General features: G+C 41.6%; 1 protein-coding gene and 1 long non-coding RNA gene across 3 annotated transcripts; one reads left to right on the plus strand and one right to left on the minus strand.

The window, feature by feature from the left end:
- The first annotated feature begins 25,748 nt into the window (after window positions 1-25,748).
- On the plus strand, window positions 25,749-43,008 carry RGS13 (regulator of G protein signaling 13). 2 transcript variants are annotated; one of them, XM_006276536.4, is made up of 5 exons: window positions 25,749-25,960; window positions 30,541-30,609; window positions 33,880-33,941; window positions 37,401-37,567; window positions 41,722-43,008. In XM_006276536.4, exons 2-5 carry the CDS (start codon window positions 30,545-30,547, stop codon window positions 41,911-41,913), a joined length of 486 nt encoding a protein of 161 aa, XP_006276598.1. In that variant the 5' UTR covers window positions 25,749-25,960; window positions 30,541-30,544; the 3' UTR covers window positions 41,914-43,008. The 2 variants fall into 2 exon arrangements, 1 of the variants encoding a protein (XP_006276598.1); XR_009462219.1 differs by lacking the exons at window positions 37,401-37,567; window positions 41,722-43,008 and adding an exon at window positions 35,099-35,223 and having other exon boundaries at window positions 25,750-25,960.
- A 16,997-nt stretch (window positions 43,009-60,005) lies between these two features.
- On the minus strand, window positions 60,006-67,270 carry LOC109286333 (uncharacterized). The gene is made up of 3 exons (XR_002094333.2): window positions 67,159-67,270; window positions 65,989-66,051; window positions 60,006-60,512 (listed from the first exon to the last, which is right to left on the minus strand). It is a non-coding gene; the product is annotated as an uncharacterized LOC109286333 (long non-coding RNA).
- Window positions 67,271-72,089: the final 4,819 nt, after the last annotated feature.

Consider the following 72,089-nt stretch of genomic DNA (forward strand, 5'->3'; position numbering starts at 1 on the left):
CATGTAGATGCTCCCTCTGGCCACATCCAGATGTGCAGGCAAACACAAACCTCTTTGTGGTGCGACAAACTGTGCACATGGAACATTAAAATGTGCCCCACACTGCAAATTTGCAAATTTCCTGGCAAAAAAAGCACCAGGAAAAAAAGTGCCACAGAGGACACAAACATAGTGTGCACTGGAACAAACAGAGGCTTGCTTCTCCAGTGAGATGCTCTGGTTGCTGGCCAGAGCATTTCTGCTACTCCATTTGTGCCCCTGCTGATCCAACACACCCAGAGCCAGAAGGAGCTGGGCAAGGGCAGTTTGTCCAAAGTGGGGCAGTTTGTCCTGCAACAAAGCATACATGCAGGGGCATGTGCTGAGGCACAAAGTGGCAGCACAAATTTGTGCCACTACTATTTATGCCACTGCATGCTCATGCCCCTGCAAATCTGGATGCAGCCTCTGTGTACAAATAAACATACATTCATTGGGCCACAGTAAAATGTTCCAACAGAAAAGATTTACAGAGAGAGAATAACTCTAAATCTGTTCTAAATCAGACAGAGCAGGGAACTGAACTGCTTCGTTTTGCAAAATATTTCTAAAGGTCTCGATTTTCATTCCATGTTAGATTTTCTTCTTAAAATGAAATTCTTGTTTTCTGCCAATACTAGTTCATATACTGTATTCCAAGTTCTTCATATTACATAAAATAAGGTAAAAAACAATGGCAATAATTCTACTCCAACATCCACTCATGCTGAAGATATTCCAGCTCCCTAAAATGACCTTAGCAACACTGCCATATTCTGCCAAGGATAAACAGTAGAGCAAAAGTAATGGAGAGTGCTCTCTGTCAGGCTGCCATAATCTTAGTATTTTATAGCCGTTGCTATAGCAAAATTATACAAAGCTGGTTGCTTAAACAAGTCTGAGAAGCTGAAGACATTTTAGCATATTTTGGAATTTCATCCTTACTAATCTATTTAATAAAAAACAAATGGCTGTGAGCAACACTTAAGTGGCACAACCTGTACTGCTTATGAACATCATGTTGAATTCTTCTCCAAAACCTGGGAGAAATGTTGAAGTTTGTTGAATTTACCAATGTGCTAGGCATAATGCTTATTATGCAATGAATTCTTTGAAATGCTATATAAATGTAGGTTGTCTAAATTCATTTAAAAAAAAGAGACACAATATGATGGTTCAGAAGATTAAGGACTTGGTTAAGACTGGGTTCAATAAAAGCTTGTTGCTTTATTTACAAAAGCATGCACACAATGGCAAGTCTATTTGTGATCTGCAACTAACCTTATCCTTCCACCCACTCCACCCCACACATGTACACAAATAGTATCAGAACCATTATTGGCTTTACAACTATAGGATGTGTGATACCAAAGTGTGGTAGTCTTCTGAAATGTTAGAGGTTACAAACCAGAGTATGGAAACTGTCCCTGTGCTAAACTATCCTGTACTTGTAGAAGAAATTATGAGTTATCAAACCAAAAGTATCATAAGGTCTTTTCCCATAGTAACTTTAAAAAAATCTAATACACCAGGATGAAATAGAGACTGTCCTTAATGAAGGACATGTTTTATTTGCTTATTTCCTTTCCTGCTAGTCTTTTACAAACTATAATAAATCTGCAATTAGTGAAAATGTTACACTGTGCAGAATTTTTTTCCATAGTCCTATATATTGGAAATTAAGTTTTTTGGTAGTGGTTGAGTTTTTTTCAGGGAGGTAGTTAGCCATGTTAATCTGAAGTCAGGCAGAAAACGGGTTTGAGATGCACCTTATAGACTATCTTATGCATAAGCTTTGTGAACCTGAGCTCAATTCATCAGATGCTGCAATTTGAAGATGTTTTAACATCAACCTGGAAACAGGTCATTAGTGCTGGAGACAGGTGTAGTCTAAGAATGTGGTCAGGTACCCAGGACACAAAGGCAGCAGCAACTTCCAGTTGCCATGCCATAGCAATCGTGATTGTATGGCTGCCAGAAGCAGTTTTTTATTTTTTTGCTTCCCCCACGAGGGTTGGCGCATGGGCCAGTTGCCCCATTCACCTCACCCTAATAATGCCACTGGGAGAAAGAGGTTATCTTGTTTTTACTGATAATTAAAAATGGATTAAGTAATTATGCAAAATCACAACAACACTGAACTGAATAGATTTCATTTAAACTTTTGAAAATAATTCACACCAGGTCAAAGTCAATGGAAGTTCTGCCAGGCCGAGGGCTTCAGATGCAAACTGCATTATCTGACCTTTACTAAAAAGAATGATGTTGTAGGTCAAGTTGCTGATTTGATTTTTAGTTTTCCATGTTTAGAACATAAATAGAAGGCAATGAAAATCCACTGCTTTTTTATGGAATTTAATAATGCTCATCAAAACAGGTAGGCGAACAGACGTATTTCATCACAAAGAGCCCAGATGCAGTACAAAAACGGCTCTCCATTTCAAAGCATAAGGATTTTTAAGCTCTCTTATGTGTGTTCTACTCTGTCCCTAAAGGAGACATTTTAATTGTCAACGTTTCAGTTGACAAATAAATCATCTTTATCAGCAGAGCGGATGTTATTAAAAGTGAGAAAGCTGAGACTACTTCAGTGGAGATAATTTCTTAAAATGAGTGCCAAACATGCCAGCTTTGCAGTATCCAGACTTAAACACATGACTTAAGGAGACTACACTTTAGGCATTCACGTTTGAAAAATGTGGCCTTAATGTGTTCTCTGAAAGAGTGTTTGTTACTGATTATCTCCAAGAGTAATTAGAAAAATAGCACAAAATTTCAAATATAGGGCAGCCATGTATAATAGAAAGGTTGACCACGAAAGCATATTAGAAATATCACTCTTCATTAAGGCCAGCGGACAACTGAAGCATTGTAAATTCAGCAACTTATATGATGCTAAAACCTCTGCTTCATGCCCACATGCTGAAGTAATGGGCTTTATGACTGTCAGCCTTCCCTTTGTGGTTATGAAACTTGTGTGAAACACCAGACAAAGAGTATAGACCAGAGGTGGAAAATCTAAATGTTCTTATCCAGAACTTCCCATGAGATTATATCAAGAGGTGTGATCCTTACAAATGAGCTTTTAAGAGAGGAAGTTTTAGTCACTGAATGTCAGAAAAGATTGAAAAACAAGTTCTTGCTTAAATTTTCCATACATTAAGAGGACAGTTCTAACTTATTCTTGGCTGCTCTAAGAGGAAAGAGAGAGGGGGAGTGTTGTGTTTGTATTTTTTTGTTTTGTTTTGTATGCATAAACCTTCAAAGGTTTTTACCCCTCAAGGATGTTTTCTTGAAAATTGTACATATCAGGTATTGATTTGTTCATTGTAGCTAGAGGATTAACTTGGATGATGGCATCACAAACTATACCCTAATCTTCAGGTTTCAGGGTGGAGTGAATGCTAAAATATTTGTCTCTCTTTACTCAAATTCCGAACATGCATTTTGGAAGCCAAGCTCTTTCTGTGAAAGTTTTTTTTTTTCCTTTTTACATATTTAAAAACAAAACAAAAAAGGTTTTCCCAAATGAAGGGTTAGGAGGAGCAGAACTAAACTCTCCACACACGTCGATGCTCCATCTGATATGAAAATTTTGATCCATCAGCAAAAAGTGCAGATCAAGGCTTTGTATTGCACATTTATTTGGAGAAAGATGTCATGAGTTTATTTTCAGTCATCAGAAAAAGAGCACAAAGACATTCCCCTCCTTTGCTATCTGCTTATGGCAGGTTAAAGAATTATAGCATTTATCTTTTCTCTAGTCAAAAACAAACCAAGCAAACAAACCTATGTGGGATTCTTGAGGGGAGAGGTGCCACTAAGCATGGGTGGGGAGGAGATGTTGAAAGCACAGGAAGGGCATGTAGGTCTTACCTGCTTCAGGGACTCAAAAAGGTCCCTGACTGCTGCTGCCATGGTATAGTCTGCTAGCCTTTGTTGTTGCAGCTACAGTATCAGTGTAATGTCCATTCATTCAGTGTGATGCGTTAACGATGGGGTGCAGACTCTCAGGAGGAGAGGTGGGGGACACCGTTCTAGCAGCTTCACTAAATTGATGACCTGGGCTAGTACCTCATTCACTCCCACAAGTTATGTTACTGTCCCAGTTTACTTTAACATTTTAGAGTTGTTACTGTTGGTTAGACAGTGGCTAGAATGGTGGGAGGAAGGAAGGAGAGGAAGCATTGCCAGAAATTATACTGTTAAAAGAATCCAAAAAAACTAAGCCCTTCCCTCCCATTAAAGATTTTCATTAAGCTTAGGGTTCCCAACCCAAAAACTGCCTTTTTTAAATGACAATCTGCAAACTTTTAGTGAAAACCAAAAACTTTTTTACTGACATAGGTTACATTTACATTATGTAAAACCTTTCTGCTAGGCCCTGGACAGCAGTAACAAGAGCCAAGTTCCCATTTACACCAACCCCAACTTTATCAACCTGGCTCAAGCCCCAACCCAGAAACCTTAAAATTTAACTGGATGTTCTAAGGTGAACAAAAACTTTCCCACTCACAAGCAACATAATAAACCAGGTTTATTACAGGGAGAAAGGGATAAACACAACTGTAATGTGCTAAGCACAACTTCAATGTTAGCCACTGAACATTAACAACTGTAAACCCATACAGTTAATAGTTTCAGTCATTAACAAACCAATTGAGGGCAGCTACCACCTAGACCAGTCCATTGGAAAGGGACACTCTTCTCGTGCTGCCTCATGGGGATCTCTACATGTACACCAGCCAAAAATCTCCCCTAAACAGTATAAGACTAAGGCCCACAAATAGTAAAACAGGCACAAAGTGCGCCTATACACATGCAGTGAAGCTGCTCCAATGTGCTGTAAATTACTGTGCATCAGAGCAGACTCCAGTCTTAATTGAGTCTGCTGGAACATAGTAATTACCGCACCCCAGCAGACTACAGTATCACATGTATCAGCATTCCCATGCTGAAAAATGGCATTGTGGGCACTTTAAGGCTTATTTGGCAACCTTTAGTAAAGTTCCCCTGCTGCCATTTTTCAGCATGGGGACACTGATCACAGAACATGGGTGCTTTAATTAGACTTGCTCTCAGAGCCACTCTAATTACAGTGCCCCCTCCCCCCCCCCCACTCCTGAAGCACATCTATGAATGCTTACATAGCCCCCAATTAGTGAGGGTATGGAAAGAAGGAATACACTATTACTATAGCACAACATCACCACAGCTGAACCTGCCTAAGCGTAAGTGTGCCACCTCTCCCCAGTTCTGGTCCTAAACTAAATCCCAGCTATATCACTCCTCTCCCTGTCCCACCCAGAGCCCCAGACTGTCCAGGGCTGCACAGCCCTGCCTACCTTCAAAGCAAGCAAATGATATAGGCAGATGACTTCCATGTGGCTGGAAGGGAGAAGGAGGGACTACCAAACCCTGATGAAGATCTCCCCAGAGGGCACCAAACTGCACTCCCATTCAGCCACAAGTAAACACACTTTACTGGAAGAAGCTGAGCATTACATAAAAGTGCCAAAGGAGCCAGGTCAAAGTAAAGCTGAGTCAATTGGCTATTAGATAAAAGCACCAAAAAAAGTCCCATTGAAGTGCCTGATCTATACAGACATCGGACGAGCTGGGTCTAACTAAGGCATTACCTCTCCTGGGCACGTGCTGGGCTAGGCACAAGAGCATGCTTAGTTAAAGTAAAGCACCATTTTTTGTTTGTTTGTTTTGTTTTTTAACATCTGCAAGCAGCGGGCATAGCTCTGCTCTGTCTGTCCTTCAACATGTGCATCCAGCCTCATTCCAACAGCTTATTTTCAATCAAATCCATGGTTTCTTAGTTGTTTTGTTTGTTTTGGCTAAGTTGTTTTTTTTTCCAAGCAAGTCAATTAATTTATTTTTTTAACAGCTCAGAACTGAAGAAGAATGCCTTGCATTCAAAAGTTTGTCTAACTCTATCCCAACTATACAGTTGGTCAAAAAACAAACAAACAAATAAACAAAAACAAAAAAACAAAAAAAGAAAAAGATACCACCCTAAGAAATCCTTGCCTCTTTGTACATGTATGTAGCACTGATTAAGCTTCTTAGAAAATCTGAGACCCTGCACTTAATTATGTTAACCATCTAAATTGCTAGTGTTATAGGTCTGTAGGCATTTCTTTCCCTAATAAAATTAAGGTTTTTTGAGTGCAATATTATAAACTCTGAGCTATCAAAACTTTCAATACTGTCCTGTGCCAGAACCAGACAGAGATGTGGCAGTTTTGCCAAGCTTATCTTTAAACTTTGGTTCACCTCTAAAGCACAAAGTAGCCTATAGACCACACACCTCGGAAAAAGTCAACCAAAATAATCAAGAAGTTTATTCTCAAGACGCTGTGGTTGGAGCATCTTTGTAGAGTTAGAGGACTTTTTTTTTCAAAATCTAACACTGCAACAGAACAATTTGAACTTGTCTTGATATGGAAAAAGTATACTATATTTAGTCCAGCCCACTTCTTGTCAAAAGCAAAGGTCAAAATGAAAACTATAGAGGAGAGGTCTACAAGAGACTTCAATTCCAGTTCACAGCTCTCAGAATTAAGCTAACAATTTTGTATTCACTCTGAGCACTCCATGTGTGCTTGTGCTTTGCTCAAACTGTGACCTTGAGTAAATCATAAATGTTTGTGTCCTTGAACATACGTTCGGGAGGTCTTCAGGTAGCAGATTTGTAGATTCCAGTTGTAGGTTAAAAAGAAATAGCCTAAAAAAAAAAAAGTGACTTTTATCCCTATGCAGTTGGCCAGCATAAGGTCTAAACTCCACTTAAATCTTCAAAATAGGACTTAAATGGAAAACCTGTACTTAGAGTGAAAATTACTCCGAACAAGAAGTGAACCAGTTCAGGCAAGAACACTGAGCACTTATTCCTCCAACTACAACATTCACCTCTTGGAAAGCTGATTCAGTAAGAAAGTTCAGAGCAAAGTCAAGTATGACTGTCAGTCACATGACTTCCTCAGTGTCTGAATGGCAGATTCAGTCAGTCACACCATATAGTCAGGGTTACATCATAAACATTTAGGGATTGGGCATTTTCCACAGTACTCATTTTTGGTGTCATACGTCCACTGAATCCTGGTAAACTCCTAGTCACTTTGGTTGAGCCAGAATAAGACAAATGGTGAACATTTTTTAAAGTCTTCCCTTTACAAATAACTGATACTTTTAAAAATGTACTTTCATTCATGCTTGTTGTTCAGTCATGACATGTGTTGAACTGACTGCAAGATTTCTGAAAATTTAAGCTGCTGACACATTCACTGCCCAAACTTCCAACATGTAAAATCTCAGCAGTTTGAAAAATGGCTGCAGATGCGCAACTGCAGATTAAACAGAGGCAGGCTGGTTAGTTTTGAAACTGGGTGTCTCGGGTTCTGGTAGCTGTCTGGCTGAACCATGGGTTGCATAAATAGGCCTGGAACCCTAGAGAGTTGAATCCCATGTTGCCACAACTGTCCTGCTAATAGTACCCAAGCTAGCTAGTTTTAAGTTAACCAACTGCAGTGTCTGTGTTAAGTCTCTGGGGATGCGTCTACACGTGCCTATTAATGTACAGCTCTGGAGTTTATTGCTCCTGGATGTGCATCTACATGTGCACCCAGGATCACAGCACACTGAGCTGGAGCAGAGCAGTCCTGGTTGGCAGGAGACCCCAGGAGACCCTGCCAGCCCAGAGCTGCTCCCCCTGACTCAAGGTGCTACAGAGGAACTGGCTGAGACAAAAGGGTGCTTCAGCATTGAGTCACCCAGCAGACAGTCCCTGCATTGAAACACCCTCATTCCCCAGCCAACCAGGGCAACATCTACACATGCACTCTTCCAGAGTAAAAAACTCCTCAGAGGAATAGTACTTGGATTTACAAGTACTATCCTGCTGCAGAGTAAATTAGTTTGCTCCAATGTAACAGGGGAGCATGTGTAGATGCCAAAATGTTTGCTGGGCAGCTAATTAATCTATTGCATAGTAAATGTCTCATGTAGATGTGCCCAGGGTGTGGACATAATAATAATAATAATAATATATTAAGCATAATAATAATATTCAAAGCAGATATAACATTCAAATGCCTTTGATACACTTCAAAGGGCAAGTGGACAGGTGTACGCAGAAAATGGTACAAGCACTAAAAATAACCCCATAGGAAACAACTATTTACAAGTGCTTCAAAATGAAGCTTTGGCTGCATGTGCATACTCTACTGAGCATTACAGGAGAGCTGCTCCAGCATAACACAGTGTCTCTCTTGCCCCTGTGTGTGTGGGAGGTGTGGTGCAGGAGAAGGAGTAGGGCAGGCTCTCGAGCACTTTGTGCTTCACTTTAATAGAACTCGGAGACTAGGATGGGATGCAGATAGAAGCACTCCCCAGGGGATGGGATGCAGATAGATGCACTCCCCAGGGGAGTGAGGCAGATAGAAGAGCACCCATTGACTCAATGAGAGCATTCCTCTCTATTCAGGGAGTGGAATGGCAGCAGAACGACAGGTCACAACAGCCCCTAAAGAGACCAGGAGGTGCAGAGTGTTTACTGACAGTAAGTGCTTTCCTCTCCACTCCACCTATGCTCTACCAGAGTGTCTCCTCCTGCCAGAACCAAAAGAAACATGGGTGGGCATGGGGTTTCTGGTACCCTAGTTCTGGCAGGGGTCACTCTGGAGAACAGAGGAAAAGCAGAAGAACAGGACAGTGCTCAGTGACAGTCCACGTCACTACCCAGCTCTACCAGAATTAGCATCAGGAATACAACTATAAAATAGGAGTCCATGTATAAGCGAGTGTTCGACTAAACTTCCACTTCTGTCTGTCAGGTCACACAATGAAAGATTAATACAAATGTCAACTAGTGAAGTGGGCCTCAGCTTACAAATACGAGTGTAAATGGAAACATCTGTTTGAGTGGCAAAAGAGCGGGCACCAACACAAGTGTGTGCCAGTTAGAGAAAGATGGAAGACAAGTTTTCAAGTAATCACATGAATCCTTGCACGTAATATGGCTCACTCACTACTCTTCCATATCACAAGCAGGAGACTCGTGTCATGTCTAAGGAACTAGCATTTTAGAAAAGTTTGCTTAGTTTGTGGTCACTAGCCACACTTAAACTGTAGAATCATTGGTGAAAATAATCACACTTTTTCACTGTATTTTTTGATTGGTGTGGGCATCAGTATACCTTAGAATGCAATTAATGGAGGTCTGTAAATGGGAGAGAAGTTTTTACTGGGCAAAGAAAGGAAAATGATTAAAGGACGAAGAATGGAAAGGAATGACAGACTATGAAGGCAACAGAAAGAAAAACAAAAACAAAAAAAAGAAGAAGGGAAATAGTGGGGGGAAGAGAGGAAGAATAGTTAACAAACAAAAAAGATACCTTATACAAATGAAGAAAAAGATCGTGATGAAAGAACATAAAAGGGAAAAGGAAAAACAAGAGCAACAGAGCAAGTTAATTAATAATTTTCAATGCCAAACTGTCATAACAATGAGACAAGTGTTCAATAAATGCACAAACAGTCTTTGGAGTGTCCAGTAACATTTGGCTTCATTCTCCTTTGGTTTCTCAAAAGGATGAAGGATCACATACAAATGAGACAAAGGGAGTTGTGGTGCACTTCTGTGAGCTATATAGAAGATTATTCCCATATATCTGCTTCCCTGTAAAGCCCTAGGAAAAATAATACCAAATGAGGTGGGTTGCTGCTGCTAGGCATAGAGGCATAAGTAGAAATTTCATTGCCCTGAGCAATAATGGGGTTGAGCACCAGAGAGCAGAGATGCAGAGCACTGTGGAATGCTGCTGATCCCCTCATCTGAATTGGTGCCCCGCTTGTCAGACACTGCTTATGCATAGGAATGGGACCACAATCCACAGCAGGAAGAAAAAAAGTTCATTGTGTCCCAAACCAGTCAAATACATTGGTAGGCTATTTTTGAACCACAAAAATTATCCCCAGAAAAGGAAGTGGCCAAGAAAAGTGATGTATTACAAATTACATGATATAACCATATTTTCTCCCAAGGTCATTCTGTCTCAGCTCCTCTGATGTTATTTTCTCGGTGACTAATTTTGGAATACTTCTCCCTTCTTAAACTTTTGACAAGCTCTACTACCTAATTCTTAAAGCAACAGCAGACTCCTTCCCAGGTCTTGTCTTCGTGTGATTCCAGTTTCCTTGCTCTAATTAAAATGCACGCACCAACTTGTGTATCGGCATCCCCACACTTCAAAATGGGGGTAAGGGGGCTTTAACTAAAGCTCCCCACATGTCTACAGGCATTCAATGAGATTATATTAAAAGCTATCCTGACAAAAAAATCTTTAAAGTTGCTCCAAAAAATATATCACCCTAAGAAATTTTTGCCTCTCCCCCAATTTTTGGACCTTCTTAGCTACATCATCACTCTTACACTACAAAAAATATTTTCCACATACTTCAGCTATAAAAAGATCTAGTAAAAAAGTCTGTTTCAGGACACAGCTAATAAAATTGTTCATTATGATGACCAAAGAGAAAGCTTTTCTAGGAAATCAAGGCACAACCTCTACTCTTATCAATGTCCTCAATTTAAACACATGGATAATCTGTATGCTCCCATTTAAGATGATTCATGATGACATCTAGTGGAGTATTTGTGTAACAAATAGAAGGCTTTGGTTCATTTGATCATATAACCTTTCAGTTAGGAATCTTTCATAGTTAACAATGAAAACTCAAGCTCTAATACTTATTGTCCAGTGTAGTCCTGGAAAAGGAAGTAGAAACGTTATATTATGTATCTCAAAAAGAACAAAGCTGGGTCAGAATAAGTGTTCTGCAAGAAATGCATTTGGAAAAACCTTTAGAATAATCTTAGTGAAATAAAAACTAAGTACAGCCTGACGGCAGTAATGTTTCAAATAGACAAAGAAATTACATTAACAAAGAATTGGATTGTTGGGAAATCTTAAAGTCATTATACTAACATTTACACTAAGTGGATTTTTCCCACTTCTGAAAAACCTTCAAACTTGAGCTGTGCTCATGCCAGTTTAATAGGATCGCATATAACAAATATGTGCTAACATCCTGAAAAATGGAGGGCATTATAACTTTGAACATTTTAAATCATAGGCAGTATATGCTTTCAGAGAGATTTTCACGTGCCAGCACTCCCTACAAATTCTTTCTGGCACTGCACAAGAAGCTCAAGCAGGACATGTGTAAGTGCTAGTAGATGATTAGATGAGTTATTGTAAAGACAGAACCCTAAATACATTTTCCAGTTATGGAGGAGGATATATTCAGGCATATCAGGTGTAAATAAAGAAGCACAATGAAGATGGTTTACTACTTTACCCTCCATTAGCTTGTGTATGCATTGCTTGGTTATCAAAGAGGTTGCAACTGGGTCAAGAAACCCACATACACAGATTTGAGCAAGAAACCAAAATAGGTTTTTGCTGTAGGAGAGGGGGACAGAAGAGAGAGAGACAGAAAGAGAGAGGCACCAACTGAGCTTTGAAAGAGTTGTTGCAGCACAGGTGACAATGTTTAGAAAGCTAGAATGAAGCACAGGCAATCAGTAGCATCATGATGAAATAAGAAGCAAAGAGAGGCCAAGGAGGAATGGGAGACCCTGTAGCCGCCTATAAGTTTATCAAGGGAGGACAACAGGGAATTGGAGATGTATTATTTACTAGAGCACCTCTAGGAGTAACTAGGAATAATGGGTGCAAATTAGTGGAGAGTAGATTCAGGCCTGACATTACGAAGAAATTTTTCACAGTAAGGGTAGCCAGAATCTGGAAAGGGCTTCCAAGAGAGGTGGTGCTATCACCTAACTTAGAGGTCTTCAAGAGGAGGCTTGATAGACACCTGGCTGGGGTTGTCTGACCTCGGTCCTCTTTTCTTCCAGGGGCAGGGGGTTGGACACGATGATGCTTTGTGGTCCCTTCTGACTCTACAATCTATGAATCTATGTGGCCAAGAAATGCAAAGCAATACAGGACCTTTAAACTATGAGAAAGAGGAAAATGGAATGGGGATCGTATTACCTTCTGCTAGCAAGGAAACCAGGCCTTCTATGTGGCCACAAAGGTTGCTGAGATTTCTGATCATCACAGACGCCATGGTATTTCATTGAACCATCATTCACCTTGCTAATATTTATGACAGTAAGCATGTAGTACTCATATTTAGATCTACTTAATCTCTAACTGGGTGTTTACAGTATGTTCATCACCGTCATGTATTAGTGCCCTGTAGTTTCTCTCAGCCAATCTAGCCTTCAGGTTCTGCAGGGAGAGATCGATTCATCTGCAGACCGTTCATGGGTTCCATAATATGGTATAGTTCTCGTCTGCTTGGGGCCAGTGTCTACAACACATTCCCAAAAAACACACCTGATGTGGCGATCCAGAAAAGGTGACTCAGTCCAGTGTGTAAACAGCAGAGAGTTCTTCAGAACCCCCAAAGACAATGGGAGCGCCTGCTTGGTGAGATTCAAAGGGGTGCATCCCTATGTGTGGGAATGTGCATTTCCCGTGGGACAAGCAGCAGCGGTACATATTTCTGTTGCTGCTATTTGTCCCTGGCATGCCCCTGCATACATGTTCTGGCACATGGAAAATTGGTCCTGCTGAGGTAGGGGAGACTGGGGCCAAGCAGTCTCTACCTAGGATCCTGGGGGCCTCCCAGGGCAGCAACAGCAGATCTCCCAGTGCCAAAAAAAAAAAAAAAAAGTTAATAAATAAATAAAATAAACACAAAAAAAATGATGTGGTGCACACAGCAGCCGTGTGCACTGCCGGAAAGGGACCTGGCTGGCCAGGCACCGAGCAGCTGGATCACTGCTGCTGCTGCCACCTCGGGAGGCCCCCAGGTAAGACTGCTGCAGTTAAACGGGGTGCCAGGGGTGGGCAAAATGCGGCCTGCAGGCCAGATGCGGCCCGCCAGGCCATTCTATCCAGCCCGCGGGGCCCCTAAAAAATTTAGAAAAGTAATATTTATCTGCCCCCAGCCACCTGTCATGCAGGCCTCGATGGCTTGCCAAAACTCAGTAAGCAGCCCTCCACCCGAAATAATTGCCCATCCCTGTGCTAGCCCCAGCCTCCCTTACTGTAGCAGGAGCAATTTGCAGTGTGCCAGAGCATGTGTGCAGAGGTGTGCTGGGTACAAATAGCAGGACAAAAATGTGCTGCTGCTATTTGTCCCAAACAAAAACACATTCCTGCTCATGGGGAGGTGCCCACAGCGTCATGTGTGTTCAGTGTCCTGCACTTCAAAATGGTGGCAGGGGCACTTAACTAAAGGTTGTTCAATGAGCTTTTGTTAAAGCACTCCCGCCACTATTTCAAAATGTGGGGATACTGAATATATGTAACACAGAGGCTGCTGGAGCACAGTAATTACCATGCTCCACGCGTGCTAATTAGCACACATCAAAGCAGAGGTCCATCATGTGTATAGGAGCCCTAAGACTCCAATTTATCAAAGCAGTTAAGCATCTGCTTAAATGCATCTGTGCCCCCCTCTGTTCTATTAGGCACTCCCTTGCCGCCCTGGCCCGTACTAGTGATCTTCTATGGCCAAGGCCTGGGGTGGGCTCCCAAAGGTTACCCCAGCTGATGTTCGGTGTTCCCCTTATCTCGCCTGCCACAACTTTGATTGTAACTTCAGTGGAGGGGTTCTCCCTTGGGTAGCCTTCAGGGCCGCCACACCATGTGGCAGGCACTCACGGGGCTCCGACCTCCTCTACACCCCAGCCATTAGCCACCTTTTTATCGTGGATCTCCTGGCCCTCACACGCCTCTGGATCTCCTCAGGCTCTACCCTGATCTCTCCTGACCATCCGGCCATGAGCAGCCAGCGGCCCAGGGTCTCAGCCCAAAATACACAGGCCCAGAGGCCCTTTGCCCTTGCCTCCTCTATTCCTGCTCAACCCCTTATTTTACCCACACCGTGACTGTTGTGCACTCCGACCACCGTGATTGTTATAGTAAAGTGGGTCCCAGCAGACCCCGGAGTTCCCCTGAACCTAACGGCTAGTTCCCCACTTGGGGCTCCTTCCTACAGCTGCTTTTCAGCTGCTCTCCCTATCGAATGGCCAGCTGGCTAGTCAGTCGACTTCCCAGCCACCCTCTCTGCTGGTGTCTTCGCTGGCTCTGCTGTCGGTTTCCCAGCTGGGGTCTTCACCGGCTCTGCTGCCGGCTTGCCTGCTTGAGCCCTTGCTGGCTCCACTACCAGCTTGCCCACTCGATCCCTCACTGGCTCTGCTACCAGCTCGCGTGCTCGAGCCCTCGCCGGTTCTGCTGCCGGCTCTCACGCCAGTTCTGCTGCCGGTTCTTTCACCAGCTTCCCTGCCAGCTCTGCTGTTGACGCCGCCACCTGCGCCTCCGCAGGCTCCGCCCCTGCTGTCCCAGGCTGCCCAACGCAGCAGCCGCGCCTCTCAGGGTGTGGGCTTCCCCATCGAGCCTCCACTCACCAGCCCTCCTGCTGCATCCTCGGGGCAGTCTTTTATCCCTGCCAGGCGGCGTCTCCCACTGACGTCACCTTGCCCCAGCTGGATATAGGTGCGGCTAACAAACCAAGCGGGCGGTTTTGCCGTGTGCCTCTCCCCATGCCTTTCGGCCCCTGCAGGAGGTAAGTGAGGCTTTCTTTTGTTTTTGGCCTGGTGTCCTCCGGTCGCCCCAGCTCCCCTGGGACAGCATCCTATTCAAATAATTTAAGGTGTTGACTTAAAATGAAGCATATGCTGATATCCTTTTGAAGTTAATGGGATTTCACTACATGCTTGCCACAATGACTCCCAATTCTATCCTTCTATGGTAGCTTCAAATAACATACTATAAAACTTCAAATGAAGTTGAGTTTGAGCCCTCATTTTTCAATGCATCCTATAAAGCAAAACGTATATGGAGCAGAAGGAATGCTTAAATTTTCAGTCTGCCAGAAAAACTGAAATATCAAAACCAAATTTGTTTAAATTTTGAGTGACTTTAACTGTTATTTCATAAAATAAAAGTTACTATACAAAGTCACTTTGAAGCAAACCAAAATATTAACAATTCTTAAAAGTGTCAAAATCAAATGTTTTGAGGTTTTGTGGTGAAGGCTGTAGCCATGTTGGTCTAAGGACATAGGCAGACAAGGTTCTTTGGGTGAATCTGATATATTTTATTAGACCAACTTAAATAGCTGGAAAACAATTATTAAGCAAGCTTTCAGGTTCAAAAACCCTTCGTCAGGCTAAGAAAGTTTCACCAGTTGATGTGTGCTCTTCCTGGATGGAATGAAAACTAAAGAAGCCAGAGGCTGGTCTGATATGCATAAATAGTATTTTCCAACTATTTAAATTGGTCTAATAAAAGATATCAGATTCCCCCAAAGAACATTGTCTGCATTGAGGTTTTGTGGAATTGCTTTAGTTTCTTAAACTGATGATTGGCCAAGATGAACAAGGATTTTTGGGGTCTAGAAAAGTGTGATATTGACCATCTCAGTTAACTACCTTCAGTTCCACTAAAGATATATGAAAAGCCCCAGTTGCTTTCATTCAGTGCTAAAGAGTGTAGCTTTCAGCATACTGTGGATGTACAAAGAGGATAGTAATTCTTCTGACAAGTATGTAAGTATGTGCAATAAAACAGTTAAAAGAGTGGAAAAACATATAAGCAGAACACATCACATGACATTTACATTTTATATTATTCCGAGTCCTTTGGGCCAAGTTTTACTCCAATGGCAAAGTCTGACAAGATAATATACATTTATCTAAATAAAACTGGTGAAGATCAGTTTAGAAATTGTAGGAATCAGACTCTGAGTTATATACAGAAGTCTATGTTGGAAATACCTCATGGATAATATTTTTCTGCAGTATTTTAGCAGACATTAACAATTGAGCATTTATCATTTTTAAAACTGTGTAAATTTAGACCTTGACTTTCTTAAGGGTGTGGGCAAACATAATGCTTAAAATGCTCTAAACACACTTTAGACCTGTAATGAAGGAAGCTAAATGGGCCAAGTTCTAGGAAACACTTTTTGGGTGTTGTGGGAGCTCAGTGTGAGCACAAGTTACTGTGAATAGTTCCCTATGTAGGACATCTATGTCCCATCCCACTTCAGGGACAGATAGAGATTTAGGTGTAAGAGCAAGACCCAGAGACTGTCTCCTGATTCACTCCCCATGACTTCATGTCTCATTGTATTGTGTAAGTGTTGTTCCGAGATTAAGACTAGTTTTGTCACTGTTTTTTGTTAGTACGACAGACTGAGCCTGACGAGAATGAGTGAAGCTCTGAAGGAGGTGGACAAGGAAAGAAGGTGCCAGGGTGGACAGGGAAGTGGTGCCAGGGTGGACAGAGTAAAGTCTGAGGACAGAAGGAATTGGAATGGCACAGTAAAGACTGGTTATTTTAAAACAGTATCTGCTGTGGTGTTTGAGACATCAGTACTCTGACTCCTCTTTAAAAGAAGAAAACATGTTCTCCTTGCCAGGAGCCGACAGAAAAGAAAGAGCTCTCTGAGTTGCAAGCACTGGTGCTGCAGTTCACCGGGGAAGCCAGGGACAGAGAAATGCTGGGGGCTCAAAGCCAGAAGCTTGCCCCTTGTGAAGCCATGCTAGTAATGGCTGCTGGGAGGCCTCTCAGGAGAAAGAGAGAATAAATAAAGCTGTTGACTTGGGGAGTCCCCTCAAAAAGGGAAAATTTCATCCTTTTCTTTTTCATAACAAGACCCCAAGAGTCTAGACATGCCTTTCACTATAGACTGGTTTCAACTCCCTGGAATGTTTCAAAAGCACAACAGGAAAATCATATTGAGCCAGTCCTCCTTGAACCATTTCAAAGTTACATGAGAACACAGAACTTTCCATGCCTACCGTCTGGCCATTCCACTAAGCAACCCAATCTACACTGCTGCTTACCTCTCCAAACCCATGCAGGGCAGTGGAGGTTGCTCTGGGAAGCAGGCAGGACTCTATTGCCCAAAGTTCTATTGCAGTGGTCTCCAATCTTTTTAAGTAGGAGATCACCTTTGGCCACGCGCATGATCAGAGGTCAGGGAAGCAGACCCTACGATGACAGGCTGAGAGCCACAGGGCTGTTTAGCCTGGAAAAGCGCAGGCTCAGGGGTGATCTGATGGCCACCTATAAGTTTATCAGGGATGACCACCAGTATCTGGGGGAACGTTTGTTCACCAGAGCACCCCAAGGGATGACGACTAGGTCGAATGGTCATAAACTACTACAAGACCATTTCAGGCTGGACATAAGGAAGAATTTCTTTACTGTCCGAGCCCCCAAGGTCTGGAACAGCCTGCCACCGGAGGTGGTTCAAGCGCCTACATTGAACACCTTCAAGAGCAAACTGGATGCTTATCCTGCTGGGATCCTATGACCCCAGCTGACTTCCTGCCCTTTAGGCAGGGGGCTGGACTCGATGATCTTCCGAGGTCCCTTCCAGCCCTAATGTCTATGAAATCTATGAAATTTAAAAGCAACCCAAGATCTACCGTGTGCCACCACCAAAGTCAGCAGGTAAGTCTGTGGGGAAGGAGGGTGGGGGAAAGGATGCAGATTGAGTCAGAGGGAGAAAAAATGATTTAGGGGCATGCTTCCCCAGCAGGTAAGTCCCACCTAGCCAGGGCCCCACTCAATTTATCCCTGCTCCTGGTTCTGTGGCACTGTCCCTCAATCTAGCCCCTGCCCCTTTTCTCCCCCCACAGACTGACCTGCTGGGCTGGGCATGCACATGCATGGTGTGCATGCATGCACGCAAGCACTCCGTGCCCCACCCCAGCCTCAGATCAACTCCAAGAGGCTCTAAGATATACCACAAGAGGCTCTGAGATCTATTGGTAGATCGAGATCCACTGGCTGGTGACCACTGCTTTCAGAAACCACAGTCCACAGGGGTGGGAAAGCAGAACACCTCTGTTTCAGTTGCAGTTCCCTGCTAGGGACTCTGGGTGTAGAAAATCAGTTAGGGTGGGGAATGGGTAGCCAGGTACTAAGGGAAGGGTTATGTAGCCCCCTGCCTATGTTTCCCTGGGGGCTGGGGGCTCTGGGAGCCCTCCCCCAACCCCAATAACTGAGTATTTTGCTTGCACTGGAAAGCAAAATTTTATCAATTTCACCTCCCTGCTATGGGTCCCAGGGCTGACTACGAGAGTATAGTGCACACTTAATTATTAATGGGCTGATTCACTTCACATTGAGCATAAAATTCACACTGAGCATAAAATTGACAGATATTCCAGGTGCAGACAGAAGTGACAATTTTCTCCTGATCAGCACTCTACAGCCATCACCAAACACAACTGCATGACTGCAGAGCATTTTAAAGGGCCTGATCTCACAACAGTCTGAACTCCCATTGCACGAGAGTTCAGATGAAGACACTCCAAAACAGAACACCCTCAGTAACTTCTGTCTGTGCACACTGGGAACAGGGATAAGCTGACAACTCAGCCCTGCTCCTGGTGCTGCCTGCAGAATTGGAGAGGGGGAAATAAACAGAGGAAGTTCAGTCTGGGATTTTTTCAGCCAACACTAAAGGGTGGGACAGGTGCATTGGAAACCCCCCTCACCCTTGTCCAAGGTAGGGGGCTCTAATCTATCCTTCAGTGCCAGCTGGGCAATCCCCAGAATGAGCTCCCTCTGTTCCCTTCCCCCCCACAACCCCTGCCTTTCTGAAAACAGTGTTGGAGCTGCCAGGAAGGGACATTGCTAGAGCAGAATGGCTGCAGGCTTGCTTGCAGCCATCCTAAACAGCAGCTCAATCCTCCAACCTCTGGGACCCAACAGCAAACATCTGTTGTGTCCAGGAATCATTGTTACATGTGACGCTTCCTGCAAAGTGCCGTAAGTTACAATGGGGATCTGTTCTTCTGTCTGCGCCTTCTATTCTAGTAAGTGCCCATGGTGCAATGGCTCTGTTTCCCCCCCCCACACATACATACTTAGCAATTGACAGGTGTTTACTGTTATGGGCACGACAACCCACCTACGACAAGCAGGGTGTCACCCAGACACCCAGTAACCTTTCTGCCCTCCAACATGCTCCTGCCCTAAATAAGCCTGAGAACCCTCCCCTCCAAGTGGATCCCATTTCCTGTGATGGGGTATAGACTGTTCCCCCCACAAACCTGTGCATCCTCAGTCAACCATATAGATTTTTGGTAAAGTGTAGCAATGTTCCTTATTAAACTCAGTTTAATAAGAAACATTGTAACTGTGGGCAACAACATCTTCCTCTGGCTTGGTATCCAGCCAGTTTGGGTCTTCATTCCCCTCGAAGGAAATCCTGGGGAAACTATGGGTATTGACCCCTGGAAGGCATGATGGTCCAAATACTCTACCATGTTTTGGTGGTGTTTCAGGAGCAGTACAATCTCTAAAAGGTGATAGCTCTACTTAGAACCCTTAGCAGTGTACATACAGACACTTAGGATGTCTATACATGTGATGGTGCTCTGCTCCGACATGTGCTAATTAGCACGCATCCAACCAGATTTGATTCATTGAGTTTGCTGTGAGGCTGTTGGAGCGTGCCAATTAGTGTGCTCTAGCAACCTTTGTATCACGTGTATTCAATGGTCCCGCATTTCAAAATGGTGGCAGGGGTGCTTTAAGTAATGTTCATCAAACAAGCTTTAATTAAAAAGTGCTCCCACTGCCATTTTGAAGAGCAGGACACTGAATACACATGACACTGCAGGTGCTTCAATTAGAGTGGCTCTCAGAGCTGCTCTAATTAAAGTGACACCCCCACCCTACAGCACATGTATAGATGCCATTAATGTCTTTGTTAGGTATGCAAATAGGACTCACAAGAATCCATAATGTTAAAAAAAACCTGTGACCTGTTATGGTTTTCTGAATTCTTTGCAACAAAAATTGCTTTATTATTATTCTATAGTAAAAAATGAGTGAAAACTAAGAGCTGACATTTTCTGAGGGCTGCCTTGAGTCTAAAAAAGGCTGAGAACCACTGGTTTAGATGCTAATTTTTCAAGTAGGCCTGTGTGTGTGTGTGTGTGTGTGTGTGTGTGTGTGTGTGTGTGCGCGCGCAGTTTGTGCAAATATATGCTATTTTTGATCAGGCAAGCAAAAAATTTGGACAACTCCATTATTGTGACTCCTTGATAAATACGGAACTCAAGTTGCATAGTACAAATATTTGCCCATGGGTTATATAAGAAATAAGAGAAATGGCACTCAGGGGTTCTGGAAAGGTATGAAGAGTAATCAAAAGCAAACAAAAATATTATTTTATGACACAATCTTTTTCCCATGGATTTGTAAGGAAGGAGCAAAAATAAAAGATCAGAGGGTCCCCTCAGATAAGCTTCATTTAGTCATATGAACATCACCTATCTGAACTAGAACACTTGGAAGTTTATTCCTATTCCTCCCCCAAACACTCTTCTCCAGTAGATTTGGGCTGATCAGGATATATTTGAACTCAAAACATTTTTAATCTCATCTTTGCAATCATAGGCCCGGTGCCAGATCCAACGCTACTTTGTAGATGCTTCTGCTTTGGCTTCTTGCCCCAAAGAATGATTCAGATTACCAGGGCTAGAAAGCCTCACAGGCAGCAAATAAATGTTTATGATTCCAAACTGCAGCCCGGAGCACCTAGTTCATTAATTCTTAATTGGTACCCCATTACACCTCAGTGCCACGAGATCTTTTGAAGCATGCACCAGGGTGCAAGAAGATAAGTGCAGGCTTATCCTTCCATAGCCAGTCCTCTTCTCTCCCTGACTTTCCCACCACCCAGCCCATGTAAGGGGAGGCAAGCTCTGTAATAAATAAATTCGTTTTTGAAATAAAATGCTGTTCAGTTCACAAAAGGTATGGAGGGGTAACTGGAATCTAAAAAAGGTTGAGAACCTCTGACATAGATGCTGAGGAAGGAGGCATTCAGAGCTACCTATGATCAGCAGCACTCAATACAGTAGAAAAAACATAGCATCTTCTATTTAAAGACAGGCAATGGGTTGTTGCTGGGCATGTGTGCACACAAGCATATGTGTGAATGGTACTGGTGGTGCTGGTGCACATCTTTGCCCACTAGTCTAATGTTTAGACTAGAGCAAGGGTTGTTAACTGGGGGTCACATATCCCTGGGGGTATTTCAAAAGGCTCTAGGGGTATGCGAGGGCAGGTGGGGACAGAGCGCTGCCATGCAGCATCCTGCATTGCTGCACAAGTGCCACCTGCCTGGCTGGCTGCAGCAGACAGGGAAAGCTTGCACGCGGTGGCTGCTGCCACTCTGCATTTGGCTGTGCACCACCCCACTCCACCCCACTCCCCACTCTGTGTCCATCCATGTGTTGTCCCCCCCCCCCACTATGCTCTCCATGTCCAGCCACATGCCACCCCTCCCCACCCCCCACTCTGCGTCCAGCTGCTGGGGGTACACTGATCCAAAAAGGTTGAAAACCCCTGGACTAGGGTACTGACTTAGGAAGTGGAGACTTGTATTCTAGGTTCCTCCTTAGTCTGAGGAACTCAAAACCACAACTCCCAGAGCATTTTTATACATGCTGTGGGATGTGGCACAGGATGATTTAATTAGCAAGCCATGCTAATTAAAAGCACCCATGCATCTCATGTATCAGTGTCCCCATGTGTCCCAGCACTGAAAAAATGATGGCAGGGCACTCTGAAATAAAACGTGTTTAATGAGCTTTAGTTCAAAGCACCTCACCACCATTTTTTTCAGTACAGAGACCACTGGGATACTGATACACATGACGTGGAAGGCTGCTGGAGTATGTCAATTTCCATGCTCCAGCAGACTTGATTAATAGCAGACTGATGCTTTCGATTTCCAGTGCGTCAGAGCAGGTTCCGTGTACATGTATAGGAGGTCTCATTTATCAGAAAGTCTAACTGGGTAGACTAGGTAAGATCTCTTCTCTTGAAGCTGGGCCACTGAGCAGTCAAGAATGCACAACTTGTAGAGTCAGAAAGAGAGCAAGAAAGATGGAGTGTGACTTTGTAATTCATGGAAGTGCCCTCTTCACTGAGAGGGGAAGACTCCCGGTTCCAGGATTAGGGCTGCTAATGCAATTTAGGGCACAAACAACAGAAGTGACAATTTCATCCAATCTGGCTACAGAAAGTTTATAGCCATGAAAACAACTTTTGGCTTTTGTTTTTTAGCTTGGAGACAACAAAGAAGGAAAGACTCCACTAAAAAATTAAACACTAGGCACATGCTTCCTTTAATCTGTGTTTTGGAGAGCCATTAAGAAGCACATCCTGCCAACTCACTCTTATTTCACACACATCAAATCCCAAAAGGTAGGTAACAACTCTAGAGCTGCTCTTGGCACATGCACTCAGGGTCATACTACAGAACCTACCTATGCCCAATTTCTGGGAGCAGAGTAGAAAAAAGTGGACAGGGTATGCTTGCTGGTAATTTTTCATACTTTTGCTTTTTCTAGAATGCCATGCTCTTGCTAAAAAACAATACAAAATAAAAAAAAAAAACTTGAGCTCCTTGAAACAGTTAATTTCAGCCCCTGACAAATTTCACAACACAACTTTGGGGAAAGGAAACAAGTAAAGTATTCCATTATGTCAAATCAACTCTACGTTTTGGCGAGAAGAAAAAGTAAGGAAAACTAGGGAATGTGGTGGACCTTTTCTAACAATAATATATTTAGCTTCTTGTCAAATTAATGAACTCTGAAAATCCTTTAAGTTGTTACTTATTTTGAAGCATGGGGGACATATTTTATTTTATTTGTCAGTTATAGATACATTCCTAAAGACCCATCACTTTAGTATCTAGAAGGTATGAGAATCTAAATAATGTATATAAAAATTAATCAAAGAGTATAGTAAAACCCCCAGGTTTTTCTTTTTTCGTTTTTTTACTTAAAAATACATTCCTTCTCCTTTACCAACTGTTTCTGACTTTCTCTCTGCCCTCTCTATCCCTTATAAGTAGTTATAAGTAGTCATAGATAAGCTAAGTTCTTGTATTCCCTTATTGTAACAAGCCCCTTTTTATACTGTAAATAGTGTTGTTATTTTTTTATTGATTTTTACTGTTTTATATGGATATTGTATGATTTGGGCCTGTTTCTGTAAATTAGCCAAAGTAATGTCAAGTCTCCATCTTGTCTTGTCAAGTCTCCATTTTGTGTCCCCTGCCCATAATTTTGTTGCAACTATAACTCATACCTACCCCTCCCATGTAAATTGGTTCCTGGATGAATGAGAGTGAATGAGAATGCTTGAGGCATAATGGTAGCAGGCCTAAAAATAGCTCTTACTAAATGACCGGACCATCAACTTAACGACCCTACCATTGCCTTGCATTGACTCTCCCTGAAACCACGGACCTACTCCCAGGACCAGAGACAAAACCCAATATTTGAAAGATAAAGATCCTCCAAGAAACCAGCAACATGGAAACAAAGAACAGAATAGAAACCAGCAACTCCACCATTGTATCCCACTGGACAATGAGGACACCTGGAACCACATGACCTCATTTGAGCAGGACTGGCCCTTGCCTGGGCATGTCCTCCCCATTGGAGTCAAAGGTAGCCCACCCCTATAGAAGGGGTGGTAGAGTGTGACCTCCTGGGGACACCCTCTCCATCTGGATCAGCATTATACCACGCCACCTATGCACCCAGAGGCCCTGCTGGTGGCCCCCTCTGGACAACACCTCGCTGGAGAAGGCCCCAACTAGCAATTGAGGATCAATTGTCAGCCTGAGATATCACCTACCTCTTCCCTTCAAGCAAGGAACCTGAATTCTGTTTCTTCATACCTTGACTTCAATCCCTCTACCAAGCCTTTTGCCTTCTGCTACCAGTGTGTGAGTGTGCATGTGTGTGAGTGCGCATGTGTATGAGTGCACCAATAATTTTGTGGGCTGTATAGTGTTGCCTGTCTAATAAAATTGATATTTTTGGATCCCCGAGTCGGGTTTTGTTTTACTGACCTCCTGGTTTCTCTGCCAGCTTTCTGCTCCCCCAGCTCACTGCTGCTCCACCACCTCCACCTCCCAGCTTTCAGCTTTCTTTCCCCGGCTCTTATCTGCCTCCATCTCCAGGCTCTCTACCCTGGCTTTCCCTGACACCTCTCTGGCCTCTGACAGCTCTTCTCCTCCCCACCCCCCTCCCCAGCTTCCTACCTCTGCTGCCTCTGCTCTCTCAGCTCCACAGCCTGTTCTCCCAGTCCCATCTCCACCACCTCCTCTGCCTGGGGCCCCAAGTGCCCCCTAGTCACCAAGCACCCCAAGTGCCTCCTAGCGTTAACACGCACAGCCACTGAAGTGTGTGTTTGTATATGTGTATGTGTGTGGACCCATAGTGTCATATGTGCAGTTTGTGTGTGTATGTGTGTGTATAATTTGTATCACACCCTCCCACCTAACAGCACGACATTGAGATCTCGAGCATTGATCTGGCACATGTCAAGTTAACAAGAGAATGGCATAGACATTAATTAATTAATTACAAACTACAGTTTTTCATACTACAAAACAAATTCTTAAGTAGTTTCACAGGCAAGATCCCCACAAAGTCTGTGGGGGCTTCCCTGAGTAACATAAGGGTAGAACTTTGTCCTGTCCTAAATGAAGTTGATGGCGAAAATCACATTTGAGTTAATGTAAGAGTCCTCAAAGGGGGAAAGAGGGAAGGGATACTCCTGCTGCTTTCTGTTCTCTTGAGATTTATCGTCACCGCAATTTTAACTTGAATTAAGGCTTTTTGTGACTGGATGAAGCTGGCTTTCTAGGCAACACTAAAATGTGGTGGTACTTTAAGGCTGGCTGGCTTTCCAGCTAAAACTTGGGTAAGTACAAGTTTTCATCCAATAACAGAAGCGCTCTGCAATGAAGATACAAGCCTCCAGTGATTTCCTATAAATTCTCCCTGTGCCCCAAAACCCCTGGAGGTTATTCCACAATTTAGTGATAAAGAATCATAGAATTACTCAGAATATTGCTGCAGCACTGAGAATCATAGGATGTTCCCAGATATCTCAGCACCATGCAAGTAAGTATAGAGCAGTATATTCTTGGCAACTCAAGTACTACTTCAAAATGTGGACATTCTCAGTCAGAAAAACAGAGTAAATGTATAAGAATAACTAAACTATAATTACTTAACTCTGAAGTGACAATGTACCTATATGGACATCTATGATAACCAAGATAGTATGCAGTATAAGAACAAATGCTACTTTAATATAATGCATTCAATTCAAGCAGTGCTAAAAGTTGAGCTGTCTGAATATATATATATATATATATATAGTTGTATATTTATTATATAATGTATTTTATATTACTATATTATACACACACACATGTGCAAATAGTTCAATGGGAGTTTATTTTCAGACGACTATGAAAGACTAATGCTCTTGAAAACGAACAGAAGACAATCACTTCTTGATCTCAAATCGAACATGAATGCACCGTTTTTATATCAGCAAACTTACACACAGTCTTATCTCTATTCAACACTATGTTTGTACTTTGCATAAAGTGACATTTGATAAAGAGATGGAAAATATTAGTCATAACACTTATCCTCCCAGACAATACACACTAGATTTCAATAAAGTCAAATACTAGTACATTTCAGTTTATCATTAGGATGTCATGATAGTATCAGAATAAACAGCCTCTTCATCTGTGGTGCATAAAAGTTCAATAGAACATTTTTTCCCATAATAACCACTGACACTGTTTGCATATACAAGTATAAGAAAAGAAACAGACAATAGCACAAGTGTTAGTACAGCGAGAGAGCAGCAGGACACTGTGTTTTACAAGAAAAAGAAAATTAAACCATGTAATTTGGAACTGTCCCTACAAAGGCCCTGCTAAATGAAACACACTCAAAGACGGCCGCAACCCAAGAGGAGGTGCTGTAAGTAAAAGATTTTGTATAACTCTTTTTAGAATTTAAACTGAAACTGTGTTCTTCAACATAAACAAGAAAGATAGTGGTATGTGCTTGGCTACTCTCACCAAAATGTACTTTTTCTTTCCCTTCCCATTTGTAAAGTTAGCTTTAAAAAAAGGCAATAAACCCATTCCCTAGCTATGTATAATGCACAGACCAATCTAACTAGATGTGTATTTGAAACATATGTATGACATTTCCAGTATGCAGAGATCACAGCAGCTCTGCAATAAGTAAAACATCAGAAAACTTACTAAGTGCAACCGACTAATACCTTATGATAAAAACTCTTTATGAAGGCTTCATTGTACAAATACAGTTAAGAACTGAACCAATTAAAAAAAAGCCCACTACAGGCGTGCACCCTTAAAGATAAATATTTTGCAATTTCATGTGACACTGTACCCATGGTTAAAATAAATAGCATATTAGTTTCACTGAAAAAGGAAAAACCTTGGTTTTTGATTTGTCAAAATATTTTGTGAGCAGAAAAATATTTTCATATATGAGATTTGAAATGTAAAAGTTGTTCCAAACCTACATTGTTTGACAGATTACTCATGTTTTTTCCATCTCCGATAGTTCTAACTCTTCAGCTTATTTACTAATAAAAGGGTGATTAATCCTCTAAAACTATACTCCATTCATTCATATTGCTAACTAACTCAGCAATGCCTATGTGACCTGGCTTGTTTATTATGAAATCTGCAGGCAATATGAAATCCCACATGCTAAAATAATTTCTGAGGCCTACATGAAGCAAATTTTACAATAAAAAGGAAAAGATTGGGATAATTTTCACATATCATTTGAAAAATGAAAACAGTTCCCTTGGGTTTAGACACCATCTTATTTTTCTGCTAGTCCAAGAAAAAAAAGGGTATACAGTACATACCTGTGTTGCATATAATATATCATGAAGGTAAGAGCTATGAAAAGGGAAAGGTGATTAAAATGAACTGTATAAGTACTAAATGATTTTATTATTATTATTATTAATAAATATTGTATTTCCATCATTGCATACATCCAAGCTAGAGCATTTTATTAATCTTTGTCACCTTTAATTGTATGGTAGATGAATTGCAATGCTTTAAAAAGCATCAGAGAAAAAATCATAGTGTTTTCCAACTACTACTACATCAGTTGGTCTAATAAAAGATATCACATCTACTGAAAGAACCTTGCCTGCCAGTGTTTTATAGTCATTCTAATAAATTAGTTTTATGGTCAAAAGGTACCTGATAATAACTGAAAACCTGTAGAGTTTACTAAAAGAGTATAGTATTGTACTTGTGCAAAGAATGTAAATATTAGGTTCAAATTGATCACACATTTCTGTGACCTATTGAGTTGGGATAAGGAGCAAAGCATCACAGAGAACTGGCTATGGGCACCTTAACTTGTGAAATTATTTTTGAATCAGAAGCAAAATGTACAGATTTACACACACACACAAAACTGAGCTTCTTATATAATGATAATAAATATATAATAAATAATGAACACATCCTGCTAGTTTCAGACATGCAGTGCTTCTCAGGATTGGCCAGAGATCTTTCCATATGACACCTACCCACCCAAATTTCTATGACATAAGATATGTGAACACAATAATAGGTAGGATAAGAAATTGTCAACTAAAATTATAACCTGTGTGAAAGTTTTCAAAAAAGAGTGTATTAATTCAACAACAAGCAAGCAAGCAAGCAACCAGAAATAAAGTAAGATCCAGGGGGGAAAAATCTACAGAAAAGCTTTTAAACCAACACACATCATAATGGACAATACTGGATGAAATGGTGGCATTCTGAGGTAAATCTAAGTTATACCTCTTAGTCTCAGAGAGGCTTCCTGCTATAGCTCTTGAATTATTAAGAGGTAGCCTTTCCAAGATACGTTTGAGGAATATGATGGCATAGCATGGGGAAATATATGTTGTAGATGTCCGTGTTGTATTGTCTGGACAAACGGTACCAATCAGGCCTAACAATTTTCTTGAGCACTAAGTTACTGTTAAGTGGTTAAAAATAGGAAAAAATATAAAAATACAAAAAAATATGAATACATAAAAAAGGTAAGAGGATTCTCTACTGCATGCTGTCTTTTGGAGTTTAGACTGCATAAAATAGACTCCAAATACACTAAATCATAATGTTTCTACTTTACACACATGTAAGTGACCACAGAAAATGCCAGGCAGGAGAAAACTAACTTATTTAGTTCTTACATAATGGAAGGAATGTCTTGCTTATGTTCTGGATTTTCTGAAGTTAACTGCCATTAGTGGCAAGCAGAAGATATGGCAGGATGGCATCTAAGGCTGCCTCCTCACAAGTGGGAATGGAACATCTGTTTCCCTGGGGACAAGCAGCAGCCACACACCTTGTGTGGCTGGTACTTGTCCCTAGGAAACACCCGTGCCATGCACACACTGGCTCAGGTGGGGCAGGGGAGGCTGGGGCCAGCACCTGTGCTAGCCCCACTTGCCTTACCTGGGGCCCTATGGGCCTCAGAGAGCTACAGCCATGGCACTCCTGTAGCAGGTTGCCTGGCTGGCAGCCAGAGCATGGCTCCACCCGGCCAGGCTCTGGTTTTGGGCAGCATGTGCTGTCACCACATGTGCCACCCCACTCTTTTTTGGTGTGGGTTTTTTGGACCCCGGTATCTCCTGGGGTCAAGATAGGCCCCCCCCCACACACACACACACACACTGCAAAGGAGCAGCGCGAGGAACGCCTACATGTGATGTGTGTGGTGCTGGAAATGGGTCTACAGTACTGCATGCCACACATGCCGCTTATCTGGATGCAGCTTTAGGGATTAACTGTTTAAGGAAAGCATAAGCTTTAATAGGCAATAACTTACCTTCACCAAATGGCAGCAGGTGTTAGTGACACATCTAGTGACACATGACAGGTAACAAAAATGTTACTGCTATGAACCACTTGGGACAGGTTCCTGTCTGGTCTAACTATATATACCGGCATTGGTGATGCATAGTAGGTTCACGTGCACCCCCTGAGATTGGTGGTGCACCCCCAGTGAAAAGTGCCACCCCCACCCCTGCTGCCGACACCAACAGCGGCATTTGCAGGTAGTCCCCAATTGCTGCTGGCCGCCACCAGCAGCACTCACCACCCCAACCCCTGCCACTGACACTGCCATGGCCACCTGTGGAAGCTCCCCTCTCACTATCACAACATCCCCACTGCTGACACCGCCACTGCTGCCTGCAGGCAGTCGCCATACCCCCCCACCAGCCTCCGGGGGCATGCATTATTCATGTATATAGTTCTGCTGGTCTAGTAAATAACATCAGGAGTGGGATCTGGCCTCCATCTACAGTTGGTGCCAATGTTTGCATGGGTACAGTCTAACCTTGATGGAGGTTGACATAAGTTGCACTAGAGCAATAAATAAATAAATAAATAAATAAAGCTTACTTCAGTGACCCTTCTTTAAATGTGGGCTTGCACCATTGCAGCCATTTAATTTGCTAGCACCAGTGGCTGAATACAGGGCAATACCTAAATACAGAGAAAGATGCTGTAGAAAAAATTAGATTCAGATGAAACTATGGAATTCATATAACATACTAAAAACATCATAGTCCTTTGCCTATTATCTATCTGATTATCAAAGGCTTCAGGAAGAACAGTACAGTCCTGCTTTCGTGTACTGCACGTTTACTCAACAAGCCCTAGGCCATGGTATTTGCCTTAAGCCTTTACCTCTAATTAAAAAATATTCTCCAGGAAGAGTAATACCATCTCATTTTACAACAGAGTTTTCCACACAAAAAATCCACTGTAAGAAAACATATTTGTCATTGACTTATGATTTAAATGAGGTTCAACTATGTAGTCTACCTAGGCCACTGAAATATTTCTCACTGACTTTAATAAGCTATGATCAGGGCAAAATATCCTTATTCTTCTCAGATGTGTTAATTCTTCTCAACCAAAAAGAAAGGGAGACAAACTAAAAAAAAAAAGGGTCAAGGGGGATGTCAAATTTATGGACAGCATGGTGGGAAATTCAAATGAGGATTCAATTTTTCAGAAGTCATATTTCAGTCTGTGGAGTTGTGTCTTATTTTATAAAAAGGGGGATATTGTTAAAAACCTTATACCTCACCCTCCAAAAGAGACAACACAAAAATACATCTTCAAAACATTAAACTATTAGATTTTTTGTAAGTGGGCCCTTAGTAAGCATTTCACAAAGATCTTCCATAATCATTTAATTTTTTTAAATTATTTAATGCTCAAGAACTATGGTGCAATTCCACACTGAAATAGGGGGCATTTCATCTGGAACTTCCTTTAAAACTTGCACCACTCCTCACTAATATTTTCATGTGTGTAGTGGTTTCATCCCAGTTTTAGACACCTGACTACTCTGAATACAAATACTGATGAATTTAAATAATTAACAGCTTTAGAAACAATAATACTTCAAAAGGAAATCGGTTGTAAAGTTGCTGCAACAAGTCAATATTGAGACCATCTGGTTCCAAAACATGTATTTTCTTTATTTAGGAGAATGAGTCCAAATATTTGTTGGCTGTGTAAGTTATTCAGAGATGATGAAAATGGAATCACTTCTAAGTAAGTAGCTCTTTGATTTTATGTACAATTTAACAAAATAAAGGGATTTACCTTTCTAACCAAGACTCACAACAGCTAAATTCATAATAAAAATTTGCCGGTTCATGCTTACTTAAAAAAAAAAAAATGAAAAAAATCCCCAACACTCACTGTCACCTATGCTGCCCAGTGATCACCTGTTGTGTGTACTGTTGCTTCACAGTTGATCAGTGTTAAATGTTTTGGCATGTTGTTTATATTGCACATTTGTACCAATATAGGAATTTTAAAAAATTATTTATTCAGGAGCAGGCTACTAGACATAAGTTCTCCTAATTAGTTTTATCCTACTAAAGTTAATCGAGCTACATCTAGCATGAATTTGACATACAGTGTTTTGATTCATAGGTTTTAAACTCAGCCACTGACACATGCAGAAAATGCGTTAAAACAGAGTCCCGATTGTACAAGAAGCTTCCAATGAAGCACCAATTAATTTCTAAAGAGTCCTCCAATACCACTGACTTCAACGGAAGCTGAGAAGTTCAACCCTTCAGATCTGTCATTGCACACCAGGACTGGCCTAAAACTAACCGCATCAAAACTGTTTTTGACAGAAAATTGGGTTTTCAAATAAACATTTTTGTAAAACGGTATTTTCTGCAGAAAATATAGCCTTTTTGTTGAAAAGCTACACGCAGACTTCAGTTTCTGAGTAAAGACAACAGAGTTTTTAGAAGTACCTTATAGGAGTTATATCTTGGGCGTCTCCCACTCCAATTTACTCAGTTTCTCCAAACTATTTTTGATGATGTTCTGCAGCTAACAACTTCTATGCTCCAGTAGAATGGCTTAGCAAGAGGGAAGACCATTATACTTCATGTAGACTGGGTCAAAGTATCCAGTCCAGAAGAGGAAGGAGAATGGGAACCAGAAGCAGATCTAGGATTTTACAAAAGGGGTTATGGGAGCAGCAGCCAACATTGAAGGGGTAGAGCACCTCCTGCCGCCAGACTCTTCCCACTATACACTGGGGCATATAGACTATACCCTTGGAGCAGCAGGTAGGGCTGTAAGTCCCAAAGAAGGTAAGAATTCCTCTCACCCTTTCCCTGCTATGCTCAGAAGCATATCCTTTTCCAATCCCCTACTCTCCCATTCCCAACACCCACCCCCCACCTGCCACTGCCACTATCCCTGATTCTCCAGAGGCAAGAGGAACTCTGTGGGTACTGACAGACGCACAAGCCCCTGTTCTAATTCTTGCCATTTTACATAAGAATTAAAGCAGCCCCCTCGCCCAACAGATGTTCACCTGTTGGGTCAGGGGTGTGGAAGGGAGGAAATCAAGCTTCACTTTGGAGCCAATCGAGTGGACAAGCCTGCCTGCAGCCTCTCCCTACTAGCCCTGCCCCCCCTTTCCAGCTCCCATGCTGTCTGTAGGAAGGGAAAGGGAGTGAGCTGCAGGATGGAGTCTGCCTGTCCCAAGTTAGAGAAGGGCGCTGGGGGCTTGCGTGCGGGACAGGGGGGCGCCAATCCATCTGTCCTGCCCCCTGCAGATCAGGCCAGATGAACCACAGCCTGCAGCTCACTCCCCCTCCCTTCTCCCCCCTCTGCCGACAGACCTGGGGTTGAGACCAGGCTGAATCAGCCCAGCCCGGATCATGCAATGGATTGACCCTAGGGAACAGAAGTTCCTTAAGGTACTCCAATGCAGAGTCCTTTCATTTGCTGCATGATTGGCCACATTTAAAATGCTCTGCAGTCATGCACGTGTCACAGCACAGCTGTACAGTGCTTTTGGGGGGCCAAATGTGTGACAACTGTAACTTCTGTCTGCACCTGCCCCAGCCTAGCTGCACAGGGGCTGGGCTGACCTCAGCTCAGCCCAGGACAGTGGCAGGAGCAGGCAGGCAGGTTCCCCTTTCCTGCCTGGTCCTCCAGTGCTCCCTGACCACCCAGGAGTAGGCATGGGGAAGAGGAGCCTGCTTATCTGCTACCTTCAGTACTGACTTAGTCTGAGCCCAGTCTACAATATACCCCAGGTGGAGCAGAATAGGAGCTCCCCTCACCCTCGGGACAGTGGGGATAATGACAGTGGCAGGCAGGGAGGGGGAAGGAATGAGAGGGGAGGTGGTATGCCTCTGAGCATGGAGCAGAAATGATGGGGAAGGGATTATCTTCTTTAGGGACTTTACGTCCCCAGCAGCTGCTCCTGTTGTGTGGTCAGAAAGGGGGGGGGGGGGTGGAGGGAGAGTGGGGTTCAGTTTTGCCTCTGTACTTCCTTTGCATCCACCCCTGAAGGGAGCATAAGGCAACAGAACTACCACTCCCAAAAGCCATTCCAGTGGTGCAGAAACAATCTAAATACAAGAGATGGAGCAACTGGGTAGGAGGAAAAATAAGTCAAGTGATTTGCTAACAGTCACACATCTGGCGAGTGACAGAAATGAATACAGAAATCTGGTCTCCTATTCTTCTTCCTCCAGCATTATAAAGATTCTCAAACCAACATATCCTACTGAAAGCAGCACATATTGATCTTTCCCTACAGTAATTCCATATTTTTCCTCCATTTACAAGGCAAAAAAGATTTTCCCATGTGCCAGCTCCCCTAACACAAGTCCAGCCATGTTCTTTCTGCTTCATAGATCAATGCTAAAAGCAAATATTCAGAAATGGAAATAAGATGTCAGTTTTGTAGAAGCTCAATGACACAGACAACAAAAATGAATTGCTGTGATAATGCTAACAGTGGCAAAAATAGGTATCAGTAACAGTAAATATGACTCAGAAACAACTCTATTAAAAGAAGATATTCGTAGGATCAAGATTTTTTCCCCCCGTAACCATGCACGTTGTGAGTTCACATAAAGGGGAAGCTGGTTATTCATGAGGGGGGAAAAAAAAACTACTTGACAAGAACAAGTGATTATTAGCAGGAATTACTGAACACACGCAGATGTTAGTACATTAAGTTCCCTTGTGGCATTGCCAAGTTGCTCACTTGCAGACAAGGGTTATCTCCTACAACATACTAACTTGAATAGGTCACTACATTCTAATGGTTTGCAACATTGATCTCTTCAATACTATAAACACAATATCAAAGATATAAAAAATAAATGGACTGACAAAGAGCAGAATACATGTGTTGTTTTATTTAGCTATGCAAAAATAATTATGCAAATTAAGCATGTTTCTATATTTTAGATAATGATACTAAATCTAACATTATCTACAGTTAACTGCACTAGTCATCATACAATAACCTTTCCCACTTTTTCAAAGATTGTCTTTGGAGGAAGTACTACAGTGGTCCCAATCTTTTGAAAAGCTGATAGCTAATAAATGTAAGTAATTTTATATTTGGACTCTGGCAGTGTTACTGATCAATATATTCAGGGCTTTTTTATCTAGAAAAGTATCAAGTAAGCTACAATGTGAATGTACAGTGCAAAATTACCACACCACAGTTTGTGAGCACTAAGTATTTTCATGTGGCACAGCTTCTTCCACTTTCAAAGGTTTGTGTTACACAAAGCTACTGTCAGTGCTCACTAAGGGCACTAGCAGAAATGATTTTAGTCACTATTTACCTGCTGTTTTAGCACGACAAAAGGCCTGTAGCTGTAAGTTCAGGCTTTTTGACCCACCAAACAAACAAAATAGCTGATCCAACCCAAAAATGGTGGATCTGTGACAAAAAGTTGCTGACAAAAAATCATGACAAATTTAATATGTGGACCCCACAGTATCCCACATTCCCTGTTATCCCTCCTCTGCCATCCCCTCCCCACCCCCTCACTCCAAAAAGGGCTCCCAGGCATCTCTCCGACAAGGTCCCTTGGAAAAGGGTGATAGCTAAGAAGCGGCCCCATATTGTCATGCTCCAACTAGGGGGGTATCCATGTACGGCCACCAATAGCTTATGACTATAAAAACAATATTTGCCAAAGGCCAAAGAGTGTCCACATAGGAAGCTACTTTATCCATTGCACTACACATTCATAGCCTAGTTTACTGGATGCTAACCATCCTGTTTGGATAAGCTCTCATCCTTTAAGATTGTGCGACACACTACAATCCCTGCTTTTCAGGAACTTTATGGAAACTGTCATATTATAAAGGAAAGCAAATGTGAGGTTGTTTTGGAAAAATCAAATAAATGGGTAATCCACTATCACTACTATCCACCCATGTTCATTTTAATTAGTTACAAAAATATTTAGCATGTGTAGGTAGGAAAAAAAATCATATTTTTTATGGTACTTACATTTAAAGGATGGTATAACAACAGTCCTCTATTAAACAGGAAACCAAAAGGTAAAAGTGACCTTTGAAAACTCATCATTATTTTCTTTGATGACCCTTGTAAATATATTTGTCATCATGAATTCTTTCAGTACTCAGAACTCGCCCCTCCCCCCAATAAAAAACATGCATATAGTTGGTTTAAAATATAAACCTTTAATTGTGTGGATCTATTAATTCTACCTCTATTTTCAAGTTTTAGGACCATACTGAAGCATCAAAGTACAAGATTTTTGAAGAGCCCAACACACAACCCATGTCCAAAATAAACAATCTGTTAAGAACTGAATGGTTTCATTCAATAGTTTTCAGCATGGGGCTATGCAAGGTATTACTACTCTGAAGTTCCCTCTACACATAACAAGTGTCACGCAATTAACTGGTTAATTGCGCAATTAGCTTGAGACCAGCTACATGTGAATAGTAGCTATCACACAATAAAAAGGTCCAACCAGCTATAAAGTTAGACCTTGAAAACGTGTACTAACTTGAATTGGCTGCCGTAATCCCCAAGGCTTGGGGTTGCATGAAAACACTGGGTCTATATGGGACTCTTCATCCTGGCTGTGCCTCAAGTGCAGCCAGGACCAAGAGTCCTGCACCTAACAGGGCTTTGGATCCCAGCTCCACCTCATGCTCAGCCAGGATGCATCAGCTGTGGAGTCTCTGGGTCCCAACTGCACAAGGTGGAGCTGGGACAAGAGCCCCATCAGCTAAAGGGTCTCTGGGTCCCAGCTGCATGTGGCCGCCATGGCTGGGAGCAAAGCTGACCCTAGGGGTGTGTAGGGCCCAGGGTATATCAACTTGTGCAGGGCCTGGTGGGGAAGGGGTGGCAAGCAGCCAAAGTGCAGAGTGGGGGGTGGGGGGTGACAAGTGGCAAGAGCATGGAGTGGCGGGCAGGGTGGCAAATGGCCAGAGCATGGAACGTGGAGTGGGGTTAGGGGTGGGTGGTAAGCAGAGCCAATGGCCCTGTCCACAGGGTCTGTACAGCACTGTCTGCAGGACTCCCCAAAGCACAGAGCCCAGGGCAGTCAGCCCCATCTGCCACCCCCTGCCCCCCACCACAAAGGGATGGCTCTGGCTAGCAGCCCCTTCAGCAATGGGGGCTTTAGCCGTGGGTAGCTGCTTCTTGCCAATCCAGGGGGAGCCCAGGATTGGGCTTCTCCTACACCAGCAATAAGGTGCAGTTGGATCTAATGCACAATCCCACAATCACGCCTCCTGCCACACGTTTGGCAGGGCAGGGGCCACAACTGCGTGGATCATGTTTTAGATCCAATCATGCCTTTACCTGTACATGTAGAGGGGGCCTGATAGGCATAAGCATTACTATGCTGGGGGAGAGAAATCACATACAAGCAGCAGGCATTCTTATAATTTAGAATGCAGACCTAAACCAGTCTCCTGAAGAATACTTAAAACTCCATATTCTTGTGTGCTGGAGAAATTAACCTTTAAAAAATGCTTTTGAGTCCACTTGAATGTTCAGTGATGTAGGAAAATGCAAGGTATAAATGCAAGGTCAGCAGTTTCATTTATAGTATTAGTGAAGCTGCAACTACTTACCCCAGAGTCATGTTGGTCTTAAGATATTAGTCTATATTATGTTTTTATGGCATGATGTTTCTCAATATTGCTAAAATTTTGCTGTTCGACAAGTAGCAGAAATCACTGAAGCCTCAAAGTTTTCATGGCCTCAGGCACTATGGGAACAGTATCCTCTAATCATTTTCACAGCAGGAATAAAGGAGAAGCTACTAAACGTCTAGTAGTCTCATGAACTATCCTGTACTAAGGTTAACACTATTGCTGATATGAAGCATCATCAGTGGAATGTTTTTAGTTAAAAAAAATCTTATCATCTAGAATGGAGAAATGTACAAAGCCTTATCAAAGACGGAAAATTTCTCTCACTGGTTTATTTGTTATGTTCATAGGCACAATAGAAATCAATTTCTATTTCTGTATATGGCGTGGAAGGACTAGAAAAATCCATCATTTTTTTCAGTTTTCTATCCCACTCAGACTGTGTTTTTTTGAAGTGGTTTAGAAACTTAACACAGATCAACTGATGAAGTTTTTAAATAACTGTCAGCTTTATGATTTTGAAGCCTCAAATGTTTTGCTTTCCTTATACATAAATATGTGCATGTGTAAATTATAAGCACATATGAAAAGAATAAGATTGAAGTCTAGGTTTTTCCTATAGTTCTAAGTGTTCAACTATCTCCAGATTTTTAAAGGGGGAAAAATTGTTCTATTAAAACCAGATTATACAATATCTTTACTTACCTTGTAAGTAGTATGACTGACTTCAGGACTTCTTGTGGAATCAACAATTATTCAATGAATAAATTATTCAATTAAAGTTGAGTACCAGAATCTAGTCCACAATCCTAATCCAGACAATTTTGTTTAGAGATAAGCAAAATCTAGTGGACAGCTCCTTAATGCTATCATTTATAGTATATAAAGTTTGACTTCTGAAATATTTTCAGATGGAACTATAATCTATAGGACCTACCTGAAGACTGAACACAGTGAGGAAAACATTGAATTCTGGCTTGCATGTGAGACTTACAAGAAGACTGCATCACAGAAGAAAAGAAATGCTATGGCCAAGAAACTTTTTAAAGATTATATTCAACCCCACGCTCCTAAAGAGGTGAATTAACATTTAAAGACTTGCATACATATACACACACAAGGAAAACTACTTGGAAAATATGCATATCCGCAAAATCTAAAGGCAGCTTACAAAATTCATAGATTCATAGATGCTAGGGTCGGAAGGGACCTCAATAGATCATCGAGTCTGACCCCCTGCATAGGCAGGAAAGAGTGCTGGGTCTAGATGACCCCAGCTAGATGCATATCCAACCTCCTCTTGAAGACCCCCAGGGTAGGGGAGAGCACCACCTCCCTTGGGAGCCCGTTCCAGACCTTGGCCACTCAAACTGTGAAGAAGTTCTTCCTAATGTCTAGTTTAAATCTGCTCTCTGCTAGCTTGTGGCCAGTATTTCTTGTAACCCCCGGGGGCGCCTTGGTAAATAAAACCTCACCAATTCCCTTCTGTGCCCCCGTGATGAACTTATAGGCAGCCACAAGGTCGCCTCTAGCCAATTCGCCACCCACCGGACTGTGTAGTCATCCAAGTCACAGCCTCTTAACTTGTTCACCAGTATGGGGTGAGATAACGTACCGAAGGCCTTCCTGAAGTCTAAGCATACGACATCAACCCCTACTCCTGCATCCAGGTGTTTTGTAACCTGGTCATAGAAAGAGACTAGATTAGTCAGGCATGATCTATCTGCTACGAACCCGTGCTGGTTTCCCCTCAGCGTAATTTTTCCTGCTAGGCTCTCGCAAATGTGAGCCTTGATAATTTTTTCAAAGACTTTGCCAAGGATGGAGGTGAGACTGACTGGCCTATAGTTGCCTGGGTCCTCCTTCCTCCCCTTCTTCAAAATGGGGACCACATTGGCCTTTTTCCAGTCCTCCGGGACCTGGCCCGTGTGCCACGAGTGTTCAAATATTCCCGCCAGTGGCTGTGCAATGACGTCAGCCAGTGCCTTCAGTACCCTCGGATGGAGCTCATCTGGGCCTGCCGACTTAAACGCATCCAGGTCCTCCAAGTGACTCTGCACCATCTCAGGGTCTACGCATGGCAGTCTGGTGCCTTGCTGCTGCCTCTCTACAATCCCAGTGAGAGCCTTGTCCTGCCCCTCGCTTAGGAACACTGAGGCAAAGAACTCATTGAGGAGTTCAGCATTTTCCCCCCTGTCCATCACCAATTGTTTCTGCCCATTTAGTAGGGGTCCTATTCCACCCTGGGCCTTCCTTTTACTCCCTATATATCTAAAGAACAATTTTTTGTTATCCTTTACTTGGGATGCCATCCTCAGCTCCATGGTAGCTTTGGCCCATCTAACTGCCTCCCTACAAGTGCGAGCAGAGGAGGTATACTCCTCTTTGGTAATCTCTCCCCGTTTCCACTTTTTATATGCTCCCCTTTTAGTCCACAGGCTGCCCTGGATTTCTCTGGTCAGCCAAGGAAGCCTCCTGGCCCCTTTCGCTCTTTTTCTTCACATCAGGATTGTCTCCCTCTGTGCCCGAAGGATCATTTCCTTAAGGCACAGCCACCCTTCCTGGGCTCCCATCTCTTCAAAACTCCTACTCTGCAGTGCGTCCTTTACTAATCGCCTGAGTTCATTGAAATCAGCTTTCCTAAAGTCTAGCACTTTTACCCTACTAGTTACCTTACCCACTCAACGTCTTTTGATGAATTCTATTATTTGGTGATCACTGTCCCCCAGGTGACTACCTATCTGTAGGTCCCCTACCATATCATCCCCCGTTGCCAATACCAGGTCCAGTAAGGCATTCCCCCTAGTGGGACCGTGTATCTCCTGTGTCAGGTGGAGGTCCTGTACGCAGGATAGGAACATGCGTGAATGTGAAATGTAACAACCCATCCTCAGCACTGGCACTCCCTATACAAAGCCATATGCAAAACTTGATTTCTGAAATACTGAAGTACTGAAACAAATCATTATCCTCATTTCACAGACCAAGTAACTGAGGTATACAGACAACTCGTTTAACCAAATACCACAGAAGGAATAAATGTCAGAAATTAACTGAACCAAGTTTCTGGTTCTCTACTCTCTTTGTATTCAGACCCAATACAATGCCTATAATATGAGTCTTTCCATTCACTTTACTGGACTTTAGATAAGGTCCTTACTGCACCTACTCATTAGTCTTTGCTTATGTACCTGTAAATGAGGTAAAATCTCTGTGTATTTACATTTGTTTGGAAAACTGACCAGTGCTAGCTAAAAGCCAATCAAGTCCCCAAAGGTACTGAAAGAGTTTGAAGAAGAATCCATCCCAAATGATTTACCTATATCTATTATGATTTACTATGTACCTATATCTATAACGATTTATCAATAGCTATAACTATTAATGATTTCCTGCAAACACATTTGAACAAACTTGTGCAGGTTTTTTTCTGACAAATGGCAATATATTATAATAGCACTTTCCTCCTCAACAGGTAATTTTTAGTATCTTTACAAGTATGCCTGTTTAATTTATTGTCAATAATAAATAGCAATAATGCACCTTCTATCCCAGCTGGCACTGAAGGGGCAATACAGCTCTGAGAAATTAAAACTAAATTATTTTCTGCCTAATTCATCAAATGCATTGTTATCCAGGTTCCAAACAACCTATATTGCCAGAGGTGTGAGCCAAAAAGGACATTGCTTGATCCCTGATGTCTGACTGAGGTTAAAGGGACTGACTCAGTTTAAAGCTTCTAGATTAAAAGACATAATAGGATGGCTAGCTCTGCAAACTGAAATTCATGTGAAAAAAAAAGGTAAAAAGTAAATTAGATTGGATTTAAAAATGTGATTTTTTTTTAATCCTATTTTGCTTGTGTATATACAGGAAATGCAATATACTCAAGTAATTAACTCCATTTTACTTTTTCCAAATGGAAGGAAAGATAGAATTAACAGTCATAATCATAAGTCAAGCTGTAAGAGATGAGGCTTTTTTAAAATCTCAATTTTGTACAATAAAATAATAGAAGTTTGATTCTATTTTCTTTATGATTTCTGATCTACTAAGACACTTACTTTACATTTTCAAGCATTGCTTAGCAAATATAAAAGGCTACTAGTTTGGGTTGAATTTTCTACACAAGACTTGATAATGATCTCAACATAGCTCTTGCTCTAGAAAAACTCAGAGGTATTCAGGAAACTATAGATTGCAATTAAAACACTACAATCCCTGCAAGATCTTAACACAGTAAATAGAACAGTCATTATCCACATGTCTGCAGGTCCCCTTTCATTCTCTGAAAGGGCAAACCTGTCTTAGAAAATAGCAAAGCAATGCCACTCCATCTGATTGAATGCATTATTTTGTTAGAGGTCAGAAGTCTAAATGTTACCAGCATTTCCTAATCTGATACATCCACAAAACCTTCCACTGCAAATCTTGGATTACAATAGGTGTCTGCACAGATTGGCTAGTTAGGAATAATGTATTAGCTCTGTCAGATCATATCTATAACAACTTCATACTATAACAACTTCAGTAGCCTATTATTCCAAAGTATAGATTAATTGTAGTTGATCAGGACTTTGGAATATCAAGCTACCTATTTAGGTACCTAAATATCATTTTAGGATTTTTATATGTGTACCTAATGTACCTTTTCAAAATGCCCACTTCTGGACAAGTCAGCCCATCAGTCTCACTTCTGGAGGACTCCTGTGGTCTTTGTCATAACTGGGCCCTCCAGCTTGGACATTTGTGTTGTCGCCCATCCTGAAATAAGTAACAGAGTCACCTACTCCATGGCCTTTCTACAGAGGACTTCTGACAGACTGCACTTTGCAGAGAGCACTTAGTTTCCAGGCTTCTTGCTTCACATAAGAGCAAACTATCAATCCTCCTTCCCAATCACCCCTTAGCAGATGCTCTTCATCCCACTTTAGTCCAACACCAAACATATGTGTAGCAGATGAGTAATTGAACAAGGCTGGCTAGCTCCAGGTCTTGGAACCCTTAAAGGGTCAGGGTAGCTGTCAAAACTGATAATAAACAATTAAAGACTCAGGGAAAGTTATTGTTATTTTTTTTTTAAGATAGTCTTACTGCCATAGCACCAACATGATATATGGTGTCAAAGCTGATTGAATTGGTGTAAATCTACTCATCTTCATTTCTGTAGTGCTTTCTCTCTGTCTTCCACATGCTTATTGCAACTTTATGTACCATTGTTTTATTTTTCAGATTAATATTGACAGTCCTGCAAGGGAAGCCATTACCAGGAATATTCAAAAACCAACTCAGTCCTGTTTTGATGAAGCTCAGAAAATTGTTTACATGCATATGGAAAGGGACTCATATCCCAGGTTTCTTGGATCAGATATCTATCAAAAACTTAAGCTTCAGACTGACAGGAATGATTCACTGATACATTAAAGAAAAAGACTGAAGACTTGGAAAAGATTTTCTTCTAGTTAATGTTTCTATATGCTAAAGTAAACAAAACAGAAGAAGTGGTATTCTGGATGTATTTGCATGACAAATAAAGATAGTATAGTCTTACATTGATATTATACCTGATCGGGAATGCATGCCCATCCTCCTCCTGCACCTCATAAAATTTCAAATTAATTTCTGAATTTCAATTTGGATCAAACACTGAAAAACATGAGACCAATCAACCAACCCTTCCCCATCCAAATATCAGTCATAATGCAAGAATTATGATTTGGAAATACCACCATGCCTTATGGGTACTTAATGTTATCATTCCTGTAGACAGCCAGGATTCCTGTTTAAGTAGATATTCCACAAAGCACCATGGTCTCAGCAAAAGGAGAAAAGCTACAGTACCTCATAAAAAGTTAATTGTTATATTTCATCATGGACAATTTTGCTCATCTGGAGAGCCTGAACCAGAGAGAGAAGGTGTTAAACACCCATATGACAAGTCCCCACATGACAAGTCATAGATTCATAGATGCTAGGGTAGGAAGGGACCTCAACAGATCAAGCCCAACTCCCTGCCTAGGCAGGAAAGAGTGCTGGGGTTAGATGTCCCCCACCAGATGCCTATCCAGCCTTAAGATGCCTATCCAGCTAACAGTCCCCACTGTTTGTTCATTATTTGACAAAATAAAATAAAAAATTCTGAGTAAAGCAGATATTTTTCACAAAAACCCCAGCTTTCAATTTATAAACAATTTTGTGGAAAATTGTGATTCTAATATATGTGTGTGTGTGTTCTCTTTAATGTTGTTTATAAATACATTAAATTGCATTGTTAAAACACTGTACTTGATTACTGTATATTATGAGAGAACTGAATTGCTGTGTTAGTGCATTTCTTTAGCATTTTGAATAGTACTCGATCACTAACAAGGGAGACCATAATAAAATAGGGTGGCTTTGAGAAATGCCAAGAGGTAAGTCAGTAAATGTAGAGAGTGTACAGTATAGTATGCAGATACTGTGAAATGTGCATTTCATTTTAGTTATGATATATATAGTATGAAACTACAATTAGATCTTGTGGATAATATAAGCTATACAGTACAGGGGCTGGTTTCCCAAGTTCATCTTTACTAACTATCTATTTAGTATAGTGCTTTTGTAGTCAATGTTACATAGGTACATGTATATATGTATGTATGTTGACATCAGAACATAAAACTACTGCATAAGCTGCACTGTCTCTCTCTCCTTCTCCTCCCTCTCCCCCACCCTCAACACACACAGCAGAATAAATTTGTTTATCCAGCCAGCAATTCAAAATAGCAGGATATAGCAGTAAGACCAAGCCCATAGTTTCAGTGCTCACTAATCCTATTGAAGTCAACCAGAGACTTTCTACTCTCTTCAGGAAATTTTGACCTGGCTTAGCTACCTCTATACTGGACTGCATTGTTCAGCATAGACCAAAGATTGTTTGCATTATGCTCTCAAGCACTTTTATTCAAAGAGGTGAAAGGAGCAAGTTCCTGTACCAAGGGACAATCAACAGGCCCATATACACCATAGCCATCATGCTGATTCTTTTGAGTGTTTCTAAATAAGAAACGAGAGATTTACTTTGTAAAATTGTTTGTGCCTAAAGATATTTCAGTAATGCAGTCATTTGTCTCAGAAATATATTTTACACTGGAAATGAAACATAGCTAAAAAGGCAAGTTATTTGTAATGCCAGGGTAAGATAGATCATAACAATAACACTAGTTGGAAAGTCTAGCTCCATTAACAACACAAAGGAGGCTTGTAGCAGTTTAGTCGAGCTCCTGTTTACCAGAACCACTTACCTGAACAGTCTTTTGGTACCACAAAGGTAGTCATAATGTAGCAGTAGTAGAAAGCCCCTTTGTACATTTCCCTTCTGCACATGGATATAACAGAATCACCCCTTCCCACCCCCCCACCCCCCCCCACCCCATTTTGTGCATTTCTTATTCTTCTAAGTATTGGCAGGGACCTAGTACACTCGTTGTATGGGTGTGGCAAGGCTCAGAGCAAGCCAGAAAGCTGTAGTGGCTTTCTGTAGGAAAAACCTAGAAACTACATCTACATCTCAATTAAGCTCAGTGTCACTAAAGAAAACAAAAGAACTAAAATATCCACTGCAAAGATTGTAAATATATCCTGGTGCTAACTCACTCACTGTCTCCTGTAGCCTTTGATCCTCACTAACTTAAATTGCATTTTTATATATTTCTCCCAGTGCATTTTTATATTTCATCTGTCTCATCTTTACCGTGGCATTTTGTATTTTATATTTTATACTTCTAAACTCTTAAAGAATGTACTCCCTTATAGCATGAAGTTACACCCTGTACCATTGTTAAAACTGTATTGAAACTGTAATAGTAAAATGATAAAATCTATTATATTGGGCAGTCCCTTGAGTGAATGCGAGTGAAGGATGATCATCAGTAGGTAACTAAGTGACAATAGCCTAGCGAAAGGAACTCCATTTTAAGCTAATCAAGCTAAAGAACTGATTCCTGGAACTGAACACCTACCCTATTGACTATTCCTGCAACCCTTAACAATACCATTGTTAATTAATCAAAATCACAAACTGACTCCCGAAACTGCACTACCAGCAGGCCAGACCCCTGTGACTAACAGCTGTCAGGTACTACTCAAGACCCACATGGGACAGCAACCTCTGGACTGGGTAGCCAAGAGTATGCTGGGGGGATCACACAAGTCTGCCAGAAAGGGATAAAAGACAGTGAAGCATGACTCTCAGTGGTGCCCTCTCATCCAGCACCTGACTTACTGAGACAGAAGGACAAGCAGGCAACCCCCTTCTGGAGATGACATCACCTCGAAGGAAGCTAACCATCCACAGCAGATTCCAGGGCCTCAGATAGGTAGATATACTGACACCAGTGCTCTCACAATCACTACAGCAACTACTATACACTATACTACGTAAGTTTGAATGGCATGGGTTTGAATGAGTGAGTGCAGGTGTGTGTGCGCTAAGGTGAACAGTACCACCAATAACTCAAAGCTTGCATTTATGATTTTATTGGTAACTTCACATCCTATATTCATAAACTAGAATTTATTATGATTCTATGAGTTAGTCCTTTGTAGCCAACATTATCTATAAAACACAAAGTTAAATTTCTAGGCCCTCCCTTGCAAAGATAAACTCATAAATGCAATCCAACATAAAACAATGGAGAAAGCTGAAGTGAACATGGAGCCAGGCTCTGCTTTTGCAATAAAAGACTTAACGTCAAGTCAGGCTATTAATGTCTTCTTCTTATTTTTTCCTTTCTAATGTAATAGAAGACAAAAATTTAATGTATTACAAAGAATAAACTTTCTTTCACTAAAACTACTTAACAGGCCCAATGAACAGCAGCATTATTGTGGTACTCAGGAATAGATTGCATTTGGAAGAATCAAGACTGGTTTCACAGATCCAAGTAAAAATGTCTTGAGTACTTGTGTCCTGCTGTCCGGTTCTGCCAAATATTTCAGATGTCCTTGAGGCTTGCATCGATCACTTGAGCATCAAATGTACTGTTGACTCCCTAGCCATTTGCTACAGACATGGGCTCTACCTGAGAGGGCACTGCCCACTGAAGTCACACAACATAATGGATGCCTATACACATGCAATGAGGCTGCTCCAAAGTGCTATGATTACAGCACATCAGAGCAGACTCAATTAATCAAGTCTGCTGGAACGTGATAGTTACTGTGCTCCAGCAGTCTCCTGAGTCATGTGTATCAGTGTCCCTGGGCTGAAAAATGGTGGCAGGGGTGCTTTAACTAAAGCCCATTCAATGAACTTTAGTTAAAGCACCCCCACCACCATTTCTCAGCCCAGGGATGCTGATACACATGATGAGCTGAGAGCTTTAATTAAAGTGGCTCTCAGAGCTGCTCTAATTAAAGCACCCCAGCTCCTGGAGCACATGTACAGATGCCCAGTACTTCCTGAGTACACCTACATGAGCAATTAATGTGATGAAATAAACTCCAGCATAATTTGTGCTGGAGTCAGCTGCTCCCAGGCACAGCATTTACAGATGTTTCTGGGATCACAGTATGTTGGGTTGGGATGGAGGAGCCCTGAGCTGGCAAGTGGTCTGGAGACACAGCCCCAGAATCCAGTTGGCAGCATTGGGCAGCAGAGGGGTTGACAGGGGCATAAGCCGGCAGGCAGCCCCCACACTTTAGCACCCTTGTGTCCCAGCCAGCACCTGTCATAGTCTACATGTGTGTTCGATTGCATGTGAGCACTCTGCCATAAAATGGTACCGTCCCCAATAGTACCATCTTATGGCAGAGTTAATCTACTGTGCCCTAATACTGAAGCACATGTAGAGTGTGGCTAGGGACAGAAGTTACACATAAACCAGGGTACGTGATCAGAAACTGATTTAAACCTGCAACAGAACAGAAATTCAGTGCATATAAACCAGTTTCAAAATAGGTGAAACTGGTTTAAGATAAATCCAGTTGAATGTACTATCATACTTAACTGATTTGGGTCAAACTGGTTTATGCAATGTCTGTCCCAGACCCCTTCCTGGTTTAAGTTAAATTAGAGTCCCCCAGCATCCCAGATGCTTTGCAGCCCTGAGCTATGCTGGGCTGTCTGCTGGAACAGAGCAGGGTTGGCCCCACGCCTCTCCTTCCTAGCCAGAGCACTATCACTGCTCCAGCTAGCTGAGGGACTGCAGCAGCTGCCAGGCTTCCCCCTGCCCTCCTCCCACCCCGCTGGCTGCTCAAGCAGGGATCCCTGCCTTCCATCCCTCACCCATAGCAGGGACCCCAGCACAGGGACCTGGCATCTGGCCATGCCCAACCCCCCATGCTAGCTATTTCTGAGGTGTCTGTGTGGATCTCCAATTTCACTGAAACAAAGGTCAGACAGTTAGTGGCTTGCAAATGCAAATGCACCCTGAAGATAAGAAGAGCCTGAAACTAATGAGAGAGATGTTTTCTTTTGTAGGACTTGATGGGCTGATAAACTTTGTTCTGACAAGCAACCTGTTGACTGCAATCTGTCAGTCTTCAAGAAGGGACAGAGAAATGTGTTAGAAATGACCTGGTTTGCAGAAATTATGAAGAAGCAGGGAGAGGGAGATTGAAAAGCTCAGTATCATCAATAGATGCAGGATCTAGCAACACTCCCTGCCCCTTGAGCAGTGAGCAGAGAAAAGCCTGTAACTGCAGGCAGAGTTGGGATTTACACCCCTTCCTAATCAGAGCATCCTGCCTGGGCCTGGCCATGCCCCACCTTAGCTCACCTCTGTAGAAGGGAAGGAACGGCTGCTCTAGCACCCAGTTGCTAGCCCGCACATGTAGGCATGTGTTTGCATTTCTAGAATTAAAAGGGAATGTCTATCAACCTCCAAATCAGTTCAAGCTTTGCAGGTTAGACTAACCTGCAACTATTAAATCAATTCAGGCTCAGTCTTGTCTGACCAACCTCATCTCCTTCTATGACCAAGTGATGCATTGCCTGGACAAGGTAGATGAGGCTGATGTCATTTATTTGGACTTCAAGAAGGCCTTTGACTTGGTCTCTCATTATGTCTTCATGACCAATGGGGAACTGTGGCCTCAACTATCTCATGGTCCAATGGCCGGGGAACTGGCTCTGAGCTCAGACTAGTTGATGGGAACAAATCAATGTGGTGCAAGGTTATCAGTGGAGTCACCGAGGGCTCAGTGCGCAGGCCAGTACTCTATTTTCATTAATGACCTGGATTCAGGTGTCAGATGCAGACAGGTAAAGTCCGTGGACAACACTAAACTATGAGGGAAGGCAGTCACGCTGAAGGACAGGCTGAGGATACAGGCAAACCTGGACATACTTGTAATGTGAGAAGACCTAAACCTGATGACATTCAACATAGAGAAATGAAGGGTACTCCACCTTGGGAAAAAAAAAAACAGTATCATACTTACAGGCTTGGTGGTGCTACGCTTGCTAGCACAGTGACCGAAAGGGACTTGGGGTCTTGATTGACCACAAGATAAACATGAGCCCACAATGTAATGCCATGGCTGGCAGAGCAAACCAAACTCTGGCATGCATCCACCGATTCATCACAAGCAAAACCAGGGACATCATCCTCCCACTTTGCTTGGCCTTTGTAATGCCTCAGCTAGAGTACTGCATTCAGTTTTGGGCCCCCCACTTCAGGAGGGATGTGGATAAACTCAGGAGAGTCCAGAGGAGATCCACCCATATGATTAAAGGCCAAGAGAGCAAGCCTTATAAAGAGAGGCTGAGGGACTTGGGACTTTTCAGCCTGGTGAAGAGAAGGTTCAGGGGGGATTTGGTGGCTGCCTCTAAGTATATAAGGGTGGGTGCATCAGGATCTGGGAGAATGATTGGTCACTGGGGCTCCCCAAAGGATAACTAGGTCTAACGACCAAAAACTTCTAGAAGGCTGATTCAGACTTGATATAAGCAAAAGTTCTTTACAGTCCGAGCATCCAAGGTCTGGGTGGTGCAAGCACCTACTCTGGACTGATTTAAAAGGCATTTGGATGTTTATCTTGCTGGGATCGTCTGATGCCTGCAGACTTCCTGACTTTGGCAGGGGGTCTGGACTCAATGATCTCACGAGGTCCCTTCCAGCCCCTAGTGTCTATGAAATATGTGAAATCTTTGAAATCTAAAATTCCCTTGCTGCAACTCGAGATCATTGCTCCTTCTTCTATCATCTGCCACCCTTAATGCTACACCATTGCTCTTTGTTCTGTCATCTGCCACCAGTCTAGCTCCATTTTCTTTGGAACCACCCTTCAGGTAGTTGAAGGCTGCTATCAAATCCCCCCTCGGTCTTCTCTTTTCCAGGCTAAACAGACAAGGAAAACTATGTAATCTACTGTCCACATCCCCCACTTAACTCTCATCAACACCAACCACTGTACAGGGGAGACCACTAGAAGGGTTAGGAATAGATGAACCAGGGCTTGCAGTAATGATTAATATACTGAACTGTAATCTCCAAAATCCAAAAGCTAAAATTCATAGCATCATCTAATTATATGAGTAAACATTTGTGAGTGAAGATATAGATTCACATGTATGCAATATTTGGTAAAAAACAATGTTTTCAAAACTTTCCAAGCTCACTTTTAATCATATTGATGTTAAAGCTTGCATGCATTTTGTGCCAAAAGCAGTTCAATACATCTTAGAGCAGAAAAGTTAAATGCATTTGTTAATGTCAAGCTGGGGATTGCTTCAGACATTTGACTAGCCAAGTTCATTAGGTAGAAAAACACATCCAGATTAATTCTATGCAACTTACAGCACTCAACAAGGATTATTAGTAGAGATATTTCCTGTACCTTATGCCACCCACTCTTTGACAGATTCAGTGATCTGTCTGTTTACTGTACTATTTTAGTGCTAAGAGTAGGTTTTGTTCCACTGTAGGTAGATTGTTGTGTTTATCCAAGCCAGAAAGTTTCTTTCAAGTTATGTAACTTTTTTATAGGCACACCATGAAAGGGAGAATACAAAAGGGAAAGAAATGTTGTGACCTTTCAGTTAAAAGGATGGGGCATGCTGCTGGTTTGGATAAACAGAATAAAATTCTATTTGCATAAAGTTTGTATTATTAGGAAGAAGTGGAGTTGCACCTGGATTAAAACTAGCAGCATATGTTCTTATGCTTATAACTCCAAACCAAGGTAAAGCAAAATTCACTGTGTTGTACTAAATGCATATGTCTATTTTATAATGCTTTTAGAAGTCTCTTTTTACCCAATATGTTCATATGCCATTTCTGTTGGCAAACTGTAGCAGCTTGTGTCAGATCTAGCAAACTAAGCAGGCTGGACCGGTTCCGTAATCTTACAAGAAATCTTCAAGGGGCCCCCCGGTCCTGCAGGAAATAGTGCTGATGATGTAGAAGGTGGCCTTTTCTCTCAATACTGACCCTATGTTCCAGAATTGTGTTGGAGTGACTCATGGGGTTAAGGTGCCATCATTCTGATCAAATATAAACTTCCTTCATTACTAAGACTGTTTGGGGATCCCAAAACATTAATTTCACAAGCAGGAATAATAAACTTGTGCTCTGGCCAAAATCCAAAGTTGGCAAATTACGTTTTGCCTGCCTTCAGTCCTCACAATAATTTATACTGTACATGACAGACACATGGCAAGCAATGGCCTGGGAAGCTTCTGATAAGTTACTGTAGGAAGGCAACTCTAGCAACTGCTGAAAGGAAAAAGCCTTCAGGGAGAAAGAGTAATAGCCAAGGACAGCTGGCAAAGACAAAACAGCTTTCCACAGTAAAATAAAACAGAAGGGCTGAGCTACAAAGGCCTCTTCTCTTTTAAATAAGGAGCTGGGTGTTGGCTCCTGCAGGGAAGACCCACTATTTGAAGAATTTCAGTGTTGGAGGTGGGAAAAGAAAGGGGGAAAACCAGAACGATTTGGGCTTTGGGGACAGTAAGTATGGAATATCCATAGTATCTGTAAGATGGAGCTAGAAGTTGGTCACACATAAGAGAAAAAAAAACAAATAGATGGGATTCACTGGCTACACACAGCCAGATAAGTAAATGCCCAGACAGAAGGGCTAATTCCATAATTATTCAGCTGGACTAGTATAACATATTCTGCTTTGATATGCCTCCTTTAAAGTCAATGGATTCAAATGGGAAAGAAGCCAACAGATACTTCTATTTTATTAGAAAAGCATATATTTACTGGGCACACACAATAGACCTATGCCTATAGGATCTACATACTACACCCTGTTAATTATGATTGGAACAAAGCAATTGAAACTGTCGTTTATTATACTTCACCCTTGGATGGTTTAGTTATGGTAGTCTGCATTAAAGGACATTAAGGGAACATGCAATATCCCTCCATGTGAGGTTTACTCTGTAATTAGGGTTATGAAGCTAGAATAAACAATCAGAATTATTTCTTGCCTTGAAATAAGGGTTTATTTTATTACCAAGTCAAATACTTGAAATACCTTTTCTTAGAGGTTTTATTATAGATTTTATCAAACTTAAAAGTGATAAAAATTGAGGTTCTATAGTCTGGAAAAAATTGGATATTTTAGAGGTTTTTCAAAACCAGTTACTTTTGCTGACTGGAAACAACTATTTCCTACCCCTAGGTCCCCTTTCCTCATCTGTGGATGGGTTATGAACCATGGTCACATGTCTCATAGCAACAGTAACTAATGGAAGCAGTTATAATAAACATTGTCAGTAATAGCATTGAACAGCAAGTTCAAACGTACTTTCCATTTGTGTGTACTATTCAGAAGCATCTGCTTAAATTAATCACTATCAGTTTAATGACTGCTTTTAAGAAAGATAAAATGAAACCTAAAAACTGAACCAAGTAGGCAATCCCCTTTCATTCTTTACCACTTTACTAAATAAGGAGAAAAATAAGATTTACAATCATAAACATGGCAAAAATTCAAGTGCAAAGCAAGAGATTAAGAAATGTCACAAGTTAAATTCAGGTCACAGCATTAGCTAAGGGGATTGTGTCAAGATAAAACTGCATCAACTATATTGTTGCATCCTGTAGCAATAGCCACTTAAATTTCTAAATTAAAAGCATTTTAACAATCAAACTGACATTGTAACTTTTATCCTTTTTATCTGCATAGTGCTTTTTGCCAGGAGTTGTGCCCCTATTTGAAAGGAATTGTTCCCCTATTCTCTGTGTTCTTAAACTTTACTCTTGCAAGGGAAACTTCATTATATCTTCCATTTTATATATCCAATGCAGAATGTTACTGAGTGAATCAGCATGTCTGGGTGTTTATGAAGTTAATTAGCTTTTGCATTTTTCATTAATAATCCTTATATTATACATTACAATTCATTAGCACAGCACTGTCACAGTAAGGTCAAAACATCAGAGAGCAAATTTTAATAAAATGTCACCCCTTTAACTTTTTTTTTAAATAATGGAAATACGTCCTTCACTTCTGTAACCTAATCGAACACTAAAACCTACACTAAAGTTGTATCCCTTATCCCTCCTCAGCAGGCTGGACCTCTTTCCTTATCTTTAGAAGCACAGTTGGCCAAAAAATCCTCCCAAAAAACTGAACTAACAAAGTTTTGTCCTGGGAAAGAAAAGGAAAGACCAAGGATTAGATTTCAGAGACTACAAGTCCAAAAGGGACAGTTCTAATCATACACTCTGACCTTCAGTATAATACAACACATAAGTTTTCCTTATTTAATTCCTGTTTTAACTAAGGCATATAAAAATAGAAATGTGGGGCTGGAAAAAAATCTCAATGTCATTGTAATCCATCCCTCTCTTGAAACATCCACTCTTGTTTTAAAACTGCAGGGAATGGAGCAGGCAACATATGCCTTAGGAAGTTATTCTAAAGTTCACTTTAATTTTGCATTTCAGTCTGAATTTGTTTAGCTTCAAATTCCAGCTCTATATCTTGTTTTAGCTTCATGCCTATGAGATTGAAGAGCCCATTATCAATGTTTATTCCCCATGTAGATACTTCTTGATTGTGATCAAGCCATCCCTTAACATCTGCAATAACCTACATAGATCATACCCTATAAATAGCTCCTGGAGTCTCTTAACGTAAGACATGTTTTCTAATCCGTTTCATATTCACGACTCTTCTTTTGAGGTCCTTCCAATCTGCCAGTATCCTCCATGAATTGTAGACACTAGATCTGGACATTCTATTCCAATAGTAACTGCACCAGTGCCAAACATTACTACATCCTCCTGGCTCCTAACAGATATTCCCCTGCTTTTTCATCCAAGGATGAGCCCTTGGCCACGTCCAGATGAATGCAGATGGGTGGTACATGGTGCCACAGGTATGTCTGCACATTCAGCTGTTCTCCACACTGCAAGGGAGCAGCACAGGGAGCAGATTTGACACCTAGATATCCAGGGGTCAAAAAACCTGCACAAAAAAAAGGGGGAACGGCGCACATGGGGCAGTACGTGCCAGTCAAAACCAGAGCCTGGCCAGCTGGAGCCACACTCTGGCTGCCAACCAGGGTCTGAGTGGCAGGATCACTGCTTTTGCAGCCCCAGGGGGCCCCCAGGACCCCAGTGCTGGCCTCAGCCTCCCCTACCCCACCTTAGGTACCTTGCTGCATGCCAGAAGTTGTGTGGCACAGGCATTCCCAGGGGACAGCTAGCAGCAGCACAAGGTGTCTTGCTGCTTTTTTTCTCCAAGGAAACAAACTTCCACACCTGTGTGGACACAGCCCTTGTGACCCAATATTGTAGTAGAAGTTCATGATTAGCTAAATTTCTGCTGCGACTCCCCCATAGACATTAGGGCTAGAAGGGACCTCAGAAGATCATCGAGTCCAGCCCCTCATCTGAAGGCAGGAAGTCAGCTGGGGTCATAGGATCCCAGCAAGATAAGCATCCAATTTTTTCTTGAAGGTGTTCAATGTAGGTGCTTGAACCACCTCCAATGGCAGGCTATTCCAGATGTTAGGGGCTCGGACAGTAAAGAAATTCTTCCTTATGTCCAGCCTGAAATGGTCTTGCAGTAGTTTATAACTGTTCGATCTCGTCATCCCTTGGGGCGCTCTGGTGAACAAATGTTCCCCCAGCTGTGTCCTCCGTTATGTTTGTACATAGCTTAACATAATGGAGTCTCAGTACTGACAGATCCTTTTACAGATAGCATGATCCTCTTAATAAATAACCTCAAACTGAAAAAGGGGTTACTTACTATAGCTACAATGGGCATGTCTACCTGAGATGCTAACTGTGCAGTTGCCTAATAATACTGTGCAGTAGCACATCACAACACAAACAGTGCTAATACACTACTGAGCAGTATTATTAGGCTACTGCACACTAGCAACACTAAAAAGGTGTGCGCCAGAGCTACTGCACAGTAACTCCTGTTACTATGCATTTATTTAGTACTTGATTATACAAGTACTAAATTAAATATGCAGTAGCCACTGTGCATTAATGAACATGTAGATGTGTCCAGTAAGTCTTTGAGAGCAAAGCCTTTGCATTATACTTACCATTTGAACTCCCTGGACCGTCTGAGCTTTGGGAAGTTTCTGAAAAACAATGTTTATTGGAGGCCTGTTTTCTAAGGCCTCTAATAGCACTGTATGTTTGGAGTCAACATTATAAAAGAGCCATGCCATCCCAATCGTTTCAGTTTGGGAGCGTCTATACAAAACATTTACTATGCAGTTGACTGACTAGCTACACCGAAAACCTCTTGGCATCCGCACATATGCCCTTATTAGGCTGGAGTAAGTTAATTTACTCCACAGCAGGATAGAACTTGTATTTACAAGTTTTTTGTAAAAGTTTTTTGAACAAGTTTGTAAAAACTGAGCAGCAGTGCACATGTAGACACTTCCCAGCTGGCTAGGGCATGAAAGTACTTCAGTGCAGGGGCTGTCTGCTGGCTAGCCCCTCACTGAAGCTCCCTCATACCCCAGCCAGCCACTCCACAGCTGGAAGGCTGACCCCTGGGGCACCCTGCAAGCCAGGGCTGCTCCACCTAGGCTCCACATGCTGCATCTGAATAAACTGTGGAGCTTATTGCTTCAGAGTTATTTCTTCTGCACACAAGTTCAAATGGCACAAGTGGGAGCAATTCAATCCAGAGCAATAAGCTGCACAGTTTATTCAGGTACCATTATTGCACATATAGATGAGCCCTCATGTTAAATATAAGGATCATATAAGAGTAGACTTCTAAGAAATGCAAATACTGCTGAGCAGTGTAAATATGTTGGGAAAACAATACTCTCAAGCATGTCACTGATGTAACTTATTTTAATTTTCTAGAAAGAAATACAAGTGGACTAAGAAAATTTAATGAAGCTATCATTGCCAAATTGCCTTCCTAAAGTAAGCATAAATTTCACATTGCACATGGAGAGAGTTATATGGTGTTCTTGACTTCTGAACAAGAGATGAAGTGAAATGGAGCAGGTGGAGCTATAGGATGAAATAGCAAGGCCAGCAGGAAACAGAGGCTCCCAGAGAAGTCCAAGATATCTATGTACCAGCACTGTCTGAGCATTTTGCAAACCTGGTAGTCTAACCCCTCTCCCTTTTTTTTTAATATAGTCATCAAATGGGGACAATGGGGGGGAAAAGAAGTTCCTACTCCCATCAAGATTAAAAGCATCTGCAGTCGAGGAACCATCTGTGGTGCTCTGGAGAAGGGCTGAAAGCATTTTGCTTTGCTACTTATGTAAAGAAGTTTTGCAGACAGATGCAATCAATTAGAATCACAGAATCATAGAAAAATAGGGTTGGAAGGAACCTCTGAAGATCATTTAGTCCAACTCTCTGCTCAAAGCAACACCATCCCCAACTAGATCATCCCAGCCAATGCTTTGACTAGCCGGCTCTTAAAAACCTCCAAAGAGAGTCCACAACCTCTCTGGGTAACCTGTTCCAGTGGTTTACTACCTGCAGCCCCCCCAGGTAGTAAAGCCCCTTCTCAGAAGTCCTGTGTCCCCTACAAATTTTCATTGCTCTCCACTGGACTTGCTCCAATTTGTCTACATCCTTTCTGTAGTGGGGGGCCCAAAACTGGACACAGTACTCCAGATTTGGCCTCACCAGTGCTAAATAGAGGGTAATAATAATTTCCCTCCATTTGCTAGCAATGCTCTTACTAATGCAATCCACTACACTGCTTTACTTCTTCACAACAAGGGCACGCTATTGGCTTATATTCAGCTTACTGTCCACTATAACCCCCAGGTCCTTTTCTGCAGAGGTGCTGCTTAGCCAGGCAGTCCCCAGACTCTGCCAGTACATAGGATTGTTCCCTCCTAAGTGCAGGACTTTGCACTTCTCCTTATTGAACTTCATAACATTTCTTTTGGTCCAATCCTTTAATTTGTCAAGGTCTCTCTGAATTCTAGCCCTACCCTCCAGCATATCTACTAGTCCCCCTCGTCTTGGTGTCATCTGCAAACTTGCTGAGGATGCACTCCATCCCATCTTCCAGATCATTGATGAAGATATTGAACAAAACCAGCAGCAGGACCAGCCCTGGGGCACTCCACTTGATGCCAGCTGCCAACTAGACATTGAGCCATTGATTACTATCCTCTAAGCCTGATGATCCAGCCAGTTTTCTATCCACCTTACAGTCCATTCATCTAACCCCTACTTCCTTAGCTTGCTTGCAATAATATTATGAGACACCATATCAAAAGCCTTCCTAAATCTACTTTTGAACAGTAGATTAATTATTGCCTATCTCAACCACCACATACTTACATGTAGGCTGAAAATCATCTGGTCGACTACCACATTGTCTTAATTTTTGCATTCAGTAATGGAGGGCATTTAATATGATCCATCCCAAAAAGCCACTGCCTCTCAACAATAAATCAAACTTTTATTCCTCATCAAGACAGAGTTGATGAATATTTTAAATATTAGGTTCGAAGTTCTAAAAGTTAACCCCTTGTTCAAATTTCAGAACAGTAAACTGAAACTGCAAAAATAAAAAGATTTGAGTTCAAGTTTTTAATAAGACTAGAAAATAATTTTGTGATACAGATGCCCAAGTTTTTAAATGTCTAAAATAGCAAGTCCTTGTTATTATGGAGAAAAGATAAAATTATGCCATTCTTGCTACAAAAGTTCATATTGCCAAACATAATTTTAAACTCTGTGAACATGCAACTTTCACTTTTGGATACTTTCAATGAGAGTATTTCACACAGCTGGGCAGTATTAACTCCCCAAATGCCACAACTAAACTCTTAATACCCCCAGTCTCTCCCCAGAAGCTACAATGTTTAACTACAATCTTGTTCTATTTTTTTCTTTTTTACAGTTATAAGTATAGCTACATCAAAGTGTTTTTTACTGCTACTTTGTTAAATGCAACCTAGAGGGGAGGGACTTCTGGAATCCAGCCAAGAGTGCTGTAATATTTGTCACTTTGGACTATTTTTCTTAGAACACCATGCACTGTGTATAGTAACTGTTCCTGTGTTTCCATACTTATGGAGATATTGAGTAAGGTTGCAAAAATAGTTGATCTATTTGTGCACCCCCCAACATACCATAAAAACATCCTTAATTATCTTGACTAATGAAGCTATCTAAAAATCTGTGCCTGGCTAGTAAGTACTAGCAATAGCTCACAAACGCAAGGGTTCACATAGGGATAGCAGAACAATTTGGGTTATGCTGTACGGCTATAAAGAAGTATTGTCACAGGAAGATTACAATGTTGCATGCATGTAGGCAGGATTTTTAGGGTACAGATTTAACTACAGAAATAATACCCTGGCCTAGGATTATATGATTTGTTTTCACACAAATATACTACTCCCATCTTCACTCTGGCATTGACTATTTTTCATCCTCCTCTGAATGAGAGCAAGCATTTCTAGGACCCGGCTCAGTTTCAGGTAATTTGATTTAAGTCACCTAAACCTGCGTCAGGATTTTTGCATATAAGCATTCACTACTTGCCCAGAGAAGGCACAGGCAAGTAAATCAAAGAGCCGGGAGGTGGCAGGCTGGTCCAGCAGGGCCTGGCAAATCCATGGGCAGGCTACCTGGCCCAGGAGGGTAAAATATCCTGGTCAGGATTAAGGGAATAAAAACATCCCAGCTCTGGGGCTTTGGAGCATGACTGGGCTTTCCCAGCCCTGGGATTGTGCTGGGAATGTGTGCAAGCATTAATTAGGTTGGGTTACCACTCTCTAGGTTGCGTTAACCCCATAATTGATCTAGAGTTAGCTCTTGTCTGATGAGAACTAACTTCAGATTGGGTGGACCATTTTAGGGCAACCTAAGCCCTGAGAATATTTGCACACCCCAGCACTTTGATCACGCTAACTTTGGTGTGGGCAGGGCCAAGAAAAAGCAAATAAGATAAAGGATGTGTGGGGCTCAGTGAGCTGGAAGGGAGAGACAAAAATTTTCCCACTCTTCTCTATCCATTTTTTCCAATGTTAAATGTAGGGTCCACTTTAATTTGCCATAAGTATATTCTCTCTAGCTCTGTTACATGGATAAACTTACCTAAGTATATTTTAAAACTGAGGGCTTGTAGAGCCTGTCAGATCAGAAACTGTATCCAACACTGATGATGAACTATAACAGCAAATTATATACTCAGGCAGCCAAGATTTTAACTGTGCCTTCTAATTATTTCTCTACTACCAAGTGATCATGGTTTTAATGACTGTTATTCAGTAGTACATGAAGCTAATCTAATAAAGCATCATACATAGTAGAGACAGTTATTTCTGCTAGGATAGAGTACAGTAAATAAAAGTATGTTATTTAACAGTTCAATTGATTTCTGGATCTTATTTGGTTCCTAGTGGCTAGTTTGGCTGTTTGTACTTTTATATGCTAGAGAGAAAAGTTATACAATATAAAGTAAGCTGACTGGGTTTCATGAGAGTAAGACTGTAGAGTTCACAAACATAACTATGATTTAGAAGGAAGCTAGTGCTCAGTTCTAGATGCTGACATGGACACCTAATGTTAGATTATAACAACCACTGCTATTTATTTATATTATGGTAGTAACAAATCCCCAGTTAAGGATAAAAATCTCAGTGTACTCAGCATCAGGAAAATGAGTGAAAGAGGAGTAAAGGGAAATAGAAGCTCAATGAGTTTCCAAGCCCTGTGTCCTCAAATGTAAATGCAATGTGAAAGACACTGACTCCTCCTTATATCAAGTCTTATAGCAGCCATAGTAAGAATATGAAACAGATTAGGTGTCCTTTGAGTTATCCAGGGGGTATACTCATATTCCAGTACAATCAGTCCTGCAATGTTTCCACAGACTTTGAGGACAGAAAAAAATCTTTAAACAGCCCTGGGTACCTCCTTTGCCTTTGCCTTTTAACTGACCTAGACACCAACTCTGATTTACTAAATCTCTGACAGAAAATTAACAGTATAGTCTAACCCCCAGCTGCATATACTGCTTGTTCTCTCTCTTTCTCTGGCCTTGACAGCCTATAACTACCTTAACTACAACCTTCCATCTCCTTCAGTCTTGTACAGTCTCCTGCCACCTTGTTACCTATCCTTTCATTTTTGTTATCTTTCCACCATTGCCTTGGTCTATTTCAAGGTCTGATACCCTCCACATACTGCTGAGTAATATTTATATATTATTAACTAGTGTGCTTCAGCTACTATTGGCAAGTATTACAGTGAAAACATAGGCCAGGTGCCAACATTAGACTTTTATTGGTATAAGTGATCAGAAACTGATCTATACCCTATAGACCAATTTTCTAATCCTACTCTACACTGGTCTAGAAAAACAGAGGTTTTACACAGAGACTGGTTTAAAATGGCAGAACCCAGTCTGGGATTTGCACCATGCCCTTCTCCACAACCAAAGGGCGAATGTGTGCTCTGTTTACTACAGATCAAAACCACGCCGCTTACAGAAAACCACGTAGCTTAGATCATCTCCACCTTGGTCTTTTTAAGTGCCTGTACCTAGCCATAGAGAGGAAAATTGACTGAATGAGCAAAAATTACCAATTTAAGTATTTAATAAGTGAATAGATCACTTTCATTGTAGAATTTGGACTCCTTTAATATACAGTAACCATGTCACCATTCATAACTTAGGTAATCCATAAGAGGTTGCTATAAGAGGCTACCATTCTGTAGCTTTCTCTATCCAAAAACAATTTGTGCTTTTAAATATTTGTAATATGTCCAAAAAATCCAATTATATACACAAATATACAAGACAACTGCAATAGTCAAGTAAACTTTAAATCATAGAAATACATTTCCAGCAGATTATTTTAATTTCAGAGGGTTGTCATGTCTAGCTTGCATATGCTATATCTGTCTTAGTAACTCTTTAGGCAATTAAAATACATTCTAGTATATATTTACAGCTGGAGTGTGTGGTGATTGGCATCTGAAGTTTATCAAAGATTTTAAATAGAAACATGGAGTTCTTCTGACAATCAGAAAAAAGAGTCAAATGAAGGAAACATCGCTTCTTAAAATTTTTCAGATTTTTATTTCCTTTTATTTTAACACAATGCTTTCAAAAGTTGCAAACAACTTAAAATCCACTATATTTCTGGTTCACAAGCTTTTTTCCCCATCCCTCTCCTCACAACTTATGTACAGTCTGTTAAGTAAAGTACATTAAAGCAAGGCAGAATGCATGGGAACAGCTGAGTCTAGGAACGATTATATTTGGCCCAAATGTGCAATATTATTACACAAGCAATGAAGAGAATGCTTATGATCAGCACTGTAAAGGGGCCAATTTTGATCCCATGAGAAGCATCTGTGTAAAAACTCCATATTCCCTTAGTGTTTGTTGTAGTTGTAGAGTAGTTTGTACTTGATTTTCCACTGCTGCTGGTCTTCTTCTGTCTGGCACTCCATCCTGAACCCTTTGGCCCAACACCTTTATTAGAAGATGTACCAAAACTGGCACTGTTTGTGAGGACTGTCATGCTGGAGTCTTGTAAAGATGCACTTCACAATGCAGAGATTCGCTAACCAAAAAAATTGCCTCTTCAATGCCTGTCATTGAAGGACACAATCAAGAAGTGTCAACCCAAAGTCTGCTAATCATTTATATCTAAGTTGTTAAGACTCAGACCTATTTCAAACAACAAGTGTATGCATCACAAAATGCTATGTTTGTTTATAAAATCTGAAGTGAATTTCTGTACAAAGGTTTCCCACTCCTATTAATATAAATGGCTACAGATAGGCTTTAAAGTTCACAAAGGCTAAACATAATGAAGTAATTCTCTTTCCAGTTCATCATTGTTGATTTGGTGAAAGGAAACAGAATTAGAAACCAGATGATTCAGAGCAGAATTTCCACCATAGTGGGCATATCTACAAAGGACACTTCCTCACCATAGAAACGAGCTAGGGTGATGTAGCTCATCACTATGGCATTAGTGGGCACAAAACATGATGCCAATGCTACTGCTCAGTGCACCACTGGGACTGTGCAGTAGGGCTGTGCAAAGCTTCGGATCTTGATTCAGATTCAGAGATGATTTGGAGGCCAAATCTACAAATCCAAATCGAATTGCTAGCAGCTTTAGGCTTTCTGAATCGATTCAGAGCTTCCAAATCAATTCAGAAAAGATTCAGCGATTCGGAGATTCAGTCATAGGGTATAATGGGGAATCAATGAAATATCTATAACTTTGGCTGATTCAGATGAAACATACAGAAACAATAGTTGCTGCTGAGGGCATGATGCCTGCCAAGTTTCAAGGTGATAGGTGCAGGGGTTTCTGGGAAACAGCACCTCAAATTCTGAAAGCAACACTCATGTCACGCGTGTGTGTTAAGCCACATTGGAGTGAAAAATGCAGGGGTGGTAGCTCTTGCTGAGACTACAAAGCCTGCCAGGTTTCAAGGAGATAGGTGGAGGGGTTTCTGGGAAACTGTACCTCAAACTGCTGACAAGCAAAACTCATGACATAGAAGACACGGTGCGTGTGTTAAGGCACAGGGGGGTGAAAACTGCAGAGGTAGTAGCACCTGCTGCAACCACAAAGCCTGCCAGCTGTGAAGGAGATAGGTGCAGGGGGGGTGTGAGTTCTGGGGCCCTGCATCTCTGGCCCCAAGCAGGCAAAACTTGTGACATGGGTGCTTGTGAGACTGTGTGTATGTTCAGGTGTGCCCTTCCTGGCACTGGGGCCTCTGCACAACATGGCAGCGTTCCCCTGTGAGGTCTCTTCCTCCCTTACAGCCTCAACTCAGTCCACCACTGTAAATGAAGGCAAGTCCAAATAATTTAGCTGGCTCAACACCGATAGCACCAGCAGCATCAAAGGTATCCAGGAGGAACTGTCACAGAGCCTTTCTTTTTATAAAGGAATTGACAGCAAGAAGTAAAGATGTTGCGTTGGATATATGTTACTTGTAGTGTGTGATGGCTTATCTTGTGGTTTTATGTTTATATGTTTATCATGAAAAAAACCTAAATAGTTAGAAAAATATATATCTTAGGAATCTTTTGGGTTGAAAAACCCTTTGTCAGGCTGAGGAAGTACCTGCAGTTGGTGTGTCTCCCGGTCCTGGATGGAAGAAAGAGTAAAGAAGCCAGAGGCTGGCCTGGCACACAATGCAGGCAAGAAAGCCAGTCAGTGAAAATGGAAATGGAGGCATCAGGGGGTGAGGGACAGGCTGGGGGCAGGGGGGGAAGAGGGATGTAGCAGCGCAGGTAAAAATGCAGAGGTACCTGGGGTGTCAGAGGTCTGAATTTTGCCTGCCTGCAGCCAGAGGTGCAGGGCCCCAGAACCCAGACTCCCCCCTGCAGTTTTCACCCCCCTGTGCCTTAATACACACACACAGTGTCATCTATGTCATGAGTTTTGCTTGTCAGCAGTTTGAGGTGCAGTTTCCCAGAAACCCCTGCACCTATCTCCTTGAAGCCTGGTGGACTTTATGGCTACCACCCCTGCAAGTTTCATCTTAATCAGACAAAAAACAACAAAGTTATAGATATTTCATTGATTACCCATTATTCCCTATGGCCAAATCTCTGAATTGCCAAATCTTTTCCGAATCGATTTGGCAGAATTGAATCAGAAAAGCTATTCGGATCTCCAAATCAAATCGGATGAATCCAAATTGGACAAATCCGAATCGAATAGTTGCCTTTTTGCACAGGCCTAAAAATCACTCGTAAAGAGGACCAATACTCAGTGGCCTTCATTCTCCTCAAGTTTAACATAAAAAAAACCCTGTTTGCTTACTAACAGTTGGTTAGCTGAAATGGGAGTTTGAGACCATTGAATATGAATGTAAATCCATGTTTTCCTTCCATGGATCACCCCCCATTAAATCCTTCCATAATGGCATATTACCTCAAATGCAAAGCCTTCATTCACTTTATGCACAATATTACTTTCTTTAAGATGATGGCACCCCACTCACCAGTTAAATGGCTTCATGTTCACATTTTTATCATGTCCTATTTTTTAAAGGATATGTTTCCCCTTTCTGAGAACTAGGTTCAAAGACCTAAGCTAAAGCATGTCCCTGATGCTTCATTTTCAGAGGATACATAAGTTGGTGCATCACAGACGAGTGTGACTTGATTCACTGAATGTCATTATTATTGTCTCTCTTATGAAGCTGTCTTTCTTTGGAAAAACATATAATCTGACCAGGGTTCTCATACTCTTCTACATATTTAATACATATTCACAGAAAGTCACTACAGTGAGTTACGGGTGTTCCCTTTTGGAAAATCTTTAAAAAGTTGGGACTGCCGGAGATAAAACTGATTTCTGCTTTTGAGGTGTTAGAAACAATGCAGCTGTATTTAGCATTATCAATATTTAGCCTATCACAGAACCTCCAATATGCTGTAAATTGGCTGTGTATTTCTCCTGATTGGGTATATACAATAGGATGTTAATTACCTTTTTAAAAGTATGAGTAAGGACTTAATTAGCTAGGCCATGGCATTTTATGTACGTGGGGTTTCTAACAAAACTATTTTGCCATATATGTTTTCTTTTAATTAAGACAAATGTGAGAAGAATTATTATTGGAGTGATATTACTTCTTGAATGTATAGTTAAATAGTTTTCTGTCCCTATTTTAATATTGGTAAATTTGAAGGTTATTCTGTGGGCAGGGTAGAATACAGAATCAGTTTAGCAGAAGAGGGTGAGTTCTTTCTATGCATTTTCCTTCCCCTGCCCTCCTTTCTCTCTCTCTCTCAACACACACACAAAAAAGGGGAAAAAAATCTATACACAGACACAAAACCAACATTTCCCAAAAGCCAAGGAGTGGAATTCTAGACTTAGTAAAATCAATTGCTTAATTGGGTTCGTGATTTATAAAAGTGCTCAAGTTCCATATTCATCACTAGCCAATCGCCAGAGCAATAACTCATCATTTTACTGCTTGTACCACTTGAAACTACCTAGTTAAAAATTAAGTTATTGGACTGAAAAATAAGCATTTAAAATAAGACCTGGGTTATTTCCATTACCAGGTTCTTCTTTCCTTGTGCACGAAGATCGTTGCTTTTAAATCAATATAAATCCTTTAGGAAGCTATATGGCAGAATATTTTCAGGAAGTACTAGATCAGCTCTACTTACCATTTTCAGTTCAGTTTTTACAAAGACTTACCACACCATCTAAAATTGGGAATCTCCTCACCCTCGTTATTTTTTTATTCTTTAGTTGATGCTTCATCATTTCACTTGCTTGTTAAATTAGATTACATGGGGGAAGCAGAGTGGGAGGGATCTCCCATGCTTTCTCTCTCTCTCAGAGGATTGTAAATTCTGAGCAAAAAATGATAAATTAACAGTTCCTTTCCATTTGTCACTTCCCTTTCCATTCCAAAACACTATTGGCAATAGATGAGATAAGATGGGCTAAAGGTGGTCATGGAAATTAACTCTATCTCCAGGATAGTGGTCACTCTTTAAACAAAATCAATATAAAAATAAATAAAGATATAAAAGGTTTGGAAAGCTTAAAAGCTAATATATGCAATGCTGCTGTAACAGTGTTTGGCAAAAAAATGCAAGAAAGAGGCAGACTGGTTTGAAAAGCACCCTAAAATCCTTCTACCACTGGTTGAGAACAAAAGCACAGTGCTAACCATCTACAAGAAATCTTCCCACGCCACAACCCTGAAAATTTTTAACTAAAGGCTCAAAGAGAAATGCAAAAGGAGGCTAGGAGTTGTGTCCAAGGTTTTTAGCTGAAACTCTATGATAATATTCAGAAAACAGTTGATGCAGGTAATAGCTGTGGAATATACAAAGACATCAAATGAGCAATTGGTCCAGCAAAGAAAAAAACAGCTCCATAGAAAGACTGAAAGGAAATGTCATCATTGATGAACAAAAATAATCCTCAGGCATTGGATTGAACGCTATGGAATTCTATTCTCCAGTGAGAAAGGAATTAAACATGAAGAGCTTGAAGGATTACCACCGCTTGAAGTTATGATGGATTTGGAAAATGAGTCTACATTAGAAGATTGGCAGAAAGACATTAAATTGATTCCTGGGAGCAAGGCATCTGGCTGAAAACTATATGTGCCAACAACAAATTACTGCAAAAGCTCCATGAAGTTATACTGTTCTTCTGGAAAGAGGAAGTGGAACCACAAGATTTCAAAGATGCTCCTACTGGAGAAATAGTGTACGCTAACAAAGGTTTTTTTCCGTCCCTGGAGCTGAATAACTTCCTCAAATGACATAAAACAAGTCATCAAAAGCCCTCCTCTTTAGGCACAGTTTTGCCCACAACTGTCCTATCTATGTTGCTTAATGCATATGCTCTTTTCTCCACATGCTCACCTGACATGGCTAGATGTAAAAAAAAACTTTGTAATGTAGATATGGTCTCATATTATGGAATAACTGCATCCCCCAAGCATCACCCACAGCAATCGTCCTGCCAAAAGAAAAGTGTGGGTGGACCCTTAAAGACACTAACATTCTGTACAGGTCAGCATCTAGGATCAAGCCCATGTGCTAGGTTTTGGCAGGGATTGATTTTTCCAGCACTGACCTTGTAAGGGCCAAATGCAGGAAGCAGAGAAGTAAGAATGGAGACACTTAGGAGAATGACAGTGAGTTCGGTTAAGCTTTATTCTTAAGCTTACAACTAACTATACAGATAAGATGTGCTATAACACTATTACTCATGATTACTTTTATACCATAACATCTTCCCAATAAAATGAATCTCTCTATAATCAATATGCAAGTATTTCTTTGTTTGTAGGTTGCTTATGTTTTTGTTTGACTTCTGAGCCATTAGGTCCCATTTTATTTCAGCTTTTGATTTAATTGTGCAGCATGTCATCTAATTTGACTGGTGGTTTTACAAAGAGTTTATTTAATTGTTCAGTCCTTGTCCCATCAATGTCAATTTGCCATCAAACTCAACCTCAAAGGGAGAGAGAAAAATGTTTATTTCTACATATGTTTACATGTACCAAGACTGGGGTTTGATTTCCACTTTGCCACAGAAGACTGTGTTACCTTGAAGAAGTCACTTAGCTGTAAATCACTTAGTCTCCTCTGTGCCTCAATTCCCCAAGGGAGCTGTGAAGATAAATGCAAAGTGAAACGGTAATAAGAGGGACCTTAGAAGACTGGATTGTAGCTCTTTAGGTTAAATGAAATTAAAAATACTGAGTCTCCTATCCATGCATTACATTTAGGCCCACCATCCTTTGTTTAGGGGACAGTAAAACTTGCTCATGGTATAATTGCAAATGGAATCAAATACTGAAGGACAGTTTAAATTGCGGTTGTCAAACATATAGCCCATGGGCCACATCTGGCCCATGGAGTCCTGTGATCCATCCTTTGGGTCTTAGACTGACCCCCCTGTGCTGTATGCAGTGCTCACAGTGCCAGGTTCAGCCCATGCAGACCAGCTCTGCATACAGCTGGTCTAAGACCCACAGACTGGATGACAGGGATTCATGGCCTAGAGCAGGGCTGGCACATGCTTCATGCAGCTTGTGGGGCTGGACTGACTATGTGCACTGCATGTGGCCTGAGACATACGCTGCTTATGGTGTCCTGCTGTACGGGCCCTGTGTGCTGGTTCCAGTGTGCAGCCCTGCTCTAGCCTACAGAACAGCCCACCAACCCTTATCTGGCCCCGCAAGGTCAGATGCGTTTGTCTCCCCTGCTTTAAATAAATACTGAAGTTTGTTTTGCAAAAGGTATTAGGAAATGATTCCCCTCTCTGCTGTCCTCCCCCTCTCCCTCTCACCCACACACACATACATACATACACACACCTGTAAATTTAATTTGGAGGTTCAACAGCCACAGGACTTTTTCTTCCCTTAGATATCAGGGAAAGGAAGATAAGGGCTTAAATGGAAATGGTTTGGTGGTGCATTCATCCTTTACCCAAAGATTTGAGAATGGAGCATAAGGTACTAAAACAAGGCTCAGCTTAGGTATACTTAAGATTCAGTGGTAGCACTTATCCTTTTTAAGGACAGAGATTCATAAGAAGATTAAGGCTCTGCAGGAGTGGTCATATCCTTCCATATGAGTGGACCAAAAATGTCCTTATTACAAAATAAACTCTCTTTCCATTTGAGAAATATGATGCTTTGCTTTCTCTCCTGCCTACCTCCCCTTTGCTTTGCCACAAGGAAAGGACAAGAAATAAAGTAAACATCCCACCTGTGATTAGAAGACACGGAGAGAAACTATTTCTTATTGCCTGGCAACTGAACAGCAACCGTTTTTCTGCTCTCCCTTGGGGAAACAGCCATGAACAGCAGTCGGTCACAACTGTCACTTCCAACCACTATAGAACTTTTAGATCCCATCACTCCAGACTGGGTTTTTTGCGTGGTTGGGTTGAGCCCAGGGGGTTGACTTGGGATTCAGCACCTCTGAGCAGCCTGATGATGGGGTGTCTTTTGAAAATGTGTTGTATGGGCTAAGGAAAGGCACAGATGGGTCATGGGAGGTTAGGGTTTGTTGACTTGTGTTAAAGTGGCTATTTGGAAGGTTAGAAGTTGGTTAGTTAGGAATGGGCTTTGTTTCTCGATGGTGGAGTGTCTGCAATTAGGGTTGCATGAGCTGAAATTATATATAGCAAGGAGGGAAAAAGGGAGGAAGGGTAGGGACAAAGGAGATGGAGAGCTGTGGAAAGGGACTGATTGGCACCCATTGTTCTTGCCAAAGTTAGGCATTGGATAAGCTTTGGGGATATCAAATAAGGAGAAATTATAGGAGGCGAGACTTGTTCTTGGGATTTGGGAGAGCAAGCAAGCAGGTTATATGGAAAAAAAACTCTGGCTTTGTAGTGTATATGATAGCCCCATGTTACAGATGGTTTTTCTTTGGATCTATTGTCTTTGTTTTGGTATTTGCTGATTTGTATGAAATGAAACATTTGTATATATGAAAACTATGTAAATTAAGTGTTACAAATGTGTGTTTCTCTACTCTACTGAATGTTTAGCATATTTGGTATTGTGTTATCCTTTTCTTTCTTTGCAGTGTAACAAATAAGTGAGTTCTTTTGAGCTGAATATTAAGAGTCCTTTGAGATTGCTTGTCTGATAATTCTAGCGGTGGTTTATGTTAGTATGAATTTTTGTTATGTTTTCTGTATTTTTGATATATTTCCAATTTAAAAAAACAAAAACAAAAAAACCCAAAAAAACCTCTGAGCAGCCTGAGCAGTGACCTAATGTTTACACTGTATGACAGCTGACATTGGGGACTCTGTCTGTCTTTACAATTTAGTATTCAAGTCACTATCCAAAGCCTTTACTGAGAGTCTCAGGTCAGATTCAGGACCAGAAAGGTGTTGCTGTAACAGACTGAGACATGGTACAAGGCAGCAAAGGGAGTCTTCTGTTCTTCCACATAGTGCATATTTTTCAAGGCCTAAAGTTTCTAAATCAGTTTAATCAAATCCATCAAATATTACCAGTATAAAAACAGAATAGACTATTTAATTTAGAGAGGATCAGATATCACAGAGAATACAAAGTACTGAACAGGCTTGGTTTTAGAGGACCTATGCCAGTGTAGCAGCAGAAATACAAAATAAGGAACAAATCACCATTCAAAGGTATTTCACTTAAGTTTAGAAAACATGCCCATCCACACACTATTCAGTACTTGAACATCAGGAAACATGAAAAACTTTCAGAAATTCATCCTGTAGCAAGTATTTCTGGGCCAACAAACTCCTAGTGAAGACAAAGTGTTCTGTCATTGACTTCAGGGTGAGTAGGATTAATACCCAGACAATACCTCTTCTGCATGAAAGCATCCTAGCAAATTCATTCCAAGGCTATTTGAGCAAGATTGGTTTAAAAGTCTGATTCAGACACGTTTTCTCCTTACTAGGCATTTGTTGTAGGGAGAAAAAGAAGTAAACAATACTAGAGCTAAAAAGCCATGAACAGAAGCAAGGCCAGAAGAAAAAACAAACGTGCACACAAAGGCACCCAGGGTGAGTTTTTAAAAGTTCAATATTGGAATAACTCTGTAAACACTGCTGTCAGTTTTGCCATTGACTTCAATAGGAACACACTTAAGCCAGCACTCAGCATGTCTGGAAATCCCACCCTAAAAAATATATATATGTATGCATGAATTTAACAAAAGGCACCAACTGTAACAGATGGGTTTAAGAAAAGAACTGCTGTCTTCCTCTCCAACAGATCTTCTAAAACTAGGAAAACACTGATTTTTTTTAATTAAAACTATATTAATTTGATGACCAGTGTGTTTGTAACAAATTTGCTAATCCACCTCATAAGGGAAGATTTTAGGGCAGTTGGGAGATCAGTTGATCAAGAATAGGCAGTGTTTTGGAGTCCCAGGAAGACTTTGGTACCTGAAGCTAGATCATCTATTCCAGAATTATCTTTAACTAAATGCCTTGTGAAAGAAAGTGTGAAGCAATCTGCTTTTCAGGAATTATATAGGGACAACTGCAGTACTACAGCAGAAAAAAAAAAAAAAGAGGAGCCTGCCATGAGGCCTGCTACAGAACTTAACCTTAGCTTATGAGTCCCTAAAGACGTCCATCACCTCTAGCAAAGAAGTTAGTGAAAAAGAGGCCTTCTATTTGGCCTGATAAACTCTCCCCCTTCTTCTGGATGCAGCGGCCACTATGACGAATTATCCCCAAATGTAACCAATCATTTAAACTCCCAGACCTAGGTTATCTATGATCTTCTCTCCAAAACATCCTCATTTAAGCCATTTGTAGGAATATTAATTAGGACCCAAGAGGTGCTAGAACATGAAGACAATTCAGGAACTAAGTGATTCAGACTCAGACATGGTGCACTGGGCATCCTATAGAGAGAGTACCAGAAAGAGTTCTGGTATAACACCCACTGCAGAGGCTCTATCAGGTAGAAGTGTATTTAGTATGTCCCCTGCACCCCCCCCATACTAAAATATGTGTGGGAGTTTTAACCATAAGTGTTCTTCATCCTTTAAGGGCCAGATTTTTAAAGGTATTTAGGCCTAACTTCTACTGCTCAAATACTCCTAAAAACCTGGGATTGAGCGACTTTAAGGAACATCAAAATAGACAACATGTTAATCCAGAACTAATAGACAGAAATACTACCAGACAACAAGTTAGCAATTTAAACTCACTTTCACCGGATCTATGATAGTAGGATGGCTATTTCCAAATAGATTATGGTTATAGACATAGGGATATTAATCCATTTCCAGGTTAATAGTATTTGCCCTGTTGAAAAAGAGTTCTTACAAAACTGTGACTTCTTGCTCTCTAATGTTGAGGTCCTTACTTGGCCCCATAGCTTCTGGGTTGATACAAACTTTAATTGCATTTTGGAAAGCTATTACATTTGAATAATGCTGTAGCAAACTTGGTATGAGGATGTGCTTCAAAATGTTAGTCCTGACAACTGGCAAGGATCAACTTTATGAATTTAGTTAGGGCAGGAAAATAACACAACAGGACACATAAATTAGGGACAGAAATTGCACATAGACAAGTATAAGTGATTGGAAACCAGTTCAAACCTGTAACACAACAGAAGTTCAGTACACATAAACCACTTTCAAAATGGCCAAAACCAATTTAAGATAAACTTGGATGGATATAGTATCAGACATAACTGATTTAGGTTAAATCAGTTTATTGAACTTCTCTCTCAGATTCCCACCCCCAGATTCAAATGAACTCACAGTCCCCCAGTATCCCAAGATGCTTTGTACCTCCCCTGCAAACCCCACCTCAGACAGGGGTGGGCTAATCTCAGGCCAAGCTGTCTGCTCCAACCAAGCAGGGAGACAAGCTCTAGATCCCCCTCCCAGCTTCTGGCCTGGACTACTGAAGGCATGTGGCTGTATTTTTGGAATCAAAAGTGAGTATCTGTTCACTTGCTTATTAGTTCAATATATACAGCTTAGACTAATCTGCAAAGATTGAACTGATTCAGCCTCCAGTTTTTTGACTGTCTATACTTATCCATACAGATACAACACAGTGCATGTTCTTCTCATTCCATATTTATCTTAAGACATATGCATTTAAACTCACATGTGATCTATGCAGTCCATTTTAAGTGTGTTGGAGAAATACTTCTGGAATACTCCTTCTCTGGCAAACCACCTACAATATCCAACTGAACTGTAGCAAAAGATTCTGGAATCCATACAGGGATTACAACAGAATTTCACCTTTTAACAGTTCACTGTACCTAAGAACATGATGCTCGTCAGCAGGAGATTGGGGTTTGGGAACAGACATAATGGGCACATCTACACAAGATGCTTTACTTGAGATTAGCACAAATTACTGTCATGGTTCATGCCTGGTGATGCTACATAGCTGTAGCAACAAGCTACGGTGCCATAGCTCATTGCTACAGTGAGATGCACCCATTGTGATTAATTATGCTATCTATAAATACAAGTAGCAAATTTACTTGTGATTAGCTACTGCACAGTATGGCATGTGTAGACAGCCAACCAAGAGAAAACTTGCTCCTGGTCAGTTGGACAGCAGGAGGCAGGAGATTGCTCCCTGCCCCCTGGAACTGCCTGTTGCCCTGACAGGGTCTGCTACTGGAGCCCAGGTGGGGAAAGTGTCCAGCTGCCCCAGCAACAGAGCTCCCAGCCACCATTCCCCAATCATAATCACAAAGCAAGGACTGGGAGCAGGCTGGGAGCTTGTCTCAGCCCCCACTCCACAATCACAGAGATGGGAATAGGCTGAAAGCTTGTTCCCAGCATGCACTCTGCAATTGTGGAGCTGGGTCTGGGAACTCCAGGCTATGCAGGGAAGCCTGCACATGCAACCTGGAGGTGGCTGAGGACTGTCCCATTTTGGGCAGTCCCCAGGCAGCTCTGGGCTGCATGTGCAGACTTCCCCATGCAACCCTGGACTAGCCAGGAACTCTCCCAGTCAGTGGCAGGTCCTGGCCCCAGCCTCAATCACGTGAGCAAAGCAAGGGGCTTGGAAAGAGCTGGAGGTGAGGGGAAGGTCCCAGCTGGTCCCTACCCACAGGACCAGCAGGTCCCTACCCGCCTAGTCGGGGGCTCAATGCTAGCTGCCCCACCAGTGAATTGGGACCTGCTCTTCCCCCACAGCGTTT

Source organism: Alligator mississippiensis, chromosome 5 (assembly GCF_030867095.1).
Source record: "Alligator mississippiensis isolate rAllMis1 chromosome 5, rAllMis1, whole genome shotgun sequence".
Classification (NCBI taxonomy): domain Eukaryota; kingdom Metazoa; phylum Chordata; order Crocodylia; family Alligatoridae; genus Alligator; species Alligator mississippiensis.

Coding starts and splice junctions, on each gene's coding strand:
- RGS13 (XM_006276536.4), top strand. CDS start 30,545: ATGAGTCCAAATATTTGTTGGCTGTGTAAGTTATTCAGAGATGATGAA. Junction 30,610..33,879: donor GAAAATGGAATCACTTCTAA/GTAAGTAGCTCT, acceptor ACTTTTTCAAAG/ATTGTCTTTGGAGGAAGTAC. Junction 37,568..41,721: donor AACCCCACGCTCCTAAAGAG/GTGAATTAACAT, acceptor TTTATTTTTCAG/ATTAATATTGACAGTCCTGC.